Raw genomic sequence first — 72,089 nt, forward strand, 5'->3', positions numbered from 1 at the left:
AGCCTCAAAATGATCTTACGAGTGAGCTAAGGGGCGTTTTGTGGCTTACATGACAACTAGTAAGCCTCAAAATGATCTTACTAGTGAACTAGTGGGTTCTTTTGTGGCTGACATGTTCACTAGTAAGCCTCAAAATGATCTTACGAGTGAGCTAAGGGGCGTTTTGTGGCTTACATGTCAACTATTTAGCCTCAAAATGATCTTACTAGTGAACTAGTCGGCACATTTATGGCCTTACATGTTCACTAGTAAGCCTCAAAATGATCTTACCAGTGAACTAGTGGGGGTTTTGCGGCTTATATATCAACTAGTAAGCCTCAAAATGATCTTACTAGTGAACTAGTGGGGATTTTGTGGCTTACATGTCAACTAGTAAGCCTCAAAATAATCTTACCAGTGAACTAGTGGGCACATTTATGGCCTTACATGTTCACCAGTAAGCCTCAAAATGATCTTACCAGTGAACTAGTGGGCGTTTTGTGGTTTACATGTTCACGAGTAAGCGTCAAAATGATCTTACTAGTGAACTACTGGCCGTTTTGCGGCTTACATGTCAATAAGTAAGCCTCAAAATGATCTTACTAATGAACTAGTGGGCGTTTTGTGGCTTACATGTTCACTAGTAAGCGTCAAAATGACCTTACTAGTGAATTAGTGAGCGTTTTGTGGCTTACATGTCAACGAGTAAGCCTCAAAATGATCTTACTAGTGAACTAGTGGGCACATTTATGGCCTTACATGTTCACTATTAAGAGTCAAAATGATCTTACTAGTGAACTAGTGGGCACATTTATGGCCTTACATGTTCACTAGTAAGCGTCAAAATGATCTTACTAGTGAACAAGTGGGCGTTTTGTGGCTTACATCTTCACTAGTAAGCCTCAAAATGATCTTACTAGAGAACTAGTGGGCATTTTGTGGCTTACATGTCAACTAGTAAGCCTCAAAATTATCTTACTAGTGAACGAATGGGCTCATTTATGGCCTTACATGTTCACTAGTAAGCGTCAAAATGATCTTACTAGTGAACTAGTGGGCACGTTTATGGCCTTACATGTTCACTAGTAAGCGTGAAAATGATCTTCATCGTGAACTAGTGGGCGTTTTGCGGCTTACATGTCAACTAGTAAGCCTCAAAATGATCTTACGAGTGAGCTAGTGGGCGTTTTGCGGCTTACATGTCAACTAGTAAGCCTCAAAATGATCTTAATAGTGAACTAGTGGGTTCTTTTGTGGCTTACATTTTCACTAGTAAGCGTCACAATGACCTTACTTGTGAAGTAGTGAGCGTTTTGTGGCTTACATGTTCACTAGCAAGCCTCACAATGATCTTACTAGTGAACTAGTGGGCGTTTTGTGGCTTACATGTCAAATAGCAAGCCTCAAAATGATCTTACTAGTGAACTAGTGGGCACATTTATGGCCTTACATGTTCACTAGTAGGCCTCAAAATGATATTACCAGTGAACTAGTGGGCGTTTTGCGGCTTACATGTCAACTAGCAAGCCTCAAAATGATCTTACTAGTGAACTAGTGGGCATTTTGTGGCTTACATGTCAACTAGTAAGCCTCAAAATGATCTTACTAGTGAACTAGTGGGCACATTTATGGCCTTAAATGTTCACTAGTAAGCCTCAAAATGATCTTACCAGTGAACTAGTGGGGGTTTTGCGGCTTATATATCAACTAGTAAGCCTCAAAATGATCTTACTAGTGAACTAGTGGCTTCTTTTGTGGCTGACATGTTTACTACTAAGCGTCACAATGACCTTACTTGTGAACTAGTGAGCGTTTTGTGGCTTACATGTTCACTAGTAAGCGTCAAAATGATCTTACTAGTGAACTAGTGGGCGTTTTGTGGCTTACATGTTCACTAGTAAGCCTCAAAATGATCTTACTAGTGAACTAGTGGGCGTTTTGTGGCTTACATGTTCACTAGTAAGCCTCAAAATGATCTTACTAGTGAACTAGTGGGCGTTTTGTGGCTTACATGTTAACTAGTAAGCGTCAAAATGACCTTACTAGTGAACTAGTGACAATTTGTGGCTTACATGTTCACGAGTAAGCATCAAAATGACCTTACTAGTGAACTAGTGAGCGTTTTGTGGCTTACATGTTCACTAGTAAGCCTCAAAATGATCTTACGAGTGAGCTAAGGGGCGTTTTGTGGCTTACATGACAACTAGTAAGCCTCAAAATGATCTTACTAGTGAACTAGTGGGTTCTTTTGTGGCTGAAATGTTCACTAGTAAGCGTCACAATGACCTTACTTGTGAACTAGTGAGCGTTTTGTGGCTTACATGTTCACTAGTAAGCGTCAAAATGATCTTACTAGTGAACTAGTGGGCGTTTTGTGGCTTACATGTTCACTAGTAAGCCTCAAAATGATCTTACTAGTGAACTAGTGGGCGTTTTGTGGCTTACATGTCAACTAGTTAGCCTCAAAATGATCTTTCTAGTGAACTAGTCGGCACATTTATGGCCTTACATGTTCACTAGTAAGCCTCAAAATGATCTTACCAGTGAACTAGTGGGGGTTTTGCGGCTTATATATCAACTAGTAAGTCTCAAAATGATCTTACTAGTGAACTAGTGGGGATTTTGTGGCTTACATGTCAACTAGTAAGCCTCAAAATAATCTTACCAGTGAACTAGTGGGCACATTTATGGCCTTACATGTTCACCAGTAAGCCTCAAAATGATCTTACCAGTGAACTAGTGGGCGTTTTGTGGTTTACATGTTCACGAGTAAGCGTCAAAATGATCTTACTAGTGAACTACTGGCCGTTTTGCGGCTTACATGTCAATAAGTAAGCCTCAAAATGATCTTACTAATGAACTAGTGGGCGTTTTGTGGCTTACATGTTCACTAGTAAGCGTCAAAATGACCTTACTAGTGAATTAGTGAGCGTTTTGTGGCTTACATGTCAACGAGTAAGCCTCAAAATGATCTTACTAGTGAACTAGTGGGCACATTTATGGCCTTACATGTTCACTATTAAGAGTCAAAATGATCTTACTAGTGAACTAGTGGGGGTTTTGCGGCTTATATATCAACTAGTAAGCCTCAAAATGATCTTACTAGTGAACTAGTGGGGATTTTGTGGCTTACATGTTAACTAGTAAGCGTCAAAATGACCTTACTAGTGAACTAGTGACAATTTGTGGCTTACATGTTCACGAGTAAGCGTCAAAATGACCTTACTAGTGAACTAGTGAGCGTTTTGTGGCTTACATGTTCACTAGTAAGCCTCAAAATGATCTTACGAGTGAGCTAAGGGGCGTTTTGTGGCTTACATGACAACTAGTAAGCCTCAAAATGATCTTACTAGTGAACTAGTGGGTTCTTTTGTGGCTGAAATGTTCACTAGTAAGCGTCACAATGACCTTACTTGTGAACTAGTGAGCGTTTTGTGGCTTACATGTTCACTAGTAAGCGTCAAAATGATCTTACTAGTGAACTAGTGGGCGTTTTGTGGCTTACATGTTCACTAGTAAGCCTCAAAATGATCTTACTAGTGAACTAGTGGGCGTTTTGTGGCTTACATGTCAACTAGTTAGCCTCAAAATGATCTTTCTAGTGAACTAGTCGGCACATTTATGGCCTTACATGTTCACTAGTAAGCCTCAAAATGATCTTACCAGTGAACTAGTGGGGGTTTTGCGGCTTATATATCAACTAGTAAGTCTCAAAATGATCTTACTAGTGAACTAGTGGGGATTTTGTGGCTTACATGTCAACTAGTAAGCCTCAAAATAATCTTACCAGTGAACTAGTGGGCACATTTATGGCCTTACATGTTCACCAGTAAGCCTCAAAATGATCTTACCAGTGAACTAGTGGGCGTTTTGTGGTTTACATGTTCACGAGTAAGCGTCAAAATGATCTTACTAGTGAACTACTGGCCGTTTTGCGGCTTACATGTCAATAAGTAAGCCTCAAAATGATCTTACTAATGAACTAGTGGGCGTTTTGTGGCTTACATGTTCACTAGTAAGCGTCAAAATGACCTTACTAGTGAATTAGTGAGCGTTTTGTGGCTTACATGTCAACGAGTAAGCCTCAAAATGATCTTACTAGTGAACTAGTGGGCACATTTATGGCCTTACATGTTCACTATTAAGAGTCAAAATGATCTTACTAGTGAACTAGTGGGCACATTTATGGCCTTACATGTTCACTAGTAAGCGTCAAAATGATCTTACTAGTGAACAAGTGGGCGTTTTGTGGCTTACATCTTCACTAGTAAGCCTCAAAATGATCTTACTAGAGAACTAGTGGGCATTTTGTGGCTTACATGTCAACTAGTAAGCCTCAAAATTATCTTACTAGTGAACTAATGGGCTCATTTATGGCCTTACATGTTCACTAGTAAGCGTCAAAATGATCTTACTAGTGAACTAGTGGGCACGTTTATGGCCTTACATGTTCACTAGTAAGCGTGAAAATGATCTTCATCGTGAACTAGTGGGCGTTTTGCGGCTTACATGTCAACTAGTAAGCCTCAAAATGATCTAACGAGTGAGCTAGTGGGCGTTTTGCGGCTTACATGTCAACTAGTAAGCCTCAAAATGATCTTAATAGTGAACTAGTGGGTTCTTTTGTGGCTTACATTTTCACTAGTAAGCGTCACAATGACCTTACTTGTGAAGTAGTGAGCGTTTTGTGGCTTACATGTTCACTAGCAAGCCTCACAATGATCTTACTAGTGAACTAGTGGGCGTTTTGTGGCTTACATGTCAAATAGCAAGCCTCAAAATGATCTTACTAGTGAACTAGTGGGCACATTTATGGCCTTACATGTTCACTAGTAGGCCTCAAAATGATATTACCAGTGAACTAGTGGGCGTTTTGCGGCTTACATGTCAACTAGCAAGCCTCAAAATGATCTTACTAGTGAACTAGTGGGCATTTTGTGGCTTACATGTCAACTAGTAAGCCTCAAAATGATCTTACTAGTGAAGTAGTGGGCACATTTATGGCCTTAAATGTTCACTAGTAAGCCTCAAAATGATCTTACCAGTGAACTAGTGGGGGTTTTGCGGCTTATATATCAACTAGTAAGCCTCAAAATGATCTTACTAGTGAACTAGTGGCTTCTTTTGTGGCTGACATGTTTACTAGTAAGCGTCACAATGACCTTACTTGGGAACTAGTGAGCGTTTTGTGGCTTACATGTTCACTAGTAAGCGTCAAAATGATCTTACTAGTGAACTAGTGGGCGTTTTGTGGCTTACATGTTCACTAGTAAGCCTCAAAATGATCTTACTAGTGAACTAGTGGGCGTTTTGTGGCTTACATGTCAACTAGTTAGCCTCAAAATGATCTTACTAGTGAACTAGTCGGCACATTTATGGCCTTACATGTTCACTAGTAAGCCTCAAAATGATCTTACCAGTGAACTAGTGGGGGTTTTGCGGCTTATATATCAACTAGTAAGCCTCAAAATGATCTTACTAGTGAACTAGTGGGGATTTTGTGGCTTACATGTCAACTAGTAAGCCTCAAAATAATCTTACCAGTGAACTAGTGGGCACATTTATGGCCTTACATGTTCACCAGTAAGCCTCAAAATGATCTTACCAGTGAACTAGTGGGCGTTTTGTGGTTTACATGTTCACGAGTAAGCGTCAAAATGATCTTACTAGTGAACTACTGGCCGTTTTGCGGCTTACATGTCAATAAGTAAGCCTCAAATTGATCTTACTAATGAACTAGTGGGCGTTTTGTGGCTTACATGTTCACTAGTAAGCGCCAAAATGACCTTACTAGTGAATTAGTGAGCGTTTTGTGGCTTACATGTCAACGAGTAAGCCTCAAAATGATCTTACTAGTGAACTAGTGGGCGTTTTGCGGCTTGCATGTCAACTAATAAGCCTCAAAATGATCTTACGAGTGAACTAGTGGGTGTTTTGCGGCTTACATGTCAACAAGTAAGCCTCAAAATGATCTTACTAGTGAACTAGTGGGCGTTTTGCGGCTTACATGTTAACTAGTAAGCGTCAAAATGACCTTACTAGTGAACTAGTGACAATTTGTGGCTTACATGTTCACGAGTAAGCGTCAAAATGACCTTACTAGTGAACTAGTGAGCGTTTTGCGGCTTACATGTCAACTAGCAAGCCTCAAAATGATCTTACGAGTGAGCTAAGGGGCGTATTGCGGCTTATATGTCAACTAGTAAGCCTCAAAATGATCTTACTAGTGAACTAGTGGGCACATTTATGGACTTACATGTTCACTATTAAGAGTCAAAATGATCTTACTAGTGAACTAGTGGGCACATTTATGGCCTTACATGTTCACTAGTAAGCGTCAAAATGATCTTACTAGTGAACAAGTGGGCGTTTTGTGGCTTACATCTTCACTAGTAAGCCTCAAAATGATCTTACTAGAGAACTAGTGGGCATTTTGTGGCTTACATGTCAACTAGTAAGCCTCAAAATGATCTTACTAGTGAACTAATGGGCACATTTATGGCCTTACATGTTCACTAGTAAGCGTCAAAATGATCTTACTAGTGAACTAGTGGGCGTTTTGCGGCTTACATGTCAACTAGTAAGCCTCAAAATGATCTTACTAGTGAACTAGTGGGCATTTTGTGGCTTACATGTCAACTAGTAAGCATCAAAATGATCTTACCAGTGAACTAGTGGGCACATTTATGGCCTTACATGTTCACCAGTAAGCCTCAAAATGATCTTACCAGTGAACTAGTGGGCGTTTTGTGGCTTACATGTTCACGAGTAAGCGTCAAATGATCTTACTAGTGAACTAGTGGGAACCCTTTATGGCCTTACATGTTCACTACTAAGCGTCAAAATGATCTTACTAGTGAACTAGTGGGCGTTTTGCGGCTTGCATGTCAACTAGTAAGCCTCAAAATGATCTTACTAGTGAACTAGTGGGCGTTTTGTGGCTTACATGTTAACTAGTAAGCGTCAAAATGACCTTACTAGTGAACTAGTGGGCACATTTATGGCCTTAAATGTTCACTAGTAAGCCTCAAAATGATCTTACTAGTGAACTAGTGGGCGTTTTGTGGCTTACATGTTCACGAGTAAGGGTCAAAATGATCTTACTAGTGAACTAGTGGGCGTTTTGCGGCTTGCATGTCAACTAGTAAGCCTCAAAATGATCTTACTAGTGAACTAGTGGGCACATTTATGGCCTTACATGTTCACTAGTAAGCCTCAAAATGATCTTACCAGTGAACTAGTGGGCGTTTTGCGGCTTACATGTAAACTAGTAAGCATCAAAATGATCTTACCAGTGAACTAGTGGGCACATTTATGGCCTTACATGTTCACCAGTAAGCCTCAAAATGATCTTACCAGTGAACTAGTGGGCGTTTTGTGGCTTACATGTTTACGAGTAAGCGTCAAAATGATCTTACTAGTGAACTAGTGGCCGTTTTGCGGCTTACATGTCAACAAGTAAGCCTCAAAATGATCTTACTAATAAACTAGTGGGCGTTTTGTGGCTTACATGTTCACTAGTAAGCGTCAAAATGACCTTACGAGTGAATTAGTGAGCGTTTTGTGGCTTACATGTCAACGAGTAAGCCTCAAAATGATCTTACTAGTGAACTAGTGGGAACCCTTTATGGCCTTACATGTTCACTAGTAAGCGTCAAAATGATCTTACTAGTGAACTAGTGGGCGTTTTGCGGCTTGCATGTCAACTAGTAAGCCTCAAAATGATCTTACTAGTGAACTAGTGGGCGTTTTGTGGCTTACATGTTAACTAGTAAGCGTCAAAATGACCTTACTAGTGAACTAGTGGGCACATTTATGGCCTTAAATGTTCACTAGTAAGCCTCAAAATGATCTTACTAGTGAACTAGTGGGCGTTTTGTGGCTTACATGTTCACGAGTAAGGGTCAAAATGATCTTACTAGTGAACTAGTGGGCGTTTTGCGGCTTGCATGTCAACTAGTAAGCCTCAAAATGATCTTACTAGTGAACTAGTGGGCACATTTATGGCCTTACATGTTCACTAGTAAGCCTCAAAATGATCTTACCAGTGAACTAGTGGGCGTTTTGCGGCTTACATGTAAACTAGTAAGCCTCAAAATGATCTTACTAGTGAACTAGTGGGCATTTTGTGGCTTACATGTCAACTAGTAAGCTTCAAAATGATCTTACTAGTGAACTAGTGGGCACATTTATGGCCTTAACTGTTCACTAGTAAGCCTCAAAATGATCTTACTAGTGAACTAGTGGGAGTTTTGTGGCTTACATGTTCACGAGTAAGGGTCAAAATGATCTTACTAGTGAACTAGTGGGCGTTTTGCGGCTTGCATGTCAACTAGTAAGCCTCAAAATGATCTTACGAGTGAACTAGTGGGCGTTTTGCGGCTTACATGTTCACTAGTAAGCCTCAAAATGATCTTACTAGTGAACTAGTGAGCGTTTTGTGGCTTACATGTTCACTAGTAAGTGTCAAAATGACCTTACTAGTGAACTAGTGAGTCTTTTGTGGCTTACATGTTGACTAGTAGGCGTCAAAATGATCTTACTAGTGAACTAATGGGCACATTTATGGCCTTAAATGTTCACTAGTAAGCCTCAAAATGATCTTACTAGTGAACTAGTGGGCGTTCTGTGGCTTACATGTTCACGGGTAAGTGTCAAAATGATTTTACTAGTGAACTAGTGGCCGTTTTGTGGCTTACATGTTCACTAGTAAGCCTCAAAATGATCTTACTAGTGAACTAGTGGGCGTTTTGTGGCTTACATGTTAACTAGTAAGCGTCAAAATGACCTTACTAGTGAACTAGTGACAATTTGTGGCTTACATGTTCACGAGTAAGCGTCAAAATGACCTTACTAGTGAACTAGTGAGCGTTTTGTGGCTTACATGTTCACTAGTAAGCCTCAAAATGATCTTACGAGTGAGCTAAGGGGCGTTTTGTGGCTTACATGACAACTAGTAAGCCTCAAAATGATCTTACTAGTGAACTAGTGGGTTCTTTTGTGGCTGACATGTTCACTAGTAAGCCTCAAAATGATCTTACGAGTGAGCTAAGGGGCGTTTTGTGGCTTACATGACAACGAGTAAGCCTCAAAATGATCTTACTAGTGAACTAGTGGGTTCTTTTGTGGCTGACATGTTCACTAGTAAGCGTCACAATGACCTTACTTGTGAACTAGTGAGCGTTTTGTGGCTTACATGTTCACTAGTAAGCGTCAAAATGATCTTACTAGTGAACTAGTGGGCGTTTTGTGGCTTACATGTTCACTAGTAAGCCTCAAAATGATCTTACTAGTGAACTAGTGGGCGTTTTGTGGCTTACATGTCAACTAATTAGCCTCAAAATGATCTTACTAGTGAACTAGTCGGCACATTTATGGCCTTACATGTTCACTAGTAAGCCTCAAAATGATCTTACCAGTGAACTAGTGGGGGTTTTGCGGCTTATATATCAACTAGTAAGTCTCAAAATGATCTTACTAGTGAACTAGTGGGGATTTTGTGGCTTACATGTCAACTAGTAAGCCTCAAAATAATCTTACCAGTGAACTAGTGGGCACATTTATGGCCTTACATGTTCACCAGTAAGCCTCAAAATGATCTTACCAGTGAACTAGTGGGCGTTTTGTGGTTTACATGTTCACGAGTAAGCGTCAAAATGATCTTACTAGTGAACTACTGGCCGTTTTGCGGCTTACATGTCAATAAGTAAGCCTCAAAATGATCTTACTAATGAACTAGTGGGCGTTTTGTGGCTTACATGTTCACTAGTAAGCGTCAAAATGACCTTACTAGTGAATTAGTGAGCGTTTTGTGGCTTACATGTCAACGAGTAAGCCTCAAAATGATCTTACTAGTGAACTAGTGGGCACATTTATGGCCTTACATGTTCACTATTAAGAGTCAAAATGATCTTACTAGTGAACTAGTGGGCACATTTATGGCCTTACATGTTCACTAGTAAGCGTCAAAATGATCTTACTAGTGAACAAGTGGGCGTTTTGTGGCTTACATCTTCACTAGTAAGCCTCAAAATGATCTTACTAGAGAACTAGTGGGCATTTTGTGGCTTACATGTCAACTAGTAAGCCTCAAAATTATCTTACTAGTGAACTAATGGGCTCATTTATGGCCTTACATGTTCACTAGTAAGCGTCAAAATGATCTTACTAGTGAAATAGTGGGCACGTTTATGGCCTTACATGTTCACTAGTAAGCGTGAAAATGATCTTCATCGTGAACTAGTGGGCGTTTTGCGGCTTACATGTCAACTAGTAAGCCTCAAAATGATCTTACGAGTGAGCTAGTGGGCGTTTTGCGGCTTACATGTCAACTAGTAAGCCTCAAAATGATCTTAATAGTGAACTAGTGGGTTCTTTTGTGGCTTACATTTTCACTAGTAAGCGTCACAATGACCTTACTTGTGAAGTAGTGAGCGTTTTGTGGCTTACATGTTCACTAGCAAGCCTCACAATGATCTTACTAGTGAACTAGTGGGCGTTTTGTGGCTTACATGTCAAATAGCAAGCCTCAAAATGATCTTACTAGTGAACTAGTGGGCACATTTATGGCCTTACATGTTCACTAGTAGGCCTCAAAATGATATTACCAGTGAACTAGTGGGCGTTTTGCGGCTTACATGTCAACTAGCAAGCCTCAAAATGATCTTACTAGTGAACTAGTGGGCATTTTGTGGCTTACATGTCAACTAGTAAGCCTCAAAATGATCTTACTAGTGAAGTAGTGGGCACATTTATGGCCTTAAATGTTCACTAGTAAGCCTCAAAATGATCTTACCAGTGAACTAGTGGGGGTTTTGCGGCTTATATATCAACTAGTAAGCCTCAAAATGATCTTACTAGTGAACTAGTGGCTTCTTTTGTGGCTGACATGTTTACTAGTAAGCGTCACAATGACCTTACTTGTGAACTAGTGAGCGTTTTGTGGCTTACATGTTCACTAGTAAGCGTCAAAATGATCTTACTAGTGAACTAGTGGGCGTTTTGTGGCTTACATGTTCACTAGTAAGCCTCAAAATGATCTTACTAGTGAACTAGTGGGCATTTTGTGGCTTACATGTCAACTAGTAAGCCTCAAAATGATCTTACCAGTGAACTAGTGGGGGTTTTGCGGCTTATATATCAACTAGTAAGCCTCAAAATGATCTTACTAGTGAACTAGTGGGGATTTTGTGGCTTACATGTCAACTAGTAAGCCTCAAAATAATCTTACCAGTGAACTAGTGGGCACATTTATGGCCTTACATGTTCACCAGTAAGCCTCAAATGATCTTACCAGTGAACTAGTGGGCGTTTTGTGGTTTACATGTTCACGAGTAAGCGTCAAAATGATCTTACTAGTGAACTACTGGCCGTTTTGCGGCTTACATGTCAATAAGTAAGCCTCAAATTGATCTTACTAATGAACTAGTGGGCGTTTTGTGGCTTACATGTTCACTAGTAAGCGCCAAAATGACCTTACTAGTGAATTAGTGAGCGTTTTGTGGCTTACATGTCAACGAGTAAGCCTCAAAATGATCTTACTAGTGAACTAGTGGGCGTTTTGCGGCTTGCATGTCAACTAATAAGCCTCAAAATGATCTTACGAGTGAACTAGTGGGTGTTTTGCGGCTTACATGTCAACAAGTAAGCCTCAAAATGATCTTACTAGTGAACTAGTCGGCACATTTATGGCCTTACATGTTCACTAGTAAGCCTCAAAATGATCTTACCAGTGAACTAGTGGGGGTTTTGCGGCTTATATATCAACTAGTAAGCCTCAAAATGATCTTACTAGTGAACTAGTGGGGATTTTGTGGCTTACATGTCAACTAGTAAGCCTCAAAATAATCTTACCAGTGAACTAGTGGGCACATTTATGGCCTTACATGTTCACCAGTAAGCCTCAAAATGATCTTACCAGTGAACTAGTGGGCGTTTTGTGGTTTACATGTTCACGAGTAAGCGTCAAAATGATCTTACTAGTGAACTACTGGCCGTTTTGCGGCTTACATGTCAATAAGTAAGCCTCAAATTGATCTTACTAATGAACTAGTGGGCGTTTTGTGGCTTACATGTTCACTAGTAAGCGCCAAAATGACCTTACTAGTGAATTAGTGAGCGTTTTGTGGCTTACATGTCAACGAGTAATCCTCAAAATGATCTTACTAGTGAACTAGTGGGCGTTTTGCGGCTTGCATGTCAACTAATAAGCCTCAAAATGATCTTACGAGTGAACTAGTGGGTGTTTTGCGGCTTACATGTCAACAAGTAAGCCTCAAAATGATCTTACTAGTGAACTAGTGGGCGTTTTGCGGCTTACATGTTAACTAGTAAGCGTCAAAATGACCTTACTAGTGAACTAGTGACAATTTGTGGCTTACATGTTCACGAGTAAGCGTCAAAATGACCTTACTAGTGAATTAGTGAGCGTTTTGCGGCTTACATGTCAACTAGCAAGCCTCAAAATGATCTTACGAGTGAGCTAAGGGGCGTATTGCGGCTTATATGTCAACTTGTAAGCCTCAAAATGATCTTACTAGTGAACTAGTGGGCACATTTATGGACTTACATGTTCACTATTAAGAGTCAAAATGATCTTACTAGTGAACTAGTGGGCACATTTATGGCCTTACATGTTCACTAGTAAGCGTCAAAATGATCTTACTAGTGAACAAGTGGGCGTTTTGTGGCTTACATCTTCACTAGTAAGCCTCAAAATGATCTTACTAGAGAACTAGTGGGCATTTTGTGGCTTACATGTCAACTAGTAAGCCTCAAAATGATCTTACTAGTGAACTAATGGGCACATTTATGGCCTTACATGTTCACTAGTAAGCGTCAAAATGATCTTACTAGTGAACTAGTGGGCACATTTATGGCCTTACATGTTCACTAGTAAGCGTCAAAATGATCTTACTAGTGAACAAGTGGGCGTTTTGTGGCTTACATCTTCACTAGTAAGCCTCAAAATGATCTTACTAGAGAACTAGTGGGCATTTTGTGGCTTACATGTCAACTAGTAAGCCTCAAAATGATCTTACTAGTGAACTAATGGGCACATTTATGGCCTTACATGTTCACTAGTAAGCGTCAAAATGATCTTACTAGTGAACTAGTGGGCGTTTTGCGGCTTACATGTCAACTAGTAAGCCTCAAAATGATCTTACTAGTCAACTAGTGGGCATTTTGTGGCTTACATGTCAACTAGTAAGCATCAAAATGATCTTACCAGTGAACTAGTGGGCACATTTATGGCCTTACATGTTCACCAGTAAGCCTCAAAATGATCTTACCAGTGAACTAGTGGGCGTTTTGTGGCTTACATGTTCACGAGTAAGCGTCAAAATGATCTTACTAGTGAACTAGTGGCCGTTTTGCGGCTTACATGTCAACAAGTAAGCCTCAAAATGATCTTACTAATAAACTAGTGGGCGTTTTGTGGCTTACATGTTCACTAGTAAGCGTCAAAATGACCTTACGAGTGAATTAGTGAGCGTTTTGTGGCTTACATGTCAACGAGTAAGCCTCAAAATGATCTTACTAGTGAACTAGTGGGAACCCTTTATGGCCTTACATGTTCACTAGTAAGCGTCAAAATGATCTTACTAGTGAACTAGTGGGCGTTTTGCGGCTTGCATGTCAACTAGTAAGCCTCAAAATGATCTTACTAGTGAACTAGTGGGCGTTTTGTGGCTTACATGTTAACTAGTAAGCGTCAAAATGACCTTACTAGTGAACTAGTGGGCACATTTATGGCCTTAAATGTTCACTAGTAAGCCTCAAAATGATCTTACTAGTGAACTAGTGGGCGTTTTGTGGCTTACATGTTCACGAGTAAGGGTCAAAATGATCTTACTAGTGAACTAGTGCGCGTTTTGCGGCTTGCATGTCAACTAGTAAGCCTCAAAATGATCTTACTAGTGAACTAGTGGGCACATTTATGGCCTTACATGTTCACTAGTAAGCCTCAAAATGATCTTACCAGTGAACTAGTGGGCGTTTTGCGGCTTACATGTAAACTAGTAAGCATCAAAATGATCTTACCAGTGAACTAGTGGGCACATTTATGGCCTTACATGTTCACCAGTAAGCCTCAAAATGATCTTACCAGTGAACTAATGGGCGTTTTGTGGCTTACATGTTCACGAGTAAGCGTCAAAATGATCTTACTAGTGAACTAGTGGGCGTTTTGCGGCTTACATGTCAACAAGTAAGCCTCAAAATGATCTTACTAGTGAACTAGTGGGCATTTTGTGGCTTACATGTCAACTAGTAAGCCTCAAAATGATCTTACTAGTGAACTAGTGGGCGTTTTGTGGCTTACATGTTCACGAGTAAGGCTCAAAATTATCTTACGAGTGAGCTAAGGGGCGTTTTGTGGCTTACATGACAACTAGTAAGCCTCAAAATGATCTTACTAGTGAACTAGTGGGTTCTTTTGTGGCTGACATGTTCACTACTAAGCCTCAAAATGATCTTACTAGTGAACTAGTGGGCGTTTTGTGGCTTACATGTCAACTATTTAGCCTCAAAATGATCTTACTAGTGAACTAGTCGGCACATTTATGGCCTTACATGTTCACTAGTAAGCCTCAAAATGATCTTACCAGTGAACTAGTGGGGGTTTTGCGGCTTATATATCAACTAGTAAGCCTCAAAATGATCTTACTATTGAACTAGTGGGCGTTTTGCGGCTTGCATGTCAACTAGTAAGCCTCAAAAAGATCTTACGAGTGAACTAGTGGGTGTTTTGCGGCTTACATGTCAACAAGTAAGCCTCAAAATGATCTTACTAGTGAACTAGTGGGTGTTTTGTGGCTTACATGTTAACTAGTAAGCGTCAAAATGACCTTACTAGTGAACTAGTGGGCACATTTATGGCCTTAAATGTTCACTAGTAAGCCTCAAAATGATCTTACTAGTGAACTAGTGGGCGTTTTGTGGCTTACATGTTCACGAGTAAGGGTCAAAATGATCTTACTAGTGAACTAGTGGGAGTTTTGCGGCTTGCATGTCAACTAGTAAGCCTCAAAATGATCTTACTAGTGAACTAGTGGGCATTTTGTGGCTTACATGTCAACTAGTAAGCCTCAAAATGATCTTACTAGTGAACTAGTGGGCGTTTTGTGGCTTACATGTTCACGAGTAAGGGTCAAAATGATCTTACGAGTGAACTAGTGGGCGTTTTGCGGCTTACATGTCAACAAGTAAGCCTCAAAATGATCTTACTAATGAACTAGTGGGCGTTTTGCGGTTTACATGTCAACTAGTAAGCCTCACAATGATCTTACTAGTGAACTAGTGGGCATTTTGTGGCTTACATGTCAACTACTAAGCCTCAAAATGACCTTACTAGTGAACTAGTGGGCACATTTATGGCCTTACATGTTCACTAGTAAGCCTCAAAATGATCTTACTAGTGAACTAGTGAGCGTTTTGTGGCTTACATGTTCACTAGTAGGCATCAAAATGATCTTACTAGTGAACTAATGGGCACATTTATGGCCTTACATGTTCACTAGTAAGCCTCAAAATGATCTTACTAGTGAACTAGTGGGCGTTCTGTGGCTTACATGTTCACGGGTAAGCGTCAAAATGATTTTACTAGTGAACTAGTGGCCGTTTTGTGGCTTACATGTTCACTAGTAAGCCTCAAAATGATCTTACTAGTGAACTAGTGAGCGTTTTGTGGCTTACATGTTCACTAGTAGGCATCAAAATGATCTTACTAGTGAACTAATGGGCACATTTATGGCCTTACATGTTCACGAGTAAGCGTCAAAATGACCTTACTAGTGAACTAGTGAGCGTTTTGTGGCTTACATGTTCACTAGTAAGCCTCAAAATGATCTTACGAGTGAGCTAAGGGGCGTTTTGTGGCTTACATGACAACTAGTAAGCCTCAAAATGATCTTACTAGTGAACTAGTGGCTTCTTTTGTGGCTGACATGTTTACTAGTAAGCGTCACAATGACCTTACTTGTGAACTAGTGAGCGTTTTGTGGCTTACATGTTCACTAGTAAGCGTCAAAATGATCTTACTAGTGAACTAGTGGGCGTTTTGTGGCTTACATGTTCACTAGTAAGCCTCAAAATGATCATACTAGTGAACTAGTGGGCGTTTTGTGGCTTACATGTCAACTAGTTAGCCTCAAAATGATCTTACTAGTGAACTAGTCGGCACATTTATGGCCTTACATGTTCACTAGTAAGCCTCAAAATGATCTTACCAGTGAACTAGTGGGGGTTTTGCGGCTTATATATCAACTAGTAAGCCTCAAAATGATCTTACTAGTGAACTAGTGGGGATTTTGTGGCTTACATGTCAACTAGTAAGCCTCAAAATAATCTTACCAGTGAACTAGTGGGCACATTTATGGCCTTACATGTTCACCAGTAAGCCTCAAAATGATCTTACCAGTGAACTAGTGGGCGTTTTGTGGTTTACATGTTCACGAGTAAGCGTCAAAATGATCTTACTAGTGAACTACTGGCCGTTTTGCGGCTTACATGTCAATAAGTAAGCCTCAAATTGATCTTACTAATGAACTAGTGGGCGTTTTGTGGCTTACATGTTCACTAGTAAGCGCCAAAATGACCTTACTAGTGAATTAGTGAGCGTTTTGTGGCTTACATGTCAACGAGTAAGCCTCAAAATGATCTTACTAGTGAACTAGTGGGCGTTTTGCGGCTTGCATGTCAACTAATAAGCCTCAAAATGATCTTACGAGTGAACTAGTGGGTGTTTTGAGGCTTACATGTCAACAAGTAAGCCTCAAAATGATCTTACTAGTGAACTAGTCGGCACATTTATGGCCTTACATGTTCACTAGTAAGCCTCAAAATGATCTTACCAGTGAACTAGTGGGGGTTTTGCGGCTTATATATCAACTAGTATGCCTCAAAATGATCTTACTAGTGAACTAGTGGGGATTTTGTGGCTTACATGTCAACTAGTAAGCCTCAAAATAATCTTACCAGTGAACTAGTGGGCACATTTATGGCCTTACATGTTCACCAGTAAGCCTCAAAATGATCTTACCAGTGAACTAGTGGGCGTTTTGTGGTTTACATGTTCACGAGTAAGCGTCAAAATGATCTTACTAGTGAACTACTGGCCGTTTTGCGGCTTACATGTCAATAAGTAAGCCTCAAATTGATCTTACTAATGAACTAGTGGGCGTTTTGTGGCTTACATGTTCACTAGTAAGCGCCAAAATGACCTTACTAGTGAATTAGTGAGCGTTTTGTGGCTTACATGTCAACGAGTAAGCCTCAAAATGATCTTACTAGTGAACTAGTGGGCGTTTTGCGGCTTGCATGTCAACTAATAAGCCTCAAAATGATCTTACGAGTGAACTAGTGGGTGTTTTGCGGCTTACATGTCAACAAGTAAGCCTCAAAATGATCTTACTAGTGAACTAGTGGGCGTTTTGCGGCTTACATGTTAACTAGTAAGCGTCAAAATGACCTTACTAGTGAACTAGTGACAATTTGTGGCTTACATGTTCACGAGTAAGCGTCAAAATGACCTTACTAGTGAACTAGTGAGCGTTTTGCGGCTTACATGTCAACTAGCAAGCCTCAAAATGATCTTACGAGTGAGCTAAGGGGCGTATTGCGGCTTATATGTCAACTAGTAAGCCTCAAAATGATCTTACTAGTGAACTAGTGGGCACATTTATGGACTTACATGTTCACTATTAAGAGTCAAAATGATCTTACTAGTGAACTAGTGGGCACATTTATGGCCTTACATGTTCACTAGTAAGCGTCAAAATGATCTTACTAGTGAACAAGTGGGCGTTTTGTGGCTTACATCTTCACTAGTAAGCCTCAAAATGATCTTACTAGAGAACTAGTGGGCATTTTGTGGCTTACATGTCAACTAGTAAGCCTCAAAATGATCTTACTAGTGAACTAATGGGCACATTTATGGCCTTACATGTTCACTAGTAAGCGTCAAAATGATCTTACTAGTGAACTAGTGGGCGTTTTGCGGCTTACATGTCAACTAGTAAGCCTCAAAATGATCTTACTAGTCAACTAGTGGGCATTTTGTGGCTTACATGTCAACTAGTAAGCATCAAAATGATCTTACCAGTGAACTAGTGGGCACATTTATGGCCTTACATGTTCACCAGTAAGCCTCAAAATGATCTTACCAGTGAACTAGTGGGCGTTTTGTGGCTTACATGTTCACGAGTAAGCGTAAAAATGATCTTACTAGTGAACTAGTGGCCGTTTTGCGGCTTATATGTCAACAAGTAAGCCTCAAAATGATCTTACTAATAAACTAGTGGGCGTTTTGTGGCTTACATGTTCACTAGTAAGCGTCAAAATGACCTTACGTGTGAATTAGTGAGCGTTTTGTGGCTTACATGTCAACGAGTAAGCCTCAAAATGATCTTACTAGTGAACTAGTGGGAACCCTTTATGGCCTTACATGTTCACTACTAAGCGTCAAAATGATCTTACTAGTGAACTAGTGGGCGTTTTGCGGCTTGCATGTCAACTAGTAAGCCTCAAAATGATCTTACTAGTGAACTAGTGGGCGTTTTGTGGCTTACATGTTAACTAGTAAGCGTCAAAATGACCTTACTAGTGAACTAGTGGGCACATTTATGGCCTTAAATGTTCACTAGTAAGCCTCAAAATGATCTTACTAGTGAACTAGTGGGCGTTTTGTGGCTTACATGTTCACGAGTAAGGGTCAAAATGATCTTACTAGTGAACTAGTGGGCGTTTTGCGGCTTGCATGTCAACTAGTAAGCCTCAAAATGATCTTACTAGTGAACTAGTGGGCACATTTATGGCCTTACATGTTCACTAGTAAGCCTCAAAATGATCTTACCAGTGAACTAGTGGGCGTTTTGCGGCTTACATGTAAACTAGTAAGCATCAAAATGATCTTACCAGTGAACTAGTGGGCACATTTATGGCCTTACATGTTCACCAGTAAGCCTCAAAATGATCTTACCAGTGAACTAGTGGGCGTTTTGTGGCTTACATGTTTACGAGTAAGCGTCAAAATGATCTTACTAGTGAACTAGTGGCCGTTTTGCGGCTTACATGTCAACAAGTAAGCCTCAAAATGATCTTACTATTAAACTAGTGGGCGTTTTGTGGCTTACATGTTCACTAGTAAGCGTCAAAATGACCTTACGAGTGAATTAGTGAGCGTTTTGTGGCTTACATGTCAACGAGTAAGCCTCAAAATGATCTTACTAGTGAACTAGTGGGAACCCTTTATGGCCTTACATGTTCACTAGTAAGCGTCAAAATGATCTTACTAGTGAACTAGTGGGCGTTTTGCGGCTTGCATGTCAACTAGTAAGCCTCAAAATGATCTTACTAGTGAACTAGTGGGCGTTTTGTGGCTTACATGTTAACTAGTAAGCGTCAAAATGACCTTACTAGTGAACTAGTGGGCACATTTATGGCCTTAAATGTTCACTAGTAAGCCTCAAAATGATCTTACTAGTGAACTAGTGGGCGTTTTGTGGCTTACATGTTCACGAGTAAGGGTCAAAATGATCTTACTAGTGAACTAGTGGGCGTTTTGCGGCTTGCATGTCAACTAGTAAGCCTCAAAATGATCTTACTAGTGAACTAGTGGGCACATTTATGGCCTTACATGTTCACTAGTAAGCCTCAAAATGATCTTACCAGTGAACTAGTGGGCGTTTTGCGGCTTACATGTAAACTAGTAAGCCTCAAAATGATCTTACTAGTGAACTAGTGGGCATTTTGTGGCTTACATGTCAACTAGTAAGCTTCAAAATGATCTTACTAGTGAACTAGTGGGCACATTTATGGCCTTAACTGTTCACTAGTAAGCCTCAAAATGATCTTACTAGTGAACTAGTGGGAGTTTTGTGGCTTACATGTTCACGAGTAAGGGTCAAAATGATCTTACTAGTGAACTAGTGGGCGTTTTGCGGCTTGCATGTCAACTAGTAAGCCTCAAAATGATCTTACGAGTGAACTAGTGGGCGTTTTGCGGCTTACATGTTCACTAGTAAGCCTCAAAATGATCTTACTAGTGAACTAGTGAGCGTTTTGTGGCTTACATGTTCACTAGTAAGTGTCAAAATGACCTTACTAGTGAACTAGTGAGTCTTTTGTGGCTTACATGTTCACTAGTAGGCGTCAAAATGATCTTACTAGTGAACTAATGGGCACATTTATGGCCTTAAATGTTCACTAGTAAGCCTCAAAATGATCTTACTAGTGAACTAGTGGGCGTTCTGTGGCTTACATGTTCACGGGTAAGTGTCAAAATGATTTTACTAGTGAACTAGTGGCCGTTTTGTGGCTTACATGTTCACTAGTAAGCCTCAAAATGATCTTACTAGTGAACTAGTGGGCGTTTTGTGGCTTACATGTTAACTAGTAAGCGTCAAAATGACCTTACTAGTGAACTAGTGACAATTTGTGGCTTACATGTTCACGAGTAAGCGTCAAAATGACCTTACTAGTGAACTAGTGAGCGTTTTGTGGCTTACATGTTCACTAGTAAGCCTCAAAATGATCTTACGAGTGAGCTAAGGGGCGTTTTGTGGCTTACATGACAACTAGTAAGCCTCAAAATGATCTTACTAGTGAACTAGTGGGTTCTTTTGTGGCTGACATGTTCACTAGTAAGCCTCAAAATGATCTTACGAGTGAGCTAAGGGGCGTTTTGTGGCTTACATGTCAACTATTTAGCCTCAAAATGATCTTACTAGTGAACTAGTCGGCACATTTATGGCCTTACATGTTCACTAGTAAGCCTCAAAATGATCTTACCAGTGAACTAGTGGGGGTTTTGCGGCTTATATATCAACTAGTAAGCCTCAAAATGATCTTACTAGTGAACTAGTGGGGATTTTGTGGCTTACATGTCAACTAGTAAGCCTCAAAATAATCTTACCAGTGAACTAGTGGGCACATTTATGGCCTTACATGTTCACCAGTAAGCCTCAAAATGATCTTACCAGTGAACTAGTGGGCGTTTTGTGGTTTACATGTTCACGAGTAAGCGTCAAAATGATCTTACTAGTGAACTACTGGCCGTTTTGCGGCTTACATGTCAATAAGTAAGCCTCAAAATGATCTTACTAATGAACTAGTGGGCGTTTTGTGGCTTACATGTTCACTAGTAAGCGTCAAAATGACCTTACTAGTGAATTAGTGAGCGTTTTGTGGCTTACATGTCAACGAGTAAGCCTCAAAATGATCTTACTAGTGAACTAGTGGGCACATTTATGGCCTTACATGTTCACTATTAAGAGTCAAAATGATCTTACTAGTGAACTAGTGGGCACATTTATGGCCTTACATGTTCACTAGTAAGCGTCAAAATGATCTTACTAGTGAACAAGTGGGCGTTTTGTGGCTTACATCTTCACTAGTAAGCCTCAAAATGATCTTACTAGAGAACTAGTGGGCATTTTGTGGCTTACATGTCAACTAGTAAGCCTCAAAATTATCTTACTAGTGAACGAATGGGCTCATTTATGGCCTTACATGTTCACTAGTAAGCGTCAAAATGATCTTACTAGTGAACTAGTGGGCACGTTTATGGCCTTACATGTTCACTAGTAAGCGTGAAAATGATCTTCATCGTGAACTAGTGGGCGTTTTGCGGCTTACATGTCAACTAGTAAGCCTCAAAATGATCTTACGAGTGAGCTAGTGGGCGTTTTGCGGCTTACATGTCAACTAGTAAGCCTCAAAATGATCTTAATAGTGAACTAGTGGGTTCTTTTGTGGCTTACATTTTCACTAGTAAGCGTCACAATGACCTTACTTGTGAAGTAGTGAGCGTTTTGTGGCTTACATGTTCACTAGCAAGCCTCACAATGATCTTACTAGTGAACTAGTGGGCGTTTTGTGGCTTACATGTCAAATAGCAAGCCTCAAAATGATCTTACTAGTGAACTAGTGGGCACATTTATGGCCTTACATGTTCACTAGTAGGCCTCAAAATGATATTACCAGTGAACTAGTGGGCGTTTTGCGGCTTACATGTCAACTAGCAAGCCTCAAAATGATCTTACTAGTGAACTAGTGGGCATTTTGTGGCTTACATGTCAACTAGTAAGCCTCAAAATGATCTTACTAGTGAACTAGTGGGCACATTTATGGCCTTAAATGTTCACTAGTAAGCCTCAAAATGATCTTACCAGTGAACTAGTGGGGGTTTTGCGGCTTATATATCAACTAGTAAGCCTCAAAATGATCTTACTAGTGAACTAGTGGCTTCTTTTGTGGCTGACATGTTTACTACTAAGCGTCACAATGACCTTACTTGTGAACTAGTGAGCGTTTTGTGGCTTACATGTTCACTAGTAAGCGTCAAAATGATCTTACTAGTGAACTAGTGGGCGTTTTGTGGCTTACATGTTCACTAGTAAGCCTCAAAATGATCTTACTAGTGAACTAGTGGGCGTTTTGTGGCTTACATGTTCACTAGTAAGCCTCAAAATGATCTTACTAGTGAACTAGTGGGCGTTTTGTGGCTTACATGTCAACTAGTTAGCCTCAAAATGATCTTACTAGTGAACTAGTCGGCACATTTATGGCCTTACATGTTCACTAGTAAGCCTCAAAATGATCTTACCAGTGAACTAGTGGGGGTTTTGCGGCTTATATATCAACTAGTAAGCCTCAAAATGATCTTACTAGTGAACTAGTGGGGATTTTGTGGCTTACATGTTAACTAGTAAGCGTCAAAATGACCTTACTAGTGAACTAGTGACAATTTGTGGCTTACATGTTCACGAGTAAGCATCAAAATGACCTTACTAGTGAACTAGTGAGCGTTTTGTGGCTTACATGTTCACTAGTAAGCCTCAAAATGATCTTACGAGTGAGCTAAGGGGCGTTTTGTGGCTTACATGACAACTAGTAAGCCTCAAAATGATCTTACTAGTGAACTAGTGGGTTCTTTTGTGGCTGAAATGTTCACTAGTAAGCGTCACAATGACCTTACTTGTGAACTAGTGAGCGTTTTGTGGCTTACATGTTCACTAGTAAGCGTCAAAATGATCTTACTAGTGAACTAGTGGGCGTTTTGTGGCTTACATGTTCACTAGTAAGCCTCAAAATGATCTTACTAGTGAACTAGTGGGCGTTTTGTGGCTTACATGTCAACTAGTTAGCCTCAAAATGATCTTTCTAGTGAACTAGTCGGCACATTTATGGCCTTACATGTTCACTAGTAAGCCTCAAAATGATCTTACCAGTGAACTAGTGGGGGTTTTGCGGCTTATATATCAACTAGTAAGTCTCAAAATGATCTTACTAGTGAACTAGTGGGGATTTTGTGGCTTACATGTCAACTAGTAAGCCTCAAAATAATCTTACCAGTGAACTAGTGGGCACATTTATGGCCTTACATGTTCACCAGTAAGCCTCAAAATGATCTTACCAGTGAACTAGTGGGCGTTTTGTGGTTTACATGTTCACGAGTAAGCGTCAAAATGATCTTACTAGTGAACTACTGGCCGTTTTGCGGCTTACATGTCAATAAGTAAGCCTCAAAATGATCTTACTAATGAACTAGTGGGCGTTTTGTGGCTTACATGTTCACTAGTAAGCGTCAAAATGACCTTACTAGTGAATTAGTGAGCGTTTTGTGGCTTACATGTCAACGAGTAAGCCTCAAAATGATCTTACTAGTGAACTAGTGGGCACATTTATGGCCTTACATGTTCACTATTAAGAGTCAAAATGATCTTACTAGTGAACTAGTGGGGGTTTTGCGGCTTATATATCAACTAGTAAGCCTCAAAATGATCTTACTAGTGAACTAGTGGGGATTTTGTGGCTTACATGTTAACTAGTAAGCGTCAAAATGACCTTACTAGTGAACTAGTGACAATTTGTGGCTTACATGTTCACGAGTAAGCGTCAAAATGACCTTACTAGTGAACTAGTGAGCGTTTTGTGGCTTACATGTTCACTAGTAAGCCTCAAAATGATCTTACGAGTGAGCTAAGGGGCGTTTTGTGGCTTACATGACAACTAGTAAGCCTCAAAATGATCTTACTAGTGAACTAGTGGGTTCTTTTGTGGCTGAAATGTTCACTAGTAAGCGTCACAATGACCTTACTTGTGAACTAGTGAGCGTTTTGTGGCTTACATGTTCACTAGTAAGCGTCAAAATGATCTTACTAGTGAACTAGTGGGCGTTTTGTGGCTTACATGTTCACTAGTAAGCCTCAAAATGATCTTACTAGTGAACTAGTGGGCGTTTTGTGGCTTACATGTCAACTAGTTAGCCTCAAAATGATCTTTCTAGTGAACTAGTCGGCACATTTATGGCCTTACATGTTCACTAGTAAGCCTCAAAATGATCTTACCAGTGAACTAGTGGGGGTTTTGCGGCTTATATATCAACTAGTAAGTCTCAAAATGATCTTACTAGTGAACTAGTGGGGATTTTGTGGCTTACATGTCAACTAGTAAGCCTCAAAATAATCTTACCAGTGAACTAGTGGGCACATTTATGGCCTTACATGTTCACCAGTAAGCCTCAAAATGATCTTACCAGTGAACTAGTGGGCGTTTTGTGGTTTACATGTTCACGAGTAAGCGTCAAAATGATCTTACTAGTGAACTACTGGCCGTTTTGCGGCTTACATGTCAATAAGTAAGCCTCAAAATGATCTTACTAATGAACTAGTGGGCGTTTTGTGGCTTACATGTTCACTAGTAAGCGTCAAAATGACCTTACTAGTGAATTAGTGAGCGTTTTGTGGCTTACATGTCAACGAGTAAGCCTCAAAATGATCTTACTAGTGAACTAGTGGGCACATTTATGGCCTTACATGTTCACTATTAAGAGTCAAAATGATCTTACTAGTGAACTAGTGGGCACATTTATGGCCTTACATGTTCACTAGTAAGCGTCAAAATGATCTTACTAGTGAACAAGTGGGCGTTTTGTGGCTTACATCTTCACTAGTAAGCCTCAAAATGATCTTACTAGAGAACTAGTGGGCATTTTGTGGCTTACATGTCAACTAGTAAGCCTCAAAATTATCTTACTAGTGAACTAATGGGCTCATTTATGGCCTTACATGTTCACTAGTAAGCGTCAAAATGATCTTACTAGTGAACTAGTGGGCACGTTTATGGCCTTACATGTTCACTAGTAAGCGTGAAAATGATCTTCATCGTGAACTAGTGGGCGTTTTGCGGCTTACATGTCAACTAGTAAGCCTCAAAATGATCTTACGAGTGAGCTAGTGGGCGTTTTGCGGCTTACATGTCAACTAGTAAGCCTCAAAATGATCTTAATAGTGAACTAGTGGGTTCTTTTGTGGCTTACATTTTCACTAGTAAGCGTCACAATGACCTTACTTGTGAAGTAGTGAGCGTTTTGTGGCTTACATGTTCACTAGCAAGCCTCACAATGATCTTACTAGTGAACTAGTGGGCGTTTTGTGGCTTACATGTCAAATAGCAAGCCTCAAAATGATCTTACTAGTGAACTAGTGGGCACATTTATGGCCTTACATGTTCACTAGTAGGCCTCAAAATGATATTACCAGTGAACTAGTGGGCGTTTTGCGGCTTACATGTCAACTAGCAAGCCTCAAAATGATCTTACTAGTGAACTAGTGGGCATTTTGTGGCTTACATGTCAACTAGTAAGCCTCAAAATGATCTTACTAGTGAAGTAGTGGGCACATTTATGGCCTTAAATGTTCACTAGTAAGCCTCAAAATGATCTTACCAGTGAACTAGTGGGGGTTTTGCGGCTTATATATCAACTAGTAAGCCTCAAAATGATCTTACTAGTGAACTAGTGGCTTCTTTTGTGGCTGACATGTTTACTAGTAAGCGTCACAATGACCTTACTTGGGAACTAGTGAGCGTTTTGTGGCTTACATGTTCACTAGTAAGCGTCAAAATGATCTTACTAGTGAACTAGTGGGCGTTTTGTGGCTTACATGTTCACTAGTAAGCCTCAAAATGATCTTACTAGTGAACTAGTGGGCGTTTTGTGGCTTACATGTCAACTAGTTAGCCTCAAAATGATCTTACTAGTGAACTAGTCGGCACATTTATGGCCTTACATGTTCACTAGTAAGCCTCAAAATGATCTTACCAGTGAACTAGTGGGGGTTTTGCGGCTTATATATCAACTAGTAAGCCTCAAAATGATCTTACTAGTGAACTAGTGGGGATTTTGTGGCTTACATGTCAACTAGTAAGCCTCAAAATAATCTTACCAGTGAACTAGTGGGCACATTTATGGCCTTACATGTTCACCAGTAAGCCTCAAAATGATCTTACCAGTGAACTAGTGGGCGTTTTGTGGTTTACATGTTCACGAGTAAGCGTCAAAATGATCTTACTAGTGAACTACTGGCCGTTTTGCGGCTTACATGTCAATAAGTAAGCCTCAAATTGATCTTACTAATGAACTAGTGGGCGTTTTGTGGCTTACATGTTCACTAGTAAGCGCCAAAATGACCTTACTAGTGAATTAGTGAGCGTTTTGTGGCTTACATGTCAACGAGTAAGCCTCAAAATGATCTTACTAGTGAACTAGTGGGCGTTTTGCGGCTTGCATGTCAACTAATAAGCCTCAAAATGATCTTACGAGTGAACTAGTGGGTGTTTTGAGGCTTACATGTCAACAAGTAAGCCTCAAAATGATCTTACTAGTGAACTAGTCGGCACATTTATGGCCTTACATGTTCACTAGTAAGCCTCAAAATGATCTTACCAGTGAACTAGTGGGGGTTTTGCGGCTTATATATCAACTAGTATGCCTCAAAATGATCTTACTAGTGAACTAGTGGGGATTTTGTGGCTTACATGTCAACTAGTAAGCCTCAAAATAATCTTACCAGTGAACTAGTGGGCACATTTATGGCCTTACATGTTCACCAGTAAGCCTCAAAATGATCTTACCAGTGAACTAGTGGGCGTTTTGTGGTTTACATGTTCACGAGTAAGCGTCAAAATGATCTTACTAGTGAACTACTGGCCGTTTTGCGGCTTACATGTCAATAAGTAAGCCTCAAATTGATCTTACTAATGAACTAGTGGGCGTTTTGTGGCTTACATGTTCACTAGTAAGCGCCAAAATGACCTTACTAGTGAATTAGTGAGCGTTTTGTGGCTTACATGTCAACGAGTAAGCCTCAAAATGATCTTACTAGTGAACTAGTGGGCGTTTTGCGGCTTGCATGTCAACTAATAAGCCTCAAAATGATCTTACGAGTGAACTAGTGGGTGTTTTGCGGCTTACATGTCAACAAGTAAGCCTCAAAATGATCTTACTAGTGAACTAGTGGGCGTTTTGCGGCTTACATGTTAACTAGTAAGCGTCAAAATGACCTTACTAGTGAACTAGTGACAATTTGTGGCTTACATGTTCACGAGTAAGCGTCAAAATGACCTTACTAGTGAACTAGTGAGCGTTTTGCGGCTTACATGTCAACTAGCAAGCCTCAAAATGATCTTACGAGTGAGCTAAGGGGCGTATTGCGGCTTATATGTCAACTAGTAAGCCTCAAAATGATCTTACTAGTGAACTAGTGGGCACATTTATGGACTTACATGTTCACTATTAAGAGTCAAAATGATCTTACTAGTGAACTAGTGGGCACATTTATGGCCTTACATGTTCACTAGTAAGCGTCAAAATGATCTTACTAGTGAACAAGTGGGCGTTTTGTGGCTTACATCTTCACTAGTAAGCCTCAAAATGATCTTACTAGAGAACTAGTGGGCATTTTGTGGCTTACATGTCAACTAGTAAGCCTCAAAATGATCTTACTAGTGAACTAATGGGCACATTTATGGCCTTACATGTTCACTAGTAAGCGTCAAAATGATCTTACTAGTGAACTAGTGGGCGTTTTGCGGCTTACATGTCAACTAGTAAGCCTCAAAATGATCTTACTAGTCAACTAGTGGGCATTTTGTGGCTTACATGTCAACTAGTAAGCATCAAAATGATCTTACCAGTGAACTAGTGGGCACATTTATGGCCTTACATGTTCACCAGTAAGCCTCAAAATGATCTTACCAGTGAACTAGTGGGCGTTTTGTGGCTTACATGTTCACGAGTAAGCGTAAAAATGATCTTACTAGTGAACTAGTGGCCGTTTTGCGGCTTATATGTCAACAAGTAAGCCTCAAAATGATCTTACTAATAAACTAGTGGGCGTTTTGTGGCTTACATGTTCACTAGTAAGCGTCAAAATGACCTTACGTGTGAATTAGTGAGCGTTTTGTGGCTTACATGTCAACGAGTAAGCCTCAAAATGATCTTACTAGTGAACTAGTGGGAACCCTTTATGGCCTTACATGTTCACTACTAAGCGTCAAAATGATCTTACTAGTGAACTAGTGGGCGTTTTGCGGCTTGCATGTCAACTAGTAAGCCTCAAAATGATCTTACTAGTGAACTAGTGGGCGTTTTGTGGCTTACATGTTAACTAGTAAGCGTCAAAATGACCTTACTAGTGAACTAGTGGGCACATTTATGGCCTTAAATGTTCACTAGTAAGCCTCAAAATGATCTTACTAGTGAACTAGTGGGCGTTTTGTGGCTTACATGTTCACGAGTAAGGGTCAAAATGATCTTACTAGTGAACTAGTGGGCGTTTTGCGGCTTGCATGTCAACTAGTAAGCCTCAAAATGATCTTACTAGTGAACTAGTGGGCACATTTATGGCCTTACATGTTCACTAGTAAGCCTCAAAATGATCTTACCAGTGAACTAGTGGGCGTTTTGCGGCTTACATGTAAACTAGTAAGCATCAAAATGATCTTACCAGTGAACTAGTGGGCACATTTATGGCCTTACATGTTCACCAGTAAGCCTCAAAATGATCTTACCAGTGAACTAGTGGGCGTTTTGTGGCTTACATGTTTACGAGTAAGCGTCAAAATGATCTTACTAGTGAACTAGTGGCCGTTTTGCGGCTTACATGTCAACAAGTAAGCCTCAAAATGATCTTACTATTAAACTAGTGGGCGTTTTGTGGCTTACATGTTCACTAGTAAGCGTCAAAATGACCTTACGAGTGAATTAGTGAGCGTTTTGTGGCTTACATGTCAACGAGTAAGCCTCAAAATGATCTTACTAGTGAACTAGTGGGAACCCTTTATGGCCTTACATGTTCACTAGTAAGCGTCAAAATGATCTTACTAGTGAACTAGTGGGCGTTTTGCGGCTTGCATGTCAACTAGTAAGCCTCAAAATGATCTTACTAGTGAACTAGTGGGCGTTTTGTGGCTTACATGTTAACTAGTAAGCGTCAAAATGACCTTACTAGTGAACTAGTGGGCACATTTATGGCCTTAAATGTTCACTAGTAAGCCTCAAAATGATCTTACTAGTGAACTAGTGGGCGTTTTGTGGCTTACATGTTCACGAGTAAGGGTCAAAATGATCTTACTAGTGAACTAGTGGGCGTTTTGCGGCTTGCATGTCAACTAGTAAGCCTCAAAATGATCTTACTAGTGAACTAGTGGGCACATTTATGGCCTTACATGTTCACTAGTAAGCCTCAAAATGATCTTACCAGTGAACTAGTGGGCGTTTTGCGGCTTACATGTAAACTAGTAAGCCTCAAAATGATCTTACTAGTGAACTAGTGGGCATTTTGTGGCTTACATGTCAACTAGTAAGCTTCAAAATGATCTTACTAGTGAACTAGTGGGCACATTTATGGCCTTAACTGTTCACTAGTAAGCCTCAAAATGATCTTACTAGTGAACTAGTGGGAGTTTTGTGGCTTACATGTTCACGAGTAAGGGTCAAAATGATCTTACTAGTGAACTAGTGGGCGTTTTGCGGCTTGCATGTCAACTAGTAAGCCTCAAAATGATCTTACGAGTGAACTAGTGGGCGTTTTGCGGCTTACATGTTCACTAGTAAGCCTCAAAATGATCTTACTAGTGAACTAGTGAGCGTTTTGTGGCTTACATGTTCACTAGTAAGTGTCAAAATGACCTTACTAGTGAACTAGTGAGTCTTTTGTGGCTTACATGTTCACTAGTAGGCGTCAAAATGATCTTACTAGTGAACTAATGGGCACATTTATGGCCTTAAATGTTCACTAGTAAGCCTCAAAATGATCTTACTAGTGAACTAGTGGGCGTTCTGTGGCTTACATGTTCACGGGTAAGTGTCAAAATGATTTTACTAGTGAACTAGTGGCCGTTTTGTGGCTTACATGTTCACTAGTAAGCCTCAAAATGATCTTACTAGTGAACTAGTGGGCGTTTTGTGGCTTACATGTTAACTAGTAAGCGTCAAAATGACCTTACTAGTGAACTAGTGACAATTTGTGGCTTACATGTTCACGAGTAAGCGTCAAAATGACCTTACTAGTGAACTAGTGAGCGTTTTGTGGCTTACATGTTCACTAGTAAGCCTCAAAATGATCTTACGAGTGAGCTAAGGGGCGTTTTGTGGCTTACATGACAACTAGTAAGCCTCAAAATGATCTTACTAGTGAACTAGTGGGTTCTTTTGTGGCTGACATGTTCACTAGTAAGCCTCAAAATGATCTTACGAGTGAGCTAAGGGGCGTTTTGTGGCTTACATGTCAACTATTTAGCCTCAAAATGATCTTACTAGTGAACTAGTCGGCACATTTATGGCCTTACATGTTCACTAGTAAGCCTCAAAATGATCTTACCAGTGAACTAGTGGGGGTTTTGCGGCTTATATATCAACTAGTAAGCCTCAAAATGATCTTACTAGTGAACTAGTGGGGATTTTGTGGCTTACATGTCAACTAGTAAGCCTCAAAATAATCTTACCAGTGAACTAGTGGGCACATTTATGGCCTTACATGTTCACCAGTAAGCCTCAAAATGATCTTACCAGTGAACTAGTGGGCGTTTTGTGGTTTACATGTTCACGAGTAAGCGTCAAAATGATCTTACTAGTGAACTACTGGCCGTTTTGCGGCTTACATGTCAATAAGTAAGCCTCAAAATGATCTTACTAATGAACTAGTGGGCGTTTTGTGGCTTACATGTTCACTAGTAAGCGTCAAAATGACCTTACTAGTGAATTAGTGAGCGTTTTGTGGCTTACATGTCAACGAGTAAGCCTCAAAATGATCTTACTAGTGAACTAGTGGGCACATTTATGGCCTTACATGTTCACTATTAAGAGTCAAAATGATCTTACTAGTGAACTAGTGGGCACATTTATGGCCTTACATGTTCACTAGTAAGCGTCAAAATGATCTTACTAGTGAACAAGTGGGCGTTTTGTGGCTTACATCTTCACTAGTAAGCCTCAAAATGATCTTACTAGAGAACTAGTGGGCATTTTGTGGCTTACATGTCAACTAGTAAGCCTCAAAATTATCTTACTAGTGAACGAATGGGCTCATTTATGGCCTTACATGTTCACTAGTAAGCGTCAAAATGATCTTACTAGTGAACTAGTGGGCACGTTTATGGCCTTACATGTTCACTAGTAAGCGTGAAAATGATCTTCATCGTGAACTAGTGGGCGTTTTGCGGCTTACATGTCAACTAGTAAGCCTCAAAATGATCTTACGAGTGAGCTAGTGGGCGTTTTGCGGCTTACATGTCAACTAGTAAGCCTCAAAATGATCTTAATAGTGAACTAGTGGGTTCTTTTGTGGCTTACATTTTCACTAGTAAGCGTCACAATGACCTTACTTGTGAAGTAGTGAGCGTTTTGTGGCTTACATGTTCACTAGCAAGCCTCACAATGATCTTACTAGTGAACTAGTGGGCGTTTTGTGGCTTACATGTCAAATAGCAAGCCTCAAAATGATCTTACTAGTGAACTAGTGGGCACATTTATGGCCTTACATGTTCACTAGTAGGCCTCAAAATGATATTACCAGTGAACTAGTGGGCGTTTTGCGGCTTACATGTCAACTAGCAAGCCTCAAAATGATCTTACTAGTGAACTAGTGGGCATTTTGTGGCTTACATGTCAACTAGTAAGCCTCAAAATGATCTTACTAGTGAACTAGTGGGCACATTTATGGCCTTAAATGTTCACTAGTAAGCCTCAAAATGATCTTACCAGTGAACTAGTGGGGGTTTTGCGGCTTATATATCAACTAGTAAGCCTCAAAATGATCTTACTAGTGAACTAGTGGCTTCTTTTGTGGCTGACATGTTTACTACTAAGCGTCACAATGACCTTACTTGTGAACTAGTGAGCGTTTTGTGGCTTACATGTTCACTAGTAAGCGTCAAAATGATCTTACTAGTGAACTAGTGGGCGTTTTGTGGCTTACATGTTCACTAGTAAGCCTCAAAATGATCTTACTAGTGAACTAGTGGGCGTTTTGTGGCTTACATGTTCACTAGTAAGCCTCAAAATGATCTTACTAGTGAACTAGTGGGCGTTTTGTGGCTTACATGTCAACTAGTTAGCCTCAAAATGATCTTACTAGTGAACTAGTCGGCACATTTATGGCCTTACATGTTCACTAGTAAGCCTCAAAATGATCTTACCAGTGAACTAGTGGGGGTTTTGCGGCTTATATATCAACTAGTAAGCCTCAAAATGATCTTACTAGTGAACTAGTGGGGATTTTGTGGCTTACATGTTAACTAGTAAGCGTCAAAATGACCTTACTAGTGAACTAGTGACAATTTGTGGCTTACATGTTCACGAGTAAGCATCAAAATGACCTTACTAGTGAACTAGTGAGCGTTTTGTGGCTTACATGTTCACTAGTAAGCCTCAAAATGATCTTACGAGTGAGCTAAGGGGCGTTTTGTGGCTTACATGACAACTAGTAAGCCTCAAAATGATCTTACTAGTGAACTAGTGGGTTCTTTTGTGGCTGAAATGTTCACTAGTAAGCGTCACAATGACCTTACTTGTGAACTAGTGAGCGTTTTGTGGCTTACATGTTCACTAGTAAGCGTCAAAATGATCTTACTAGTGAACTAGTGGGCGTTTTGTGGCTTACATGTTCACTAGTAAGCCTCAAAATGATCTTACTAGTGAACTAGTGGGCGTTTTGTGGCTTACATGTCAACTAGTTAGCCTCAAAATGATCTTTCTAGTGAACTAGTCGGCACATTTATGGCCTTACATGTTCACTAGTAAGCCTCAAAATGATCTTACCAGTGAACTAGTGGGGGTTTTGCGGCTTATATATCAACTAGTAAGTCTCAAAATGATCTTACTAGTGAACTAGTGGGGATTTTGTGGCTTACATGTCAACTAGTAAGCCTCAAAATAATCTTACCAGTGAACTAGTGGGCACATTTATGGCCTTACATGTTCACCAGTAAGCCTCAAAATGATCTTACCAGTGAACTAGTGGGCGTTTTGTGGTTTACATGTTCACGAGTAAGCGTCAAAATGATCTTACTAGTGAACTACTGGCCGTTTTGCGGCTTACATGTCAATAAGTAAGCCTCAAAATGATCTTACTAATGAACTAGTGGGCGTTTTGTGGCTTACATGTTCACTAGTAAGCGTCAAAATGACCTTACTAGTGAATTAGTGAGCGTTTTGTGGCTTACATGTCAACGAGTAAGCCTCAAAATGATCTTACTAGTGAACTAGTGGGCACATTTATGGCCTTACATGTTCACTATTAAGAGTCAAAATGATCTTACTAGTGAACTAGTGGGGGTTTTGCGGCTTATATATCAACTAGTAAGCCTCAAAATGATCTTACTAGTGAACTAGTGGGGATTTTGTGGCTTACATGTTAACTAGTAAGCGTCAAAATGACCTTACTAGTGAACTAGTGACAATTTGTGGCTTACATGTTCACGAGTAAGCGTCAAAATGACCTTACTAGTGAACTAGTGAGCGTTTTGTGGCTTACATGTTCACTAGTAAGCCTCAAAATGATCTTACGAGTGAGCTAAGGGGCGTTTTGTGGCTTACATGACAACTAGTAAGCCTCAAAATGATCTTACTAGTGAACTAGTGGGTTCTTTTGTGGCTGAAATGTTCACTAGTAAGCGTCACAATGACCTTACTTGTGAACTAGTGAGCGTTTTGTGGCTTACATGTTCACTAGTAAGCGTCAAAATGATCTTACTAGTGAACTAGTGGGCGTTTTGTGGCTTACATGTTCACTAGTAAGCCTCAAAATGATCTTACTAGTGAACTAGTGGGCGTTTTGTGGCTTACATGTCAACTAGTTAGCCTCAAAATGATCTTTCTAGTGAACTAGTCGGCACATTTATGGCCTTACATGTTCACTAGTAAGCCTCAAAATGATCTTACCAGTGAACTAGTGGGGGTTTTGCGGCTTATATATCAACTAGTAAGTCTCAAAATGATCTTACTAGTGAACTAGTGGGGATTTTGTGGCTTACATGTCAACTAGTAAGCCTCAAAATAATCTTACCAGTGAACTAGTGGGCACATTTATGGCCTTACATGTTCACCAGTAAGCCTCAAAATGATCTTACCAGTGAACTAGTGGGCGTTTTGTGGTTTACATGTTCACGAGTAAGCGTCAAAATGATCTTACTAGTGAACTACTGGCCGTTTTGCGGCTTACATGTCAATAAGTAAGCCTCAAAATGATCTTACTAATGAACTAGTGGGCGTTTTGTGGCTTACATGTTCACTAGTAAGCGTCAAAATGACCTTACTAGTGAATTAGTGAGCGTTTTGTGGCTTACATGTCAACGAGTAAGCCTCAAAATGATCTTACTAGTGAACTAGTGGGCACATTTATGGCCTTACATGTTCACTATTAAGAGTCAAAATGATCTTACTAGTGAACTAGTGGGCACATTTATGGCCTTACATGTTCACTAGTAAGCGTCAAAATGATCTTACTAGTGAACAAGTGGGCGTTTTGTGGCTTACATCTTCACTAGTAAGCCTCAAAATGATCTTACTAGAGAACTAGTGGGCATTTTGTGGCTTACATGTCAACTAGTAAGCCTCAAAATTATCTTACTAGTGAACTAATGGGCTCATTTATGGCCTTACATGTTCACTAGTAAGCGTCAAAATGATCTTACTAGTGAACTAGTGGGCACGTTTATGGCCTTACATGTTCACTAGTAAGCGTGAAAATGATCTTCATCGTGAACTAGTGGGCGTTTTGCGGCTTACATGTCAACTAGTAAGCCTCAAAATGATCTTACGAGTGAGCTAGTGGGCGTTTTGCGGCTTACATGTCAACTAGTAAGCCTCAAAATGATCTTAATAGTGAACTAGTGGGTTCTTTTGTGGCTTACATTTTCACTAGTAAGCGTCACAATGACCTTACTTGTGAAGTAGTGAGCGTTTTGTGGCTTACATGTTCACTAGCAAGCCTCACAATGATCTTACTAGTGAACTAGTGGGCGTTTTGTGGCTTACATGTCAAATAGCAAGCCTCAAAATGATCTTACTAGTGAACTAGTGGGCACATTTATGGCCTTACATGTTCACTAGTAGGCCTCAAAATGATATTACCAGTGAACTAGTGGGCGTTTTGCGGCTTACATGTCAACTAGCAAGCCTCAAAATGATCTTACTAGTGAACTAGTGGGCATTTTGTGGCTTACATGTCAACTAGTAAGCCTCAAAATGATCTTACTAGTGAAGTAGTGGGCACATTTATGGCCTTAAATGTTCACTAGTAAGCCTCAAAATGATCTTACCAGTGAACTAGTGGGGGTTTTGCGGCTTATATATCAACTAGTAAGCCTCAAAATGATCTTACTAGTGAACTAGTGGCTTCTTTTGTGGCTGACATGTTTACTAGTAAGCGTCACAATGACCTTACTTGGGAACTAGTGAGCGTTTTGTGGCTTACATGTTCACTAGTAAGCGTCAAAATGATCTTACTAGTGAACTAGTGGGCGTTTTGTGGCTTACATGTTCACTAGTAAGCCTCAAAATGATCTTACTAGTGAACTAGTGGGCGTTTTGTGGCTTACATGTCAACTAGTTAGCCTCAAAATGATCTTACTAGTGAACTAGTCGGCACATTTATGGCCTTACATGTTCACTAGTAAGCCTCAAAATGATCTTACCAGTGAACTAGTGGGGGTTTTGCGGCTTATATATCAACTAGTAAGCCTCAAAATGATCTTACTAGTGAACTAGTGGGGATTTTGTGGCTTACATGTCAACTAGTAAGCCTCAAAATAATCTTACCAGTGAACTAGTGGGCACATTTATGGCCTTACATGTTCACCAGTAAGCCTCAAAATGATCTTACCAGTGAACTAGTGGGCGTTTTGTGGTTTACATGTTCACGAGTAAGCGTCAAAATGATCTTACTAGTGAACTACTGGCCGTTTTGCGGCTTACATGTCAATAAGTAAGCCTCAAATTGATCTTACTAATGAACTAGTGGGCGTTTTGTGGCTTACATGTTCACTAGTAAGCGCCAAAATGACCTTACTAGTGAATTAGTGAGCGTTTTGTGGCTTACATGTCAACGAGTAAGCCTCAAAATGATCTTACTAGTGAACTAGTGGGCGTTTTGCGGCTTGCATGTCAACTAATAAGCCTCAAAATGATCTTACGAGTGAACTAGTGGGTGTTTTGCGGCTTACATGTCAACAAGTAAGCCTCAAAATGATCTTACTAGTGAACTAGTGGGCGTTTTGCGGCTTACATGTTAACTAGTAAGCGTCAAAATGACCTTACTAGTGAACTAGTGACAATTTGTGGCTTACATGTTCACGAGTAAGCGTCAAAATGACCTTACTAGTGAACTAGTGAGCGTTTTGCGGCTTACATGTCAACTAGCAAGCCTCAAAATGATCTTACGAGTGAGCTAAGGGGCGTATTGCGGCTTATATGTCAACTAGTAAGCCTCAAAATGATCTTACTAGTGAACTAGTGGGCACATTTATGGACTTACATGTTCACTATTAAGAGTCAAAATGATCTTACTAGTGAACTAGTGGGCACATTTATGGCCTTACATGTTCACTAGTAAGCGTCAAAATGATCTTACTAGTGAACAAGTGGGCGTTTTGTGGCTTACATCTTCACTAGTAAGCCTCAAAATGATCTTACTAGAGAACTAGTGGGCATTTTGTGGCTTACATGTCAACTAGTAAGCCTCAAAATGATCTTACTAGTGAACTAATGGGCACATTTATGGCCTTACATGTTCACTAGTAAGCGTCAAAATGATCTTACTAGTGAACTAGTGGGCGTTTTGCGGCTTACATGTCAACTAGTAAGCCTCAAAATGATCTTACTAGTGAACTAGTGGGCATTTTGTGGCTTACATGTCAACTAGTAAGCATCAAAATGATCTTACCAGTGAACTAGTGGGCACATTTATGGCCTTACATGTTCACCAGTAAGCCTCAAAATGATCTTACCAGTGAACTAGTGGGCGTTTTGTGGCTTACATGTTCACGAGTAAGCGTCAAAATGATCTTACTAGTGAACTAGTGGCCGTTTTGCGGCTTACATGTCAACAAGTAAGCCTCAAAATGATCTTACTAATAAACTAGTGGGCGTTTTGTGGCTTACATGTTCACTAGTAAGCGTCAAAATGATCTTACTAGTGAACTAGTTGGAACCCTTTATGGCCTTACATGTTCACTAGTAAGCGTCAAAATGATCTTACTAGTGAACTAGTGGGCGTTTTGCGGCTTGCATGTCAACTAGTAAGCCTCAAAATGATCTTACTAGTGAACTAGTGGGCGTTTTGTGGCTTACATGTTAACTAGTAAGCGTCAAAATGACCTTACTAGTGAACTAGTGGGCACATTTATGGCCTTAAATGTTCACTAGTAAGCCTCAAAATGATCTTACTAGTGAACTAGTGGGCGTTTTGTTGCTTACATGTTCACGAGTAAGGGTCAAAATGATCTTACTAGTGAACTAGTGGGCGTTTTGCGGCTTGCATGTCAACTAGTAAGCCTCAAAATGATCTTACTAGTGAACTAGTGGGCACATTTATGGCCTTACATGTTCACTAGTAAGCCTCAAAATGATCTTACCAGTGAACTAGTGGGCGTTTTGCGGCTTACATGTAAACTAGTAAGCCTCAAAATGATCTTACTAGTGAACTAGTGGGCATTTTGTGGCTTACATGTCAACTAGTAAGCTTCAAAATGATCTTACTAGTGAACTAGTGGGCACATTTATGGCCTTAACTGTTCACTAGTAAGCCTCAAAATGATCTTACTAGTGAACTAGTGGGAGTTTTGTGGCTTACATGTTCACGAGTAAGGGTCAAAATGATCTTACTAGTGAACTAGTGGGCGTTTTGCGGCTTGCATGTCAACTAGTAAGCCTCAAAATGATCTTACGAGTGAACTAGTGGGCATTTTGCGGCTTACATGTTCACTAGTAAGCCTCAAAATGATCTTACTAGTGAACTAGTGAGCGTTTTGTGGCTTACATGTTCACTAGTAAGTGTCAAAATGACCTTACTAGTGAACTAGTGAGTCTTTTGTGGCTTACATGTTCACTAGTAGGCGTCAAAATGATCTTACTAGTGAACTAATGGGCACATTTATGGCCTTAAATGTTCACTAGTAAGCCTCAAAATGATCTTACTAGTGAACTAGTGGGCGTTCTGTGGCTTACATGTTCACGGGTAAGCGTCAAAATGATTTTACTAGTGAACTAGTGGCCGTTTTGTCGCTTACATGTTCACTAGTAAGCCTCAAAATGATCTTACTAGTGAACTAGTGGGCGTTTTGTGGCTTACATGTTAACTAGTAAGCGTCAAAATGACCTTACTAGTGAACTAGTGACAATTTGTGGCTTACATGTTCACTAGTAAGCCTCAAAATTATCTTACGAGTGAGCTAAGGGGCGTTTTGTGGCTTACATGACAACTAGTAAGCCTCAAAATTATCTTACGAGTGAGCTAAGGGGCGTTTTGTGGCTTACATGTTAACTAGTAAGCGTCAAAATGACCTTACTAGTGAACTAGTGAGCGTTTTGTGGCTTACATGTTCACTAGTAAGCCTCAAAATTATCTTACGAGTGAGCTAAGGGGCGTTTTGTGGCTTACATGACAACTAGTAAGCCTCAAAATGATCTTACTAGTGAACTAGTGGGTTCTTTTGTGGCTGACATGTTCACTACTAAGCCTCAAAATGATCTTACTAGTGAACTAGTGGGCGTTTTGTGGCTTACATGTCAACTATTTAGCCTCAAAATGATCTTACTAGTGAACTAGTCGGCACATTTATGGCCTTACATGTTCACTAGTAAGCCTCAAAATGATCTTACCAGTGAACTAGTGGGGGTTTTGCGGCTTATATATCAACTAGTAAGCCTCAAAATGATCTTACTAGTGAACTAGTGGGGATTTTGTGGCTTACATGTCAACTAGTAAGCCTCAAAATAATCTTACCAGTGAACTAGTGGGCACATTTATGGCCTTACATGTTCACCAGTAAGCCTCCAAATGATCTTACCAGTGAACTAGTGGGCGTTTTGTGGTTTACATGTTCACGAGTAAGCGTCAAAATGATCTTACTAGTGAACTACTGGCCGTTTTGCGGCTTACATGTCAATAAGTAAGCCTCAAAATGATCTTACTAATGAACTAGTGGGCGTTTTGTGGCTTACATGTTCACTAGTAAGCGTCAAAATGACCTTACTAGTGAATTAGTGAGCGTTTTGTGGCTTACATGTCAACGAGTAAGCCTCAAAATGATCTTACTAGTGAACTAGTGGGCACATTTATGGCCTTACATGTTCACTATTAAGAGTCAAAATGATCTTACTAGTGAACTAGTGGGCACATTTATGGCCTTACATGTTCACTAGTAAGCGTCAAAATGATCTTACTAGAGAACTAGTGGGCATTTTGTGGCTTACATGTCAACTAGTAAGCCTCAAAATTATCTTACTAGTGAACTAGTGGCCGTTTTGTGGCTTACATGTTCACTAGTAAGCCTCAAAATGATCTTACTAGTGAACTAGTGGGCGTTTTGTGGCTTACATCTTCACTAGTAAGCCTCAAAATGATCTTACTAGAGAACTAGTGGGCATTTTGTGGCTTACATGTCAACTAGTAAGCCTCAAAATAATCTTACTAGTGAACTAGTGGGCGTTCTGTGGCTTACATGTTCACGGGTAAGCGTCAAAATGATTTTACTAGTGAACTAGTGGCCGTTTTGTGGCTTACATGTTCACTAGTAAGCCTCAAAATGATCTTACTAGTGAACTAGTGGGCGTTTTGTGGCTTACATGTTAACTAGTAAGCGTCAAAATGACCTTACTAGTGAACTAGTGACAATTTGTGGCTTACATGTTCACGAGTAAGCGTCAAAATGACCTTACTAGTGAACTAGTGAGCGTTTTGTGGCTTACATGTTCACTAGTAAGCCTCAAAATGATCTTACGAGTGAGCTAAGGGGCGTTTTGTGGCTTACATGACAACTAGTAAGCCTCAAAATGATCTTACTAGTGAACTAGTGGGTTCTTTTGTGGCTGACATGTTCACTAGTAAGATTCACAATGACCTTACTTGTGAACTAGTGAGCGTTTTGTGGCTTACATGTTCACTAGTAAGCGTCAAAATGATCTTACTAGTGAACTAGTGGGCGTTTTGTGGCTTACATGTTCACTAGTAAGCCTCAAAATGATCTTACTAGTGAACTAGTGGGCGTTTTGTGGCTTACATGTCAACTCGTTAGCCTCAAAATGATCTTACTAGTGAACTAGTCGGCACATTTATGGCCTTACATGTTCACTAGTAAGCCTCAAAATGATCTTACCAGTGAACTAGTGGGGGTTTTGCGGCTTATATATCAACTAGTAAGCCTCAAAATGATCTTACTAGTGAACTAGTGGGGATTTTGTGGCTTACATGTTAACTAGTAAGCGTCAAAATGACCTTACTAGTGAACTAGTGACAATTTGTGGCTTACATGTTCACGAGTAAGCGTCAAAATGACCTTACTAGTGAACTAGTGAGCGTTTTGTGGCTTACATGTTCACTAGTAAGCCTCAAAATGATCTTACGAGTGAGCTAAGGGGCGTTTTGTGGCTTACATGACAACTAGTAAGCCTCAAAATGATCTTACTAGTGAACTAGTGGGTTCTTTTGTGGCTGACATGTTCACTAGTAAGCGTCACAATGACCTTACTTGTGAACTAGTGAGCGTTTTGTGGCTTACATGTTCACTAGTAAGCGTCAAAATGATCTTACTAGTGAACTACTGGGTGTTTTGTGGCTTACATGTTCACTAGTAAGCCTCAAAATGATCTTACTAGTGAACTAGTGGGCGTTTTGTGGCTTACATGTCAACTAGTTAGCCTCAAAATGATCTTACTAGTGAACTAGTCGGCACATTTATGGCCTTACATGTTCACTAGTAAGCCTCAAAATGATCTTACCAGTGAACTAGTGGGGGTTTTGCGGCTTATATATCAACTAGTAAGCCTCAAAATGATCTTACTAGTGAACTAGTGGGGATTTTGTGGCTTACATGTCAACTAGTAAGCCTCAAAATAATCTTACCAGTGAACTAGTGGGCACATTTATGGCCTTACATGTTCACCAGTAAGCCTCAAAATGATCTTACCAGTGAACTAGTGGGCGTTTTGTGGTTTACATGTTCACGAGTAAGCGTCAAAATGATCTTACTAGTGAACTACTGGCCGTTTTGCGGCTTACATGTCAATAAGTAAGCCTCAAAATGATCTTACTAATGAACTAGTGGGCGTTTTGTGGCTTACATGTTCACTAGTAAGCGTCAAAATGACCTTACTAGTGAATTAGTGAGCGTTTTGTGGCTTACATGTCAACGAGTAAGCCTCAAAATGATCTTACTAGTGAACTAGTGGGCACATTTATGGCCTTACATGTTCACTATTAAGAGTCAAAATGATCTTACTAGTGAACTAGTGGGCACATTTATGGCCTTACATGTTCACTAGTAAGCGTCAAAATGATCTTACTAGTGAACAAGTGGGCGTTTTGTGGCTTACATCTTCACTAGTAAGCCTCAAAATGATCTTACTAGAGAACTAGTGGGCATTTTGTGGCTTACATGTTCACTAGTAAGCGTCAAAATGATCTTACTAGTGAACTAGTGGGCGTTTTGTGGCTTACATGTTCACTAGTAAGCCTCAAAATGATCTTACTAGTGAACTAGTGGGCGTTTTGTGGCTTACATGTCAACTAGTTAGCCTCAAAATGATCTTACTAGTGAACTAGTCGGCACATTTATGGCCTTACATGTTCACTAGTAAGCCTCAAAATGATCTTACCAGTGAACTAGTGGGGGTTTTGCGGCTTATATATCAACTAGTAAGCCTCAAAATGATCTTACTAGTGAACTAGTGGGGATTTTGTGGCTTACATGTTAACTAGTAAGCGTCAAAATGACCTTACTAGTGAACTAGTGACAATTTGTGGCTTACATGTTCACGAGTAAGCGTCAAAATGACCTTACTAGTGAACTAGTGAGCGTTTTGTGGCTTACATGTTCACTAGTAAGCCTCAAAATGATCTTACGAGTGAGCTAAGGGGCGTTTTGTGGCTTACATGACAACTAGTAAGCCTCAAAATGATCTTACTAGTGAACTAGTGGGTTCTTTTGTGGCTGACATGTTCACTAGTAAGCGTCACAATGACCTTACTTGTGAACTAGTGAGCGTTTTGTGGCTTACATGTTCACTAGTAAGCGTCAAAATGATCTTACTAGTGAACTAGTGGGCGTTTTGTGGCTTACATGTTCACTAGTAAGCCTCAAAATGATCTTACTAGTGAACTAGTGGGCGTTTTGTGGCTTACATGTCAACTAGTTAGCCTCAAAATGATCTTACTAGTGAACTAGTCGGCACATTTATGGCCTTACATGTTCACTAGTAAGCCTCAAAATGATCTTACCAGTGAACTAGTGGGGGTTTTGCGGCTTATATATCAACTAGTAAGCCTCAAAATGATCTTACTAGTGAACTAGTGGGGATTTTGTGGCTTACATGTCAACTAGTAAGCCTCAAAATAATCTTACCAGTGAACTAGTGGGCACATTTATGGCCTTACATGTTCACCAGTAAGCCTCAAAATGATCTTACCAGTGAACTAGTGGGCGTTTTGTGGTTTACATGTTCACGAGTAAGCGTCAAAATGATCTTACTAGTGAACTACTGGCCGTTTTGCGGCTTACATGTCAATAAGTAAGCCTCAAAATGATCTTACTAATGAACTAGTGGGCGTTTTGTGGCTTACATGTTCACTAGTAAGCGTCAAAATGACCTTACTAGTGAATTAGTGAGCGTTTTGTGGCTTACATGTCAACGAGTAAGCCTCAAAATGATCTTACTAGTGAACTAGTGGGCACATTTATGGCCTTACATGTTCACTATTAAGAGTCAAAATGATCTTACTAGTGAACTAGTGGGCACATTTATGGCCTTACATGTTCACTAGTAAGCGTCAAAATGATCTTACTAGTGAACAAGTGGGCGTTTTGTGGCTTACATCTTCACTAGTAAGCCTCAAAATGATCTTACTAGAGAACTAGTGGGCATTTTGTGGCTTACATGTCAACTAGTAAGCCTCAAAATGATCTTACTAGTGAACTAGTGGGGATTTTGTGGCTTACATGTTAACTAGTAAGCGTCAAAATGACCTTACTAGTGAACTAGTGACAATTTGTGGCTTACATGTTCACGAGTAAGCGTCAAAATGACCTTACTAGTGAATTAGTGAGCGTTTTCTGGCTTACATGTTCACTAGTAAGCGTCAAAATTATCTTACCAGTGAACTAGTGGGGGTTTTGCGGCTTATATATCAACTAGTAAGCCTCAAAATGATCTTACTAGTGAACTAGTGGGGATTTTGTGGCTTACATGTCAACTAGTAAGCCTCAAAATAATCTTACTAGTGAACTAGTGGACACATTTATGGCCTTACATGTTCACTAGTAAGCCTCAAAATGATCTTACCAGTGAACTAGTGGCCGTTTTGTGGCTTACATGTTCACGAGTAAGCGTCAAAATGATCTTACTCGTGAACTAGTGGGCGTTTTGCGGCTTACATGTCAACAAGTAAGCCTCAAAATGATCTTACTAATGAACTAGTGGGCGTTTTGTGGCTTACATATTCACTAGTAAGCGTCAAAATGACCTTACAAGTGAATTAGTGAGCGTTTTGTGGCTTACATGTCAACTAGTAAGCCTCAAAATGATCTTACTAGTGAACTAGTGGGCACATTTGTGGCCTTACATGTTCACTAGTAAGCGTCAAAATTATCTTACTAGTGAACTAGTGCGCATTTTGCGGCTTACATGTCAACAAGTAAGCCTCAAAATGATCTTACTACTGAACTAGTGGGCGTTTTGTGGCTTACATGTTAACTAGTAAGCGTCAAAATGACCTTACTAGTGAACTAGTGGGCGTTTTGTGGCTTACATGTTCACTAGTAAGCCTCAAAATGATCTTACTAGTGAACTAGTGGGCGTTTTGTGGCTTACATGTCAACTAGTAAGCCTCAAAATGATCTTACTAGTGAACTAGTGGGCACATTTATGGCCTTACATGTTCACTTGTAAGCCTCAAAATGATCTTACTAGTGAACTAGTGGGGATTTTGTGGCTTACATGTCAACTAGTAAGCCCCAAAATGATCTTACTAGTGAACTAGTGGGCGTTTTGCGGCTTACATGTCAACAAGTAAGCCTCAAAATGATCTTACTAATGAACTAGTGGGCGTTTTGTGGCTTACATGTTCACTAGTAAGTATCAAAATGACCTTACTAGTGAATTAGTGAGCGTTTTGTGGCTTACATGTGAACTAGTAAGCCTCAAAATGATCTTACTAGTGAACTAGTGGGCGTTTTGTGGCTTACATCTTCACTCGTAAGCCTCAAAATGATCTTACTAGTGAACTAGTGGGCACATTTATGGCCTTACATGTTCACTAGTAAGCCTCAAAATGATCTTACCAGTGAACTAGTCGGGATTTTGTGGCTTATATGTCAACTAGTAAGCCTCAAAATGATCTTACTAGTGAACTAGTGGGCGTTTTGTGGCTTAAATGTTCACTAGTAAGCCTCAAAATGATCTTACCAGTGAACTAGTGGCCGTTTTGTGGCTTACATGTTCACGAGTAAGCGTCAAAATGATCTTACTAGTGAACTAGTGGGCGTTTTGCGGCTTACATGTCAACAAGTAAGCCTCAAAATGATCTTACTAATGAACTAGTGGGCGTTTTGTGGCTTACGTGTTCACTAGTAAGCGTCAAAATGACCTTACTAGTGAACTAGTGGGCGTTTTGTGGCTTACATGTTCACGAGTAAGCGTCAAAATGATCTTACTAGTGAACTAGTGGGCGTTTTGCGGCTTGCATGTCAACTAGTAAGCCTCTAAATGATCTTACGAGTGAACTAGTGGGCGTTTTGCGGCTTACATGTCAACAAGTAAGCCTCATAATGATCTTACCAATGAACTAGTGGGCATTTTGTGGCTTACATGTCAACTACTAAGCCTCAAAATGATCTTACTAGTGAACTAGTGGGCATTTTGTGGCTTACATGTCAACTACTAAGCCTCAAAATGATCTTACTAGTGAACTAGTGGGCACATTTATGGCCTTACATGTTCACTAGTAAACCTCAAAATGATCTTACTAGTGAACTAGTGAGCGTTTTGTGGCTTACATGTTCACTAGTAAGTGTCAAAATGACCTTACTAGTGAACTAGTGAGTGTTTTGTGGCTTACATGTTCACTAGTAGGCGTCAAAATGATCTTACTAGTGAACTAATGGGCACATTTATGGCCTTACATGTTCACTAGTAAGCCTCAAAATGATCTTACTAGTGAACTAGTGGGCGTTCTGTGGTTTACATGTTCACGGGTAAGCGTCAAAATGATTTTACTAGTAAACTAGTGGCCGTTTTGTGGCTTACATGTTCACTAGTAAGCCTCAAAATGATCTTACTAGTGAACTAGTGGGCGTTTTGTGGCTTACATGTTAACTAGTAAGCGTCAAAATGACCTTACTAGTGAACTAGTGACAATTTGTGGCTTACATGTTCGCGAGTAAGCGTCAAAATGACCTTACTAGTGAGCTAAGGGGCGTTTTGTGGCTTACATGTCAACTAGTAAGCCTCAAAATGATCTTAATAGTGAACTAGTGGGTTCTTTTGTGGCTTACATTTTCACTAGTAAGCGTCACAATGACCTTACTTGTGAAGTAGTGAGCGTTTTGTGGCTTACATGTTCACTAGCAAGCCTCACAATGATCTTACTAGTGAACTAGTGGGCGTTTTGTGGCTTACATGTCAAATAGCAAGCCTGAAAATGATCTTACTAGTGAACTAGTGGGCACATTTATGGCCTTACATGTTCACTAGTAGGCCTCAAAATGATCTTACCAGTGAACTAGTGGGCGTTTTGCGGCTTACATGTCAACTAGCAAGCCTCAAAATGATCTTACTAGTGAACTAGTGGGCATTTTGTGGCTTACATGTCAACTAGTAAGCCTCAAAATGATCTTACTAGTGAACTAGTGGGCACATTTATGGCCTTACATGTTCACAAGTAAGCCTCAAAATGATCTTACTAGTGAACTAGTGGGTTCTTTTGTGGCTGACATGTTCACTAGTAAGCGTCACAATGACCTTACTAGTGAACTAGTGAGCGTTTTGTGGCTAACATGTTCACTAGTAAGTGTCAAAATGACCTTACTAGTGAACTAGTGAGTGTTTTGTGGCTGACATGTTCACTAGTAAGCATCCAAATGACCTTACTAGTGAACTAGTGACAATTTGTGGCTTACATGTTCACGAGTAAGCGTCAAAATGACCTTACTAGTGAACTAGTGAGCGTTTTTTGGCTTACATGTTCACTAGTAAGCCTCAAAATGATCTTACGAGTGAGCTAAGGGGCGTTTTGTGGCTTACATGTCAACTAGTAAGCCTCAAAATGATCTTACTAGTGAACTAGTGGGCGTTTTGTGGCTTACATCTTCACTCGTTACCCTCAAAATGATCTTACTCGTGAACTAGTGGGCGTTTTGTGGCTTACATGTCAACTAGTAAGCCTCAAAATGATTTTACTAGTGAACTAGTGGACACATTTATGGCCTTACATGTTCACTAGTAAGCCTCAAAATGATCTTACCAGTGAACTAGTGGCCGTTTTGTGGCTTACATGTTCACGAGTAAGCGTCAAAATGATCTTACTCGTGAACTAGTGGGCGTTTTGCGGCTTACATGTCAACAAGTAAGCCTCAAAATGATCTTACTAATGAACTAGTGGGCGTTTTGTGGCTTACATGTTCACTAGTAAGCGTCAAAATGACCTTACAAGTGAATTAGTGAGCGTTTTGTGGCTTACATGTCAACTAGTAAGCCTCAAAATGATCTTACTAGTGAACTAGTGGGCACATTTGTGGCCTTACATGTTCACTAGTAAGCGTCAAAATTATCTTACTAGTGAACTAGTGCGCATTTTGCGGCTTACATGTCAACAAGTAAGCCTCAAAATGATCTTACTACTGAACTAGTGGGCGTTTTGTGGCTTACATGTTAACTAGTAAGCGTCAAAATGACCTTACTAGTGAACTAGTGGGCGTTTTGTGGCTTACATGTTCACTAGTAAGCCTCAAAATGATCTTACTAGTGAACTAGTGGGCGTTTTGTGGCTTACATGTCAACTAGTAAGCCTCAAAATGATCTTACTAGTGAACTAGTGGGCACATTTATGGCCTTACATGTTCACTTGTAAGCCTCAAAATGATCTTACTAGTGAACTAGTGGGGATTTTGTGGCTTACATGTCAACTAGTAAGCCCCAAAATGATCTTACGAGTGAACTAGTGGGCGTTTTGCGGCTTACATGTCAACAAGTAAGCCTCAAAATGATCTTACTAATGAACTAGTGGGCGTTTTGTGGCTTACATGTTCACTAGTAAGTATCAAAATGACCTTACTAGTGAATTAGTGAGCGTTTTGTGGCTTACATGTTCACGAGTAAGCGTCAAAATGATCTTACTAGTGAACTAGTGGGCGTTTTGTGGCTTACATGTTCACGAGTAAGCGTCAAAATGATCTTACTAGTGAACTAGTGGGCGTTTTGCGGCTTGCATGTCAACTAGTAAGCCTCTAAATGATCTTACGAGTGAACTAGTGGGCGTTTTGCGGCTTACATGTCAACAAGTAAGCCTCATAATGATCTTACCAATGAACTAGTGGGCATTTTGTGGCTTACATGTCAACAAGTAAGCCTCATAATGATCTTACCAATGAACTAGTGGGCATTTTGTGGCTTACATGTCAACTACTAAGCCTCAAAATGATCTTACTAGTGAACTAGTGGGCACATTTATGGCCTTACATGTTCACTAGTAAACCTCAAAATGATCTTACTAGTGAACTAGTGAGCGTTTTGTGGCTTACATGTTCACTAGTAAGTGTCAAAATGACCTTACTAGTGAACTAGTGAGTGTTTTGTGGCTTACATGTTCACTAGTAGGCGTCAAAATGATCTTACTAGTGAACTAATGGGCACATTTATGGCCTTACATGTTCACTAGTAAGCCTCAAAATGATCTTACTAGTGAACTAGTGGGCGTTCTGTGGTTTACATGTTCACGGGTAAGCGTCAAAATGATTTTACTAGTGAACTAGTGGCCGTTTTGTGGCTTACATGTTCACTAGTAAGCCTCAAAATGATCTTACTAGTGAACTAGTGGGCGTTTTGTGGCTTACATGTTAACTAGTAAGCGTCAAAATGACCTTACTAGTGAACTAGTGACAATTTGTGGCTTACATGTTCGCGAGTAAGCGTCAAAATGACCTTACTAGTGAGCTAAGGGGCGTTTTGTGGCTTACATGTTCACTAGTAAGCCTCAAAATGATCTTACTAGTGAACTAGTGGGCGTTTTGTGGCTTACATGTTCACTAGTAAGCGTCAAAATGATCTTACTAGTGAACTAGTGGGCGTTTTGTGGCTTACATGTTCACGGGTAAGCGTCAAAATGATTTTACTAGTGAACTAGTGGCCGTTTTGTGGCTTACATGACAACTAGTAAGCCTCAAAATGATCTTACTAGTGAACTAGTGGGTTCTTTTGTGGCTGACATGTTCACTAGTAAGCGTCACAATGACCTTACTTGTGAACTAGTGAGCGTTTTGTGGCTTACATGTTCACTAGTAAGCGTCAAAATGATCTTACTAGTGAACTAGTGGGCGTTTTGTGGCTTACATGTTCACTAGTAAGCCTCAAAATGATCTTACTAGTGAACTAGTGGGCGTTTTGTGGCTTACATGTCAACTAGTTAGCCTCAAAATGATCTTACTAGTGAACTAGTCGGCACATTTATGGCCTTACATGTTCACTAGTAAGCCTCAAAATGATCTTACGAGTGAGCTAAGGGGCGTTTTGTGGCTTACATGTCAACTAGTAAGCCTCAAAATGATCTTACTAGTGAACTAGTGGGCGTTTTGTGGCTTACTTGTTCACTAGTAAGTGTCAAAATGACCTTACTAGTTAACTAGTGAGTGTTTTGTGGCTTACATGTTCACTAGTAGGCGTCAAAATGATCTTACTAGTGAACTAGTGAGCGTTTTGTGGCTTACATATTAACTAGTAAGCCTCAAAATGATCTTACTAGTGAACTCGTGGGCGTTTTGTGGCTTACTTGTTCACTAGTAAGTGTCAAAATGACCTTACTAGTTAACTAGTGAGTGTTTTGTGGCTTACATGTTCACTAGTAGGCGTCAAAATGATCTTACTAGTGAACTAGTGAGCGTTTTGTGGCTTACATATTAACTAGTAAGCCTCAAAATGATCTTACTAGTGAACTCGTGGGCGTTTTGTGGCTTACATGTTCACTAGTAAGCCTCAAAATGATCTTACTAGTGAACTAGTGGGCGTTTTGTGGCTTACATGTCAACTAGTTAGCCTCAAAATGATCTTACTAGTGAACTAGTCGGCACATTTATGGCCTTACATGTTCACTAGTAAGCCTCAAAATGATCTTACGAGTGAGCTAAGGGGCGTTTTGTGGCTTACATGTCAACTAGTAAGCCTAAAAATGATCTTACTAGTGAACTAGTGGGCGTTTTGTGGCTTACATGTTCACTAGTAAGTGTCAAAATGACCTTACTAGTTAACTAGTGAGTGTTTTGTGGCTTACATGTTCACTAGTAGGCGTCAAAATGATCTTACTAGTGAACTAGTGAGCGTTTTGTGGCTTACATATTAACTAGTAAGCCTCAAAATGATCTTACTAGTGAACTCGTGGGCGTTTTGTGGCTTACATGTTCACTAGTAAGCCTCAAAATGATCTTACGAGTGAGCTAAGGGGCGTTTTGTGGCTTACATGTCAACTAGTAAGCCTCAAAATGATCTTACTAGTGAACTAGTGGGCGTTTTGTGGCTTACATGTTCACTAGTAAGTGTCAAAATGACCTTACTAGTTAACTAGTGAGTGTTTTGTGGCTTACATGTTCACTAGTAAGCCTCAAAATGATCTTACCAGTGAACTAGTGGGGGTTTTACGGCTTATATGTCAACTAGTAAGCCTCAAAATGATCTTACCTGTGAACTAGTGGGCACATTTATGGCCTTACATGTTCACTAGTAAGCCTCAAAATGATCTTACCAGTGAACTAGTGGGCGTTTTGTGGCTTACATGTTCACGAGTAAGCGTCAAAATGATCTTACTAGTGAACTAGTGGCCGTTTTGCGGCTTACATGTCAACAAGTAAGCCTCAAAATGATCTTACTAATGAACTAGTGGGCGTTTTGTGGCTTACATGTTCACGAGTAAGCGTCAAAATGACCTTACTAGTGAATTAGTGAGCGTTTTGTGGCTTACATGTCAACTAGTAAGCCTCAAAATGATCTTACTAGTGAACTCGTGGGCGTTTTGTGGCTTACATGTTCACTAGTAAGCCTCAAAATGATCTTACTAGTGAACTAGTGGGCGTTTTGTGGCTTACATCTTCACTCGTTAGCCTCAAAATGATCTTACTAGTGAACTAGTGGGCGTTTTGTGGCTTACATGTTCACTAGTAAGCCTCAAAATGATCTTACCAGTGAACTAGTGGGGGTTTTGCGGCTTATATGTTAACTAGTAAGCCTCAAAATGATCTTACTAGTGAACTAGTGGGGATTTTGTGGCTTACATGTCAACTAGTAAGCCTCAAAATGATCTTACTCGTGAACTAGTGGGCACATTTATGGCCTTACATGTTCACTAGTAAGCCTCAAAATGATCTTACCAGTGAACTAGTGGGCGTTTTGTGGCTTACATGTTCACGAGTAAGCGTCAAAATGATCTTACTAGTGAACTAGTGGCCGTTTTGCGGCTTACATGTCAACAAGTAAGCCTCAAAATGATCTTACTAATGAACTAGTGGGCGTTTTGTGGCTTACATGTTCACTAGTAAGCGTCAAAATGACCTTACTAGTGAATTAGTGAGTGTTTTGTGGCTTACATGTCAACGAGTAAGCCTCAAAATGATCTTACTAGTGAACTAGTGGGCGTTTTGCGGCTTGCATGTCAACTAGTAAGCCTCAAAATGATCTTACGAGTGAACTAGTGGGTGTTTTGCGGCTTACATGTCAACAAGTAAGCCTCAAAATGATCTTACTAGTGAACTAGTGGGCGTTTTGCGGCTTACATGTTAACTAGTAAGCGTCAAAATGACCTTACTAGTGAACTAGTGACAATTTGTGGCTTACATGTTCACGAGTAAGCGTCAAAATGACCTTACTAGGGAACTAGTGAGCGTTTTGCGGCTTACATGTCAACTAGCAAGCCTCAAAATGATCTTACGAGTGAGCTAAGGGGCGTATTGCGGCTTATATGTCAACTAGTAAGCCTCAAAATGATCTTACTAGTGAACTAGTGGGCACATTTATGGCCTTACATGTTCACTATTAAGAGTCAAAATGATCTTACTAGTGAATTAGTGGGCACATTTAGGGCCTTACATGTTCACTAGTAAGCGTCAAAATGATCTTACTAGTGAACAAGTGGGCGTTTTGTGGCTTACATCTTCACTAGTAAGCCTCAAAATGATCTTACTAGAGAACTAGTGGGCATTTTGTGGCTTACATGTCAACTAGTAAGCCTCAAAATGATCTTACTAGTGAACTAATGGGCACATTTATGGCCTTACATGTTCACTAGTAAGCGTCAAAATGATCTTACTAGTGAACTAGTGGGCGTTTTGCAGCTTACATGTCAACTAGTAAGCCTCAAAATGATCTTACTAGTGAACTAGTGGGCATTTTGTGGCTTACATGTCAACTAGTAAGCCTCAAAATGATCTTACCAGTGAACTAGTGGGCACATTTATGGCCTTACATGTTCACCAGTAAGCCTCAAAATAATCTTACCAGTGAACTAGTGGGCGTTTTGTGGCTTACATGTTCACTAGTAAGCGTCAAAATGATCTTACTAGTGAACTAGTGGGAACCCTTTATGGCCTTACATGTTCACTAGTAAGCGTCAAAATGATCTTACTAGTGAACTCGTGGGCGTTTTGCGGCTTGCATGTCAACTAGTAAGCCTCAAAAAGATCTTACGAGTGAACTAGTGGGTGTTTTGCGGCTTACATGTCAACAAGTAAGCCTCAAAATGATCTTACTAGTGAACTAGTGGGCGTTTTGTGGCTTACATGTTAACTAGTAAGCGTCAAAATGACCTTACTAGTGAACTAGTGGGCACATTTATGGCCTTAAATGTTCACTAGTAAGCCTCAAAATGATCTTACTAGTGAACTAGTGGGCGTTTTGTGGCTTACATGTTCACGAGTAAGGGTCAAAATGATCTTACTAGTGAACTAGTGGGAGTTTTGCGGCTTGCATGTCAACTAGTAAGCCTCAAAATGATCTTACTAGTGAACTAGTGGGCATTTTGTGGCTTACATGTCAACAAGTAAGCCTCAAAATGATCTTACTAGTGAACTAGTGGGCACATTTATGGCATTAAATGTTCACTAGTAAGCCTCAAAATGATCTTACTAGTGAACTAGTGGGCGTTTTGTGGCTTACATGTTCACGAGTAAGGGTCAAAATGATCTTACTAGTGAACTAGTGGGCGTTTTGCAGCTTGCATGTCAACTAGTGAGCCTCAAAATGATCTTACGAGTGAACTAGTGGGCGTTTTGCGGCTTACATGTCAACAAGTAAGCCTCAAAATGATCTTACTAATGAACTAGTGGGCGTTTTGCGGTTTACATGTCAACTAGTAAGCCTCACAATGGTCTTACTAGTGAACTAGTGGGAATTTTGTGGCTTACATGTCAACTACTAAGCCTCAAAATGACCTTACTAGTGAACTAGTGGGCACATTTATGGCCTTACATGTTCACTAGTAAGCCTCAAAATGATCTTACTAGTGAACTAGTGAGCGTTTTGTGGCTTACATGTTCACTAGTAAGTGTCAAAATGACCTTACTAGTGAACTAGTGAGTGTTTTGTGGCTTACATGTTCACTAGTAGGCATCAAAATGATCTTACTAGTGAACTAATGGGCACATTTATGGCCTTACATGTTCACTAGTAAGCCTCAAAATGATCTTACTAGTGAACTAGTGGGCGTTCTGTGGCTTACATGTTCACGGGTAAGCGTCAAAATGATTTTACTAGTGAACTAGTGGCCGTTTTGTGGCTTACATGTTCATTAGTAAGCCTCAAAATGATCTTACTAGTGAACTAGTGGGCGTTTTGTGGCTTACATGTTAACTAGTAAGCCTCAAAATGACCTTACTAGTGAACTAGTGACAATTTGTGGCTTACATGTTCACGAGTAAGCGTCAAAATGACCTTACTAGTGAACTAGTGAGCGTTTTGTGGCTTACATGTTCACTAGTAAGCCTCAAAATGATCTTACTAGTGAACTAGTGGCTTCTTTTGTGGCTGACATGTTTACTAGTAAGCGTCACAATGACCTTACTTGTGAACTAGTGAGCGTTTTGTGGCTTACATGTTCACTAGTAAGCGTCAAAATGATCTTACTAGTGAACTAGTGGGCGTTTTGTGGCTTACATGTTCACTAGTAAGCCTCAAAATGATCTTACTAGTGAACTAGTGGGCGTTTTGTGGCTTACATGTCAACTAGTTAGCCTCAAAATGATCTTACTAGTGAACTAGTCGGCACATTTATGGCCTTACATGTTCACTAGTAAGCCTCAAAATGATCTTACCAGTGAACTAGTGGGGGTTTTGCGGCTTATATATCAACTAGTAAGCCTCAAAATGATCTTAGTAGTGAACTAGTGGGGATTTTGTGGCTTACATGTCAACTAGTAAGCCTCAAAATAATCTTACCAGTGAACTAGTGGGCACATTTATGGCCTTACATGTTCACCAGTAAGCCTCAAAATGATCTTACCAGTGAACTAGTGGGCGTTTTGTGGTTTACATGTTCACGAGTAAGCGTCAAAATGATCTTACTAGTGAACTACTGGCCGTTTTGCGGCTTACATGTCAATAAGTAAGCCTCAAAATGATCTTACTAATGAACTAGTGGGCGTTTTGTGGCTTACATGTTCACTAGTAAGCGCCAAAATGACCTTACTAGTGAATTAGTGAGCGTTTTGTGGCTTACATGTCAACGAGTAAGCCTCAAAATGATCTTACTAGTGAACTAGTGGGCGTTTTGCGGCTTGCATGTCAACTAATAAGCCTCAAAATGATCTTACGAGTGAACTAGTGGGTGTTTTGCGGCTTACATGTCAACAAGTAAGCCTCAAAATGATTTTACTAGTGAACTAGTGGGCGTTTTGCGGCTTACATGTTAACTAGTAAGCGTCAAAATGACCTTACTAGTGAACTAGTGACAATTTGTGGCTTACATGTTCACGAGTAAGCGTCAAAATGACCTTACTAGTGAACTAGTGAGCGTTTTGCGGCTTACATGTCAACTAGCAAGCCTCAAAATGATCTTACGAGTGAGCTAAGGGGCGTATTGCGGCTTATATGTCAACTAGTAAGCCTCAAAATGATCTTACTAGTGAACTAGTGGGCACATTTATGGACTTACATGTTCACTATTAAGAGTCAAAATGATCTTACTAGTGAACTAGTGGGCACATTTATGGCCTTACATGTTCACTAGTAAGCGTCAAAATGATCTTACTAGTGAACAAGTGGGCGTTTTGTGGCTTACATCTTCACTAGTAAGCCTCAAAATGATCTTACTAGAGAACTAGTGGGCATTTTGTGGCTTACATGTCAACTAGTAAGCCTCAAAATGATCTTACTAGTGAAATTATGGGCACATTTATGGCCTTACATGTTCACTAGTAAGCGTCAAAATGATCTTACTAGTGAACTAGTGGGCGTTTTGCGGCTTACATGTCAACTAGTAAGCCTCAAAATGATCTTACTAGTGAACTAGTGGGCATTTTGTGGCTTACATGTCAACTAGTAAGCATCAAAATGATCTTACCAGTGAACTAGTGGGCACATTTATGGCCTTACATGTTCACCAGTAAGCCTCAAAATGATCTTACCAGTGAACTAGTGGGCGTTTTGTGGCTTACATGTTCACGAGTAAGCGTCAAAATGATCTTACTAGTGAACTAGTGGCCGTTTTGTGGCTTACATGTTCACGAGTAAGCGTCAAAATGATCTTACTAGTGAACTAGTGGCCGTTTTGCGGCTTACATGTCAACAAGTAAGCCTCAAAATGATCTTACTAATGAACTAGTGGGCGTTTTGTGGCTTACATATTCACTAGTAAGCGTCAAAATGACCTTACTAGTCAATTAGTGAGCGTTTTGTGGCTTACATGTCAACGAGTAAGCCTCAAAATGATCTTACTAGTGAACTAGTGGGCACATTTATGGCCTTACATGTTCACTAGTAAGCGTCAAAATGATCTTACTAGTGAACTAGTGGCCGTTTTGCGGCTTGCATGTCAACTAGTAAGCCTCAAAATGATCTTACAAGTGAACTAGTGGGCGTTTTGTGGCTTACATGTTCACGAGTAAGGGTCAAAATGATCTTACTAGTGAACTAGTGGGCGTTTTGCGGGTTGCATGTCAGCAAGTAAGCCTCAAAATGATCTTACTAGTGAACTAGTGGGCGTTTTGTGGCTTACATGTTAACTAGTAAGCCTCAAAATGATCTTACTAGTGAACTAGTGGGCGTTTTGTGGCTTACATGTTCACGAGTAAGCGTCAAAATGATCTTACTAGTGAACTAGTGGGCGTTTTGCGGCTTGCATGTCAACTAGTAAGCCTCAAAATGATCTTACGAGTGAACTAGTGGGCGTTTTGCGACTTACATGTCAACAAGTAAGCCTCAAAATGATCTTACTAATGAACTAGTGGGCGTTTTGCGGCTTACATGTCAACTAGTAAGCCTCACAATGATCTTACTAGTGAACTAGTGGGCATTTTGTGGCTTACATGTCAACTACTAAGCCTCAAAATGATCTTACTAGTGAACTAGTGGGCACATTTATGGCCTTACATGTTCACTAGTAAGCCTCAAAATGATCTTACTAGTGAACTAGTGGACGTTTTGTGGCTTACATGTTCACTAGTAAGCCTCAAAATGATCTTACTCGTGAACTAGTGGGCCTTTTGTGGCTTACATGTTAACTAGTAAGCGTCAAAATGACCTTACTAGTGAACTAGTGACAATTTGTGGCTTACATGTTCACGAGTAAGCGTCAAAATGACCTTACTAGTGAACTAGTGAGCGTTTTGTGGCTTACATGTTCACTAGTAAGCGTCAAAATGATCTTACTAGTGAACTAGTGGGCGTTTTGTTGCTTACATGTTCACTAGTAAGCCTCAAAATGATTATACTAGTGAACTAGTGGGCGTTTTGTGGCTTACATGTCAAATAGTAAGCCTCAATATGATCTTACTAGTGAACTAGTGGGCACATTTATGGGCTTACGTGTACACTAGTAAGCGTCAAAATGATCTTACTAGTAAACTTGTGGGCGTTTTGTGGCTTACATCTTCACTTGTAAGCCTCAAAATGATCTTACTAGTGAACTCGTGGGCGTTTTGTGGCTTACATGTCAACTAGTTAGCCTCAAAATGATCTTACTAGTGAACTAGTGGGCACATTTATGGCCTTACATGTTCACTAGTAAGCCTCAAAATGATCTTACCAGTGAACTAGTGGGCGTTTTGCGGCTTACATGTCAACTAGTAAGCCTCAAAATGATCTTACTAGTGAACTAGTGGGGATTTTGTGGCTTACATATCAACTAGTAAGCCCCAAAATGATCTTACGAGTGAACTAGTGGGTGTTTTGCCTCTTGCATGTCAACTAGTAAGCCTCAAAATGATCTTACGAGTGAACTAGTGGGCGTTTTGTGGCTTACATGTTCACTAGTAAGCGTCAAAATGACCTTACTAGTATAGTAGTGGGCGTTTTGTGGCTTACATGTTCACTAGTAAGCGTCAAAATGACCTTACTAGTGAACTAGTGGGCGTTTTGTGGCTTACATGTTCACGAGTAAGCGTCAAAATGATCTTACTAGTGAACTAGTGGGTGTTTTGCGTCTTGCATGTCAACTAGTAAGCCTCAAAATGATCTTACGAGTGAACTAGTGGGAGTTTTGCGGCTTACATGTCAACAAGGAAGCCTCAAAATGATCTTACTAGTGAACTAGTGGGCACATTAATGGCCTTACATGTTCACTAGTAAGCCTCAAAATGATCTTACCAGTGAACTAGTGGGCGTTTTGCGGCTTACATGTCAACTAGTAAGCCTCAAAATGATCTTACGAGTGAACTAGTGGGCACATTTATGGCCTTACATGTTCACTTGTAAGCCTCAAAATGATCTTACTAGTATAGTAGTGGGCGTTTTGTGGCTTACATGTTCACGAGTAAGCGTCAAAATGATCTTATGTTTTGCGGCTTGCATGTCAACTAGTAAGCCTCAAAATGATCTTACGAGTGAACTAGTGGGAGTTTTGCGGCTTACATGTCAACAAGTAAGCCTCAAAATGATCTTACTAATGAACTAGTGGGCGTTTTGTGGCTTACATGTTCACTAGTAAGCATCAAAATGACCTTACTAGTGAATTAGTGAGCGTTTTGTGGCTTACATGTTCACTAGTGAGCGTCAAAATGACCTTACTAGTAAACTAGTGGGCGTTTTGTGGCTTACATCTTCACTCGTAAGCCTATAAATGATCTTACTAGTGAACTAGTGGGCACATTTATGGCATTACATGTTCACTAGTAAGCCTCAAAATGATCTTACCAGTGAACTAGTGGGGATTTTGTGGCTTATATGTCAACTAGTAAGCCTCAAAATGATCTTACTAGTGAACTAGTGGGCGTTTTGTGGCTTAAATGTTCACTAGTAAGCCTCAAAATGATCTTACCAGTGAAATAGTTGCCGTTTTGTGGCTTACATGTTCACGAGTAAGCGTCAAAATGATCTTACTAGTGAACTAGTGGGCGTTCTGCGGCTTACATGTCAACAAGTAAGCCTCAAAATGATCTTACTAATGAACTAGTGGGCGTTTTGTGGCTTACGTGTTCACTAGTAAGCGTCAAAATGACCTTACTAGTGAACTAGTGGGCGTTTTGTGGCTTACATGTTCATGAGTAAGCGTCAAAATGATCTTACTAGTGAACTAGTGGGCGTTTTGCGGCTTGCATGTCAACTAGTAAGCCTCAAAATGATCTTACGTTTGAACTAGTGGGCGTTTTGCGGCTTACATGTCAACAAGTAAGCCTCATAATGATCTTACTAGTGAACTAGTGGGCATTTTGTGGCTTACATGTCAACTACTAAGCCTCAAAATGATCTTACTAGTGAACTAGTGGGCGTTTTGTGGCTTACGTGTTCACTAGTAAGCATCAAAATGACCTTACTAGTGAACTAGTGGGCGTTTTGTGGCTTACATGTTCATGAGTAAGCGTCAAAATGATCTTACTAGTGAACTAGTGGGCAGATTTTTGGCCTTACATGTTCACTAGTAAGCCTCAAAATGATCTTACTAGTGAACTAGTGGGCGTTCTGTGGCATACATGTTCACGGGTAAGCGTCAAAATGATCTTACTAGTGAACTAGTGGCCGTTTTGTGGCTTACATGTTCACGAGTAAGCGTCAAAATGATCTTACTAGTGAACTAGTGGCCGTTTTGCGGCTTACATGTCAACAAGTAAGCCTCAAAATGATCTTACTAATGAACTAGTGGGCGTTTTGTGGCTTACATGTTCACTAGTAAGTGTCAAAATGACCTTACTAGTGAATTAGTGAGCGTTTTGTGGCTTACATGTCAACTAGTAAGCCTCAAAATGATCTTACTAGTGAACTAGTGGGCACATTTATGGCCTTACATGTTCACTAGTAAGCGTCAAAATGATCTTACTAGTGAACTAGTGGGCGTTTTGCGGCTTGCATGTCAACTAGTAAGCCTCAAAATGATCTTACGAGTGAACAAGTGGGTGTTTTGCGGCTTACATGTCAACAAGTAAGCCTCAAAATGATCTTACTAGTGAACTAGTGGCCGTTTTGTGGCTTACTTGTTAACTAGTAAGCGTCAAAATGACCTTACTAGTGAACTAGTGACAATTTGTGGCTTACATGTTCACGAGTAAGCGTCAAAATGATCTTACTAGTGAACTAGTAGGTTTTTGCGGCTTACATGTCAACTAGTAAGCCTCAAAATGATCTTACGAGTGAGCTAAGGGGCGTTATGCGGCTTATATGTCAACTAGTAAGCGTCAAAATGATCTTACTAGTGAACTAGCAGGCACATTTATGGCCTTACATGTTCACTAGTAAGCGTCAAAATGATCTTACTAGTGAACTAGTAGGCGTTTTGCGGCTTACATGTCAACTAGTAAGCCTCAAAATGATCTTACTAGTGAACTAGTGTGCGTTTTGCGGCTTACATGTTCACTAGTAAGCCTCAAAATGATCTTACGAGTGAACTAGTGGGTGTTTGGCGGCTTACATGTCAACAAGTAAGCCTCAAAATGATCTTACTAATGAACTAGTGGGCGTTTTGCGGTTTACATGTCAACTAGTAAGCCTCACAATGATCTTACTAGTGAACTAGTGGGCACATTTATGGCCTTACATGTTCACTAGTAAGCCTCAAAATGATCTTACCAGTGAACTAGTGGGGGTTTTGCGGCTTATATGTAAACTAGTAAGCCTCAAAATGATCTTACTAGTGAACTAGTGGGGATTTTGTGGCTTACATGTCAACTAATAAGCCTCAAAATGATCTTACCAGTGAACTCTTGGGCGTTTTGTGGCTTACATGTTCACGAGTAAGCGTCAAAATGATCTTACTAGTGAACTAGTGGCCGTTTTGCGGCTTACATGTCAACAAGTAAGCCTCAAAATGATCTTACTAATGAACTAGTGGGCGTTTTGTGGCTTACATGTTCACTAGTAAGCGTCAAAATGATCTTACTAGTGAACTAGTGGGCGTTTTGCGGCTTGCATGTCAACTAGTAAGCCTCAAAATGATCTTACGAGTGAACTAGTGGGTGTTTTGCGGCTTACATGTCAACAAGTAAGCCTCAAAATTATCTTACTAGTGAACTAGTGGGCGTTTTGTGGCTTACATGTTAACTAGTAAGCGTCAAAATGATCTTACTAGTGAACAAGTGGGCGTTTTGTGGCTTACATCTTCACTAGTAAGCCTCAAAATGATCTTACTAGAGAACTAGTGGGTATTTTGTGGCTTACATGTCAACTAGTAAGCCTCAAAATGATCTTACTAGTGAACTAGTGGGCGTTTTGTGGCTTACATGTTCACGAGTAAGCGTCAAAATGATCTTACTAGTGAACTAGTGGGCGTTTTGCGGCTTGCATGTCAACTAGTAAGCCTCAAAATGATTTTACGAGTGAACTAGTGGGCGTTTGGCGGCTTACATGTCAACAAGTAAGCCTCAAAATGATCTTACTAATGAACTAGTGGGCGTCTTGCGGCTTACATGTCAACTAGTAAGCCTCACAATGATCTTACTAGTGAACTAGTGGGCACATTTTTGGCCTTACATGTTCACTAGTAAGCCTCAAAATGATCTTACCAGTGAACTAGTGGGCGTTTTGCGGCTTACATGTCAACTAGTAAGCCTCAAAATGATCTTACTAGTGAACTAGTGGGGATTTTGTGGCTTACATGTCAACTAGTAAGCCCCAAAATGACCTTACTAGTGAACTAGTGACAATTTGTGGCTTACATGTTCACGAGTAAGCGTCAAAATGACCTTACTAGTGAACTAGTGAGCATTTTGCGGCTTACATGTCAACTAGCAAGCCTCAAAATGATCTTACGAGTGAGCTAAGGGGCGTTATGCGGCTTATATGTCAACTAGTAAGCCCCAAAATGACCTTACTAGTGAACTAGTGACAATTTGTGGCTTACATGTTCACGAGTAAGCGTCAAAATGACCTTACTAGTGAATTAGTGAGCGTTTTGTGGCTTACATGTCAACGAGTAAGCCTCAAAATGATCTTACTAGTGAACTAGTGGGCACATTTATGGCCTTACATGTTCACTTGTAAGCCTCAAAATGATTTTACTAGTATAGTAGTGGGCGTTTTGTGGCTTACATGTTCACGAGTAAGCGTCAAAATGATCTTACTAGTGAACGTTTTGCGGCTTGCATGTCAACTAGTAAGCCTCAAAATGATCTTACGAGTGAACTAGTGGGCGTTTTGCGGCTTACATGTCAACTAGTAAGCGTCAAAATGATCTTACTCGTGAACTAGTGAGTGTTTTGTGGCTTACATGTTCACTAGTAGGCGTCAAAATGATCTTACTAGTGAACTAGTGGGCACATTTATGGGTTTAAATGTTCACTAGTAAGCCTCAAAATGATCTTACTTGTGAACTAGTGGGCGTTCTGTGGCTTACATGTTCACGAGTAAGCGTCAAAATGACCTTACTAGTGAACTAGTGGGCGTTTTGTGGCTTACATGTTCAATAGTAAGCCTCAAAATGATCTTACTAGTGAACTAGTGGGCGTTTTGTGGCTTACATGTTCACTAGTAAGCCTCAAAATGATCTTACGAGTGAGCTAAGGGGCGTTTTGTGGCTTACATGTCAACTAGTAAGCCTCAAAATGATCTTACTAGTGAACTAGTGGGTTCTTTTGTGGATGACATGTTCACTAGTAAGCGTCACAATGACCTTACTTGTGAACTAGTGAGCGTTTTGTGGCTTACATGTTCACTAGTAAGCGTCAAAATGATCTTACTAGTGAACTAGTGGGCGTTTTGTGGCTTACATCTTCACGAGTAAGCGTCAAAATGATCTTACTAGTGAACTAGTGGGCGTTTTGCGGCTTACATGTCAACTAGTAAGCCTCAAAATGATCTTACGAGTGAACTAGTGGGGATTTTGTGGCTTACAGGTCAACTAGTAAGCCCCAAAATGATCTTACGAGTGAACTAGTGGGCACATTTATGGCCTTACATGTTCACTTGTAAGCCTCAAAATGATGTTACTAGTATAGTAGTGGGCGTTTTGTGGCTTACATGTTCACGAGTAAGCGTCAAAATGATCTTACTAGTGAACTAGTGGGCACATTTATGGCCTTACATGTTCACTAGTAAGCGTCAAAATGATCTTACTAGTGAACGTTTTGCGGCTTGCATGTCAACTAGTAAGCCTCAAAATGATCTTACGAGTGAACTAGTGGGCGTTTTGCGGCTTACATGTCAACTAGTAAGCGTCAAAATGATCTTACTAGTGAACTAGTAAGTGTTTTGTGGCTTACATGTTCACTAGTAGGCGTCAAAATGATCTTACTAGTGAACTAGTGGGCACATTTATGGGTTTACATGTTCACTAGTAAGCCTCAAAATGATCTTACTTGTGAACTAGTGGGCGTTCTGTGGCTTACATGTTCACGGGTAAGCGTCAGAATGATCTTACTAGTGAACTAGTGGCCGTTTTGTGGCTTACATGTTCAATAGTAAGCCTCAAAATGATCTTACTAGTGAACTAGTGGGCGTTTTGTGGCTTACATGTTCACGAGTAAGCGTCAAAATGACCTTACTAGTGAACGAGTGAGCGTTTTGCGGCTTACATGTCAACTAGTAAGCCTCACAATGATCTTACTAGTGAACTAGTGGGCACATTTATGGCCTTACATGTTCACTAGTAAGCCTCAAAATGATCTTACCAGTGAACTAGTGGGCGTTTTGCGGCTTACATGTCAACTAGTAAGCCTCAAAATGATCTTACTAGTGAACTAGTGGGGATTTTGTGGCTTACATGTCAACTAGTAAGCCCCAAAATGATCTTACGAGTGAACTAGTGGGCACATTTATGGCCTTACATGTTCACTTGTAAGCCTCAAAATGATCTTACTAGTATAGTAGTGGGCGTTTTGTGGCTTACATGTTCACGAGTAAGCGTCAAAATGATCTTACTAGTGAACTAGTGGGCACATTTATGGCCTTACATGTTCACTAGTAAGCGTCAAAATGATCTTACTAGTGAACGTTTTGCGGCTTGCATGTCAACTAGTAAGCCTCAAAATGATCTTACGAGTGAACTAGTGGGCGTTTTGCGGCTTACATGTCAACTAGTAAGCGTCAAAATGATCTTACTAGTGAACTAGTGAGTGTTTTGTGGCTTACATGTTCACTAGTAGGCGTCAAAATGATCTTACTAGTGAACTAGTGGGCACATTTATGGGTTTACATGTTCACTAGTAAGCCTCAAAATGATCTTACTTGTGAACTAGTGGGCGTTCTGTGGCTTACATGTTCACGGGTAAGCGTCAGAATGATCTTACTAGTGAACTAGTGGCCGTTTTGTGGCTTACATGTTCAATAGTAAGCCTCAAAATGATCTTACTAGTGAACTAGTGGGCGTTTTGTGGCTTACATGTTCACGAGTAAGCGTCAAAATGACCTTACTAGTGAACTAGTGAGCGTTTTGTGGCTTACATGTTCACTAGTAAGCCTCAAAATGATCTTACGAGTGAGCTAAGGGGCGTTTTGTGGCTTACATGTCAATTAGTAAGCCTCAAAATGATCTTACTAGTGAACTAGTGGGTTCATTTGTGGATGACATGTTCACTAGTAAGCGTCACAATGACCTTACTTGTGAACTAGTGAGCGTTTTGTGGCTTACATGTTCACTAGTAAGCGTCAAAATGATCTTACTAGTGAACTAGTGGGCGTTTTGTGGCTTACATCTTCACTCGTTAGCCTCAAAATGATCTTACTAGTGAACTAGTGGGCGTTTTGTGGCTTACATGTTCACGAGTAAGCGTCAAAATGATCTTACTAGTGAACTAGTGGGCGTTTTGCGGCTTGCATGTCAACTAGTAAGCCTCAAAATGATCTTACGAGTGAACTAGTGGGCGTTTTGCGGCTTACATGTCAACAAGTAAGCCTCAAAATGATCTTACGAGTGAACTAGTGGGTGTTTTGCGGCTTACATGTCAACAAGTAAGCCTCAAAATGATCTTACGAGTGAACTAGTGGGGGTTTTGTGGCTTACATGTTCACTAGTAAGCGTCAAAATGATCTTACTAGTGAACTAGTGGGCGTTTTGCGGCTTGCATGTCAACTAGTAAGCCTCAAAATGATCTTACGAGTGAACTAGTGGATGTTTTGCGGCTTACATGTCAACAAGTAAGCCTCAAAATTATCTTACTAGTGAACTAGTGGGCGTTTTGTGGCTTACATGTTAACTAGTAAGCGTCAAAATGATCTTACTAGTGAACAAGTGGGCGTTTTGTGGCTTACATCTTCACTAGTAAGCCTCAAAATGATCTTACTAGAGAACTAGTGGGTATTTTGTGGCTTACATGTCAACTAGTAAGCCTCAAAATGATCTTACTAGTGAACTAGTGGGCGTTTTGTGGCTTACATGTTCACGAGTAAGCGTCAAAATGATCTTACTAGTGAACTAGTGGGCGTTTTGCGGCTTGCATGTCAACTAGTAAGCCTCAAAATGATCTTACGAGTGAACTAGTGGGCGTTTGGCGGCTTACATGTCAACAAGTAAGCCTCAAAATGATCTTACTAATGAACTAGTGGGCGTTTTGCGGCTTACATGTCAACTAGTAAGCCTCACAATGATCTTACTAGTGAACTAGTGGGCATTTTGTGGCTTACAGGTCAACTACTAAGCCTCAAAATGATCTTACTAGTGAACTAGTGGGCACATTTATGGCCTTACATGTTCACTAGTAAGCCTCAAAATGATCTTACCAGTGAACTAGTGGGCGTTTTGCGGCTTACATGTCAACTAGTAAGCCTCAAAATGATCTTACTAGTGAACTAGTGGGGATTTTGTGGCTTACATGTCAACTAGTAAGCCCCAAAATGATCTTACGAGTGAACTAGTGGGCACATTTATGGCCTTACATGTTCACTTGTAAGCCTCAAAATGATCTTACTAGTATAGTAGTGGGCGTTTTGTGGCTTACATGTTCACGAGTAAGCGTCAAAATGATCTTACTAGTGAACTAGTGGGCACATTTATGGCCTTACATGTTCACTAGTAAGCGTCAAAATGATCTTACTAGTGAACGTTTTGCGGCTTGCATGTCAACTAGTAAGCCTCAAAATGATCTTACGAGTGAACTAGTGGGCGTTTTGCGGCTTACATGTCAACAAGTAAGCCTCAAAATTATCTTACTAGTGAACTAGTGGGCGTTTTGTGGCTTACATATTCACTTGTAAGCCTCCAAATGATCTTACTAGTGAACTAGTGGGCGTTTTGTGGCTTACATGTCAACTAGTTAGCCTCAAAATGATCTTACTAGTGAACTAGTGGGCACATTTATGGCCTTACATGTCAACTAGTAAGCGTGAAAATGATCTTACTCGTGAACTAGTGGGCGTTTTGCGGCTTACATGTCAACTAGTAAGCCTCAAAATGATCTTAATAGTGAACTAGTGGGTTCTTTTGTGGCTTACATGTTCACTAGTAAGCGTCACAATGACCTTACTTGTGAACTAGTGAGCCTTTTGTGGCTTACATGTTCACTAGTAAGCCTCCAAATGATCTTACTAGTGAACTAGTGGGCACATTTATGGCCTTACATGTTCACTAGTAAGCCTCAAAATGATCTTACCAGTGAACTAGTGGGCGTTTTGCGGCTTACATGTCAACTAGTAAGCCTCAAAATGATCTTACGAGTGAACTAGTGGGCGTTTTGCGGCTTACATGTCAACAAGTAAGCCTCAAAATGATCTTACTAGTGAACTAGTGGGCGTTTTGCGGCTCGCATGTCAACTAGTAAGCCTCAAAATGATCTTACTAGTGAACTAGTGGGCGTTTTGTGGCTTACATGTTAACCAGTAAGCGTCAAAATGACCTTACTAGTGAACTAGTGGGCGTTTTGCGGCTTACATGTCAACTAGCAAGCCTCAAAATGATCTTACGAGTGAGCTAAGGGGCGTTTTGCGGCTTATATGTCAAGTAGTAAGCCTCAAAATGATCTTACTAGTGAACTAGTGGGCACATTTATGGCCTTACATGTTCACTAGTAAGCGTCAAAATGATCTTACTAGTGAACAAGTGGGCGTTTTGCGGCTTACATCTTCACTAGTAAGCCTCAAAATGATCTTACTAGAGAACTAGTGGGCATTTTGTGGCTTACATGTCAACTAGTAAGCCTCAAAATGATCTTACTAGTGAACTAATGGGCACATTTATGGCCTTACATGTTCACTAGTAAGCGTCAAAATGATCTTACTAGTGAACTAGTGGGCACGTTTATAGCCTTACATGTTCACTAGTAAGCGTGAAAATGATCTTCATCGTGAACTAGTGGGCGTTTTGCGGCTTACATGTAAACTAGTAAGCCTCAAAATGATCTTACGAGTGAGCTAGTGGGCGTTTTGCGGCTTACATGTCAACTAGTAAGCCTCAAAATGATCTTAATAGGGAACTAGTGGGTTCTTTTGTTGCTTACATGTTCACTAGTAAGCGTGAAAATGATCTTCATCGTGAACTAGTGGGCATTTTGTGGCTTACATGTCAACTAGTAAGCCTCAAAATGATCTTACTAGTGAACTAGTGGGCACATTTATGGCCTTAAATGTTCACTAGTAAGCCTCAAAATGATCTTACTAGTGAACTAGTGGGCGTTTTGTGGCTTACATGTTCACGAGTAAGCGTCAAAATGATCTTACTAGTGAACTAGTGGGCGTTTTGCGGCTTGCACGTCAACTAGTAAGCCTCAAAATGATCTTACGAGTGAACTAGTGGGCGTTTTGCGGCTTACATGTAAACAAGTAAGCCTCAAAATGATCTTACTAATGAACTAGTGGGCGTTTTGCGGCTTACATGTCAACTAGTAAGCCTCACAATGATCTTACTGGTGAACTAGTGGGCATTTTGTGGCTTACATGTCAAATACTAAGCCTCAAAATGATCTTACTAGTGAACTAGTGGGCACATTTATGGCCTTACATGTTCACGAGTAAGCCTCAAAATGATCTTACTAGTGAACTAGTGAGCGTTTTGTGGCTTACATGTTCACTAGTAAGCGTCAAAATGATCTTACTAGTGAACTAGTAGGCGTTTTGTGGCTTACATCTTCACTAGTAAGCCTCAAAATGACCTTACTAGTGAGCGTTTTGTGGCTTACATGTTCACGAGTAAGCCTCAAAATGATCTTACTAGTGAACTAGTGAGCGTTTTGTGGCTTACATGTTCACTAGTAAGCGTCAAAATGATCTTACTAGTGAACTAGTAGGCGTTTTGTGGCTTACATCTTCACTAGTAAGCCTCAAAATGATCTTACTAGAGAACTAGTGGGCATTTTGTGGCTTACATGTCAACTAGTAAGCCTCAAAATGATCTTACTAGTGAACTAGTGGGCACATTTATGGCCTTACATATTCACTAGTAAGCGTCAAAATGATCTTACTAGTGAACAAGTGGGCGTTTTGCGGCTTACATCTTCACTAGTAAGCCTCAAAATGATCTTACTAGAGAACTAGTGGGCATTTTGTGGCTTACATGTCAACTAGTAAGCCTCAAAATGATCTTACTAGTGAACTAGTGGGCACATTTATGGCCTTCAATGTTCACTAGTAAGCGTCAAAATGATCTTACTAGTGACCTAGTGGGCACATTTATGGCCTTACATGTTCACTAGTAAGCATAAAAATGATCTTACTAGTGAACTAGTGAGCGTTTTGTGGCTTACATGTTCACTAGTAAGCGTCAAAATGATCTTACTAGTGAACTAGTAGGCACATTTATGGCCTAACATGTTCACTAGTAAGCGTCAAAATGATCTTACTAGTGAACTAGTTGGTGTTTTGCGGCTTACATGTCAACTAGTAAGCCTCAAAATGATCTTACTAGTGAACTAGTGAGCGGTTTGTGGCTTACATGTTCACTAGTATGCCTCACAATGATCTTACTAGTGAACTAGTGGGCATTTTGTGGCTTACATGTCAACTACTAAGCCTCAAAATGATCTTACTAGTGAACTAGTGGGCACATTTATGGCCTTACATGTTCACGAGTAAGCCTCAAAATGATCTTACTAGTGAACTCGTGAGCGTTTTGTGGCTTACATGTTCACTAGTAAGTGTCAAAATGATCTTACTAGTGAACTAGTGGGCACATTTATGGCTTTACATGTTCACTAGTAAGCCTCAAAATGATCTTACTAGTGAACTAGTGGGCGTTCTGTGGCTTACATGTTCACCGGTAAGCGTCAGAATGATCTTACTAGTGAACTAGTGGCCGTTTTGTGGCTTACATGTTCAATAGTAAGCCTCAAAATGATCTTACTAGTGAACTAGTGGCCGTTTTGTGGCTTACATGTTCACGAGTAAGGGTCAAAATGACCTTATGTCAGGTTGGTCCAAATTGACACTCAAGAATAACCTAAAGGAGGAGACAGGAGACTCGATTCTGGTACCAGGAGGGAACGAGGAGAAGCGTTCGGTTTCAGTTCTCCACACGTAACCCTAACGATCTCCCCCTTCACCTCCTCATTTATTGGGAAAAGCTACTACATAGGTGTGTCCAACCTAAAGGGTGGGGGCTGTTGAACACACACTGAACTTGTTTGACTATGTGTGTGTATGTGAGTGCAATTTACATACATGTGTGCAAATAGACATAAACATCCCGTTGCAGCTGGTGTTGATGTCTCCATTCACGGTTCAGCCTTGCTCGCTGTTTAGTCTTAACAGTTATCTCTTCCCAGCCACGTCCTCGGAAAGGTGGTTGCGACCCTAACTTCTCACACAGTACAGCAAGCAAAAGTGAGCACATAATGAAGAACATATAATGATTATAGATGTGAGTAAATAATAAAGGATAAATCTTTATTGAAAGCATAAGCGTTCTTCATTGCAGGCAAAGCCAACTAATGATTGCAAGCATAAGCGTTCTTCTTTGCAAGCAAAATCAAACTATACTGACAGGCAGAAGCATTCTTCATTGCGAGCATAAAATGACGACACGAGAATCAACCGAATAATACGTGAATGTATGATTACTAAACAATAATAAATCCAACATTCCCCCCTGTTCATCCTACATTTGCACGTATCATCACACAGAACCTTCCCGACGGTCTTTATTCAGTGGAGTCAATGCCGCACACGCAAACATAGTTACACCCAGGGGCAGGGAGCAAAACGACTAAAAACCATCTATGACCCCCTGATGCCGAAGCGAAATCATGTCATCATCCGAAGAGGTATAATCAACCCCAGAATCACTGCCATCAAACAACAACAGAGGATACATCTCATTCACTTTAGACGTCGTGGGCGCCACAGCTGTAGTAATAAGCCGGATAAGCAGCACTCTGATACAGGGAATGCAACAGCATCCACACAACGTCAAGACAGCTGCAAAAAGAGCAAAAGAGATTAGTACATAAAACACCAAATCCTTGTACTCTCCGAAGGCCTCATGCCACCACTCCGCCCAGAAGGACGTATTCACGCCGGAATGGGCCCTTATTTGGCGAGTCAGGGTGCGGAGGCCTCCAATGGCCTTGGCGAGGGCGCCATCAGGCGCGGTGTTGTTAGGTATGAACGTACAACACTGGTCACCAAACATCGCACATACTCCATTGGTCTCTGCCAAGAGCATATCAACCGCGATGCGGTTCTGAAACGCCATCAGGGAGGTGGCCGCCAATTGCTCTTTTATAGCCAAAACGGCTTCCTCAGTAAAATTTCCGAGCTTCTGGACATTGTAGTGGGGGTAGTTGATCCTGTCAACATTCTTATTAGGGGTAACCCAAATGAAAATGGATTCCCAACCGGCAGCAATCTGGTTAACCAACTTATACTCATCTGGCACGCCACGAGGAACCCCAATTGCGTCTATATAGGTGGGATCGCCATCCCTCCAGGAGGCGTCACGCCGGAACCGGAGAAGGTTACTTCCTGTCATCGACGATAACGCAGCCCCCTGTATATCCTCCGCTGTTGATGGAAACACAGTTACTGGCAAAAGCAGTGATACCAATGCGCAGACACCAGAAAATGAAAAACACTCGCCTGCGATAACCATAATTCGCCTTCAAAATCATTAGAAGTACACTACTTCATCACACCGTATCCGCAGTAACATAAAATAAAAATAAAATAACAAAAGAATGAAAAATAGCTCAACTTTCTGCAGAGAATAACTACATCACCGTCGGGTCGTTTTCCTTTTACCACCAAAGAAAAGATCGTAAACGCATAAAATCACCTAAGAAATGTATTTAAAATCCATATCTGAACCATTACGACCAAATCAATGCACCATTTGAACTAGAAATAAATCAATAAACGGTTATAAATTCAATTTCAGCAGAGCAACATCACCAGAGGAGCACAGTACACAAATCACTTCAATCTCCAAAACAAACCCAAATAAAAAAGTTGTGCTGTTTTCTACCACTCATGGTGTGTTCACTACTCCATTTTTATTTTCATAATGAGATCGACTAGATCGATTATAAATAAAATACTTTTGCCACAAAAACAAAAAAGTATACAACAATTTGTGCCGCAATGTGTTTCTTCATTTCCCTTCCCCAGATCATCCAGATCACAGGTGTCAAAGTCGAAACCCCATGTACTTATGTGGCCCGTGAAAGCAATTGACGCGCATCAACTGCCATAAACCCTGCTAAAATCTGTACCGAAATGCCCAAATTCTATATGAATAATGTCGAGATTTTGTGATAATTTTGTTACCTGTTAAAACACTCAACCAAACAATAATTGAACAAAATATGACTGGCTTCAGAATTGGCACAATTCATCCATATGTAGTTGTTAGCAAATAATTTCATCATTGTATTTCTGATATATCCACTCCATGTACATATCTTTGTATACAGCGATGGTTGATTCAAGTTGCTCTATAAACACAGTTGAGTTGAGTTGTACAATTAATAAAATATAACCAATTAATCAAATTTCTCCGTCGTACCGGCCCATCGAAGGAAGGTGTAACCCCAAAGCGGCCTCAAAGATGAGTTTGACACCCCTGGTCTAGATCTATTCGCAAAATGTAGGTTATTATTAAAAAAAATACATCCCCATTCACATGTGCTAAAGGAGAGCACAAATACCATATAAAAAAGGAGAACAGTCGACCATGTGTTAGTGTGATCATATAACAGGAAATGACATACCACCACTGATATTCTAGCATGTCGACAGAAACACACCCTAAGTGAGTGCAAAGGTGTCTTGAAACTTCTTCCGCCGGTCGTTTGATGTTCCCAGTAACTAAAATACTGTGCCCATCGCGTCACCGGACTTCGCTCACCTTCCTCAGTGGTTGTTTCTGTCGAGATGACCTTTTCACAATGTCCATCAAACGGTGTGGTCATCAAAACTTCAAAGAAACACAATGTTTGTTTTTCATGTTTCGAATCAGAGCCATGTCTGCTGGAACCTGCTGTGAAAAAGGCACAATCGTCCTACGGCAATCTCAATTCATTTTTTTTCTAAACATTCTCACATATTGTCAACCGAATCAGCTTAATTTCCTAGTTCACAATTTTGTAGAAATTATCAATAATATATATAGTCTCCCAAACAATATTTCGAACAAAGAAGAAAACACCATTCTCGTAATATTAACATATAAGTCAATTCAATTTCAATTCAATTTCTTTAATTGAATTTTAACCATATACTTTCAGACTTGCTACCAATCCTGCAGATTGTGGATGGCAGGAGCAATAGTGTCTCAAATAAAATGTGAAACATGCATTCCATTTTATCAATTTTCGACCCATTTTGGAAAAGCCTCAACCAAACCCCCTCATTAATTCAACGA

Source organism: Hippocampus zosterae, unplaced genomic scaffold (assembly GCF_025434085.1).
Source record: "Hippocampus zosterae strain Florida unplaced genomic scaffold, ASM2543408v3 HiC_scaffold_40, whole genome shotgun sequence".
Classification (NCBI taxonomy): domain Eukaryota; kingdom Metazoa; phylum Chordata; class Actinopteri; order Syngnathiformes; family Syngnathidae; genus Hippocampus; species Hippocampus zosterae.